At 38.5% G+C, this 66032-nt stretch overlaps 1 protein-coding gene across 1 annotated transcript; it reads right to left on the bottom strand.

Annotated features, from left to right (window-relative positions):
* Positions 1 to 6399: 6399 nt before the first annotated feature.
* LOC139715384 (MFS-type efflux pump MSMEG_3705-like) lies at positions 6400 to 36094 on the bottom strand. Its single transcript, XM_071626958.1, has 7 exons — positions 35834 to 36094; positions 27968 to 28126; positions 16832 to 17104; positions 12103 to 12157; positions 10763 to 10951; positions 7865 to 8173; positions 6400 to 6825 (listed from the first exon to the last, which is right to left on the bottom strand). Exons 1-7 carry the CDS (start codon positions 35920 to 35922, stop codon positions 6400 to 6402), a joined length of 1500 nt encoding a protein of 499 aa, XP_071483059.1. The 5' UTR covers positions 35923 to 36094.
* Positions 36095 to 66032: the final 29938 nt, after the last annotated feature.

Raw genomic sequence — 66032 nt, 5'->3', positions numbered from 1 at the left:
CTTTCAGCTCATAGCAACAGCAGGACACCACTTACGAACAGAAAGAAAAAAAATAAGTAAATAGAAGTCAAATTACATATTACACCGTTATAAATTTCATTTATCTTTTACAGAATGAAAACAAGAAAGACAAACACAATTATAAGGCATTTCAATTCTGAACTCACACATGCTCACTTAATTTAATAGTACTGTTTTGTTGCTGATTATAAGTTCAACTTCTCGTTACATCAAATTGCAGAAAAAAAATATATCTCAGATTTCTATCTTTATTATCATTTATTCATGTACAATTGGTCCATTCATAGTAGACTGAATTGCACAGAAATACCGAACAGATTGACTTGCTAATTGGTGTTGATTATCCTAAGCTTCATGATGGTGAAACCAGAGAAAGAGGGACTTTCACAGGAAGGAAGTCTCCATGAGGATGGGTGATTTTTGGTGAGGACTACTCAGACAGAGCAGAATGCTGGTCAGTCCTGCATGTCAAATTAACGAGCCCATTGAATTTGCTTTTTGAGAAATGGAAATGATGGGTGTTCTGGGTTCAAAGATTGTCAGTGTAAGCCCATCACAATGACTAATACTGGAAGAGAGAAATGATTACACGTATGTCATCATCTACAGTTCCTGTGGGAAAGTTGGTCAGTAGTGGAGGATACCTTATCCCGGGAAAAAAGATCCACACCAGTTACCAGATAATCGGGTGCCAGCAGAAAGAGTCCTTAGAACGAAAGAAGGAAGTCAACTGATGTAGATTATTGTTCATACAGTCAAAGTGTAAGGAATTCTGTATTGGAGAAACTCAAATGCATGCCTGACACACAGTACACACCTCGCCAGGCCACTGTAGCATCACTTCGGCAAAGAGTTACAGCGCACTCCCGCTACAACGAACACGGTTATAACAATATTTCGGTTACAACGAAATAAAAATTCAGGCCGCAATGTTACCCACACTATGTATTTTTATTGTTTATCTGTTCGGCCATAACGAAAGGAAACTGCAGGTACCTAGGACTCCGTTATAATGGGAGTTCACTGTACATGACTTCCTCACATCACAGTGGTCTCCGTACCACAGTGATGTAAGAAAGTCATGCACAATGAACTCCCATGATAATATTGTTTGTTCTGATATTTCTTTTTTCAACACATACAAGTAGGCAAGAATTTCCATAAAAACTGATCAATACCACCTTATCTGGCACAGATTTACGTTTACTGTACGCTGCATCCGCAGAGCATCTGTATGTGTCTGGGTGTGTTTATGCATGGCTTATCACAGCAATTATCCATTTGTCTATTGCAACCTATTCAAAATATGAAGTAAGAAATTCACACTTTACTTCAGTGAGTTGAGTTTAATGACGCAAAAAAAAACTAGAAATGTCGCTATGGCGACTGATGCCTCCGCCATAATGCATGATTCTCCCAATAGGCGAACAGTACAATGTCTTCACAATGTGTGATCCATGACAGCTTCACATAACTGGCAAAATATTGAAATGACAGGTTTGTCAGAAATGTCTTGAATTGGGTTTGCTATAATTTTCTAAGAGTGCAGGTACACATATTTGGGGAATTTTAGGGAAGTTTATGCATTGAGTAATTTCCAAGGTATGAAGAAAGAGTGTGATGACGGTATAAAATAGATTTTTTATTTTTTATTTTATTTTATTTAATATTGGAAAGAAAGCACAAACTCAGGAAAAGTGTGAACTGAGAAAAGAGGCTCTGAAGTACAGTGTCTATTCAAGCGCTTAATCTTTACCAAACCGTGCTGGCTGTGCGATGAATGGGACAAAAACAGGAAGTAAACCACCAGAGTAACAACAATGAAGGGATTATCAGATTAAAATGAAATTAAGCATGCCTCACTAACACATTATGTCAATAATCAATGCAAACTTTCAAAGCAGTAGCACTATCCTTTCAAAAGTTATTAGAGTTGAAAGTGAAGAGTGTGGACAAGGTTTTTCAGAAATGAAAAAGGGATTCTAAAGACACACCTAATCACACTATTCTACTAAAAATGTTCGAGATAAACTGCTAAAAAAAAAAACCACACTTTCCTGCCCGTTTTATGATGCCAAATTTTAGCATAATGTAAAAGAAGACCCACTCTTTCAGAAAATATGAAAAAGTCAAGTTCGGCTAGGTTGACCCATTTCACTTATTTTATTTTATTTTATTTTATTTATTTATTTTTTTTTTTTTGGGGGGGGGGCTTGAAACCTGGCCTTTGACCCTTAACCTTTCACCTTTGACCTTCTGGCTGGAAATTTCCTGGAGAATCTCCATTAGGTAATGCATGTATTAAGTTTTGAAACCAATAATGCAAGCATTGCATATACTAGTATATGAGGGAAATAGTAAAATTTTGAGTTGACCTTGACCTTTGACCCCTGAATATTGACTCATGACCCCTAAATTCCCCAGATAATCCCTGCCAGACAGTACATGCGTATGTACCAAGTTCCACAAAGATACATTGAACCATTTGCGAGAAAAGTGATATTGCAACGTTTTCACCTAACCTTTGACCTTTTGACCTTTGACCTTATGACATGAATCTCTCTTGAGAATCTTTACGCAGTAGTACATGTCCACACCAAGTTTCAAGAAAATACCTTCGGGCATTGCATAGATTAATAGTATGGGGGAAATTGCAACATTTGTAGCATTTTACCTTGACCTCTTGCCAATGTCACTAAAATCTACTCAACTAATTTTCCCATCATACATCATCCTTGGACCAAGTTTGGTGAAAGCTGCTTCATCCAGTTTTGAGTTATCACGTAAACAGATAAATTTTAGGATTTGACCTTGATCTTTGACCTTTGACCTCTGTCCGATTTCACTGAAAAACTAATCAAGTAATTGTCCCATCATACACCATCCTCCAACAAAGTTTGGTGAAATTTGCTCTATCCAGTCTTGAGTTATCGCGTAAACGGATACAATTTCATGATTTGACCTTGACCTTTGACCTTTAGCCGATTTCACCCAAAATCTAATCAAATAATTGCCCCATCATACTTCATACTTGGACCAACTTTGGTAAAATTCCAGTAAATATTACTCAAGTTATCGCGTAAACGAAAGCGGACGGACGTACAGACTACGTACAGACGTACGGACGGACGTACGGACAGCCCGAAAACATAATGCCTCCGGCAACACTTCGTGGCGGAGGCATAAAAAAAACAACAACCGACAGTACAAACGGGTTCAGCATTCTCCCATTGTCTCATGTTAAAATGACAGTTAAGGTAGTAATCATGTTGTAATGTATAGTACAATGTAGTCATTCCATAAACCTCTGCACACTATTACTGCATAATGATCTTGTGACCTGCACAATGATTAACAAACATTTTGAAACACACATATGAAGTATGAAAATAAACCTTATCTTCCTATACATATACATATACATAATTATACATATACATATATGAATTGGGAATGCAATATACCATTGAGGACGAGTTCCGAGTATACTCGGGCAGGTGTCTATGGGAAATGCGTGTTGTAGCAAAATCAGTCCATCCTCAACGGGGTAACCCAATCAAAATGATAACAAATATTATATATGTGACCGTCATTCTAAATTATCAAGATACTTTTTCTATCTACACTTCTAAAATTTGGTATCACTGGCTTCTATGTGGTTATTAGGAGAATCCCTTACATAAAGTGCATGATCTAATCTACATTGTTAATGAGGCCTGTAGATTTCCATTGTTGTTACACACATACAGCCAGTCTAGATTACGCTTGTTAAAGATTAGAGCTGCCACCACCTGAGTTTGTGCTTTCTTTCCAAAATAGTATCTGCTACATGAATATATCTCATCTTTTCCACATCTGCACTTACAAATGTCACGAATCAGAACCAAAGTGCATACCATAATATGACTGCTACAATATAATGTTGTCATAGAACAGAACAAAGCGCATACCATAACATGACAGATACAATGTGCATGTGGTTACAACTTCTTCACATAAACACAGAGACACACATTCCATACTGCAGGCAAGGTTACTGGAGTCTAAATCCCTAGCACTGCATATGGTTCATTAATAAATGAACAATCACATTTTGCTCATGGGTATTTCATACACCTTCAGAGCAAAAACCATAACCCCCCCCCCCCCCACAAAAAGCACATAAACAACGAAACAAATAAAAAGACTTTGTTTACATTCCAAATACGCAGGTCTGCATCTAGCAGTGTTGACTCACAAAGAAAACTACTGGAGTTTGTATGACCTATACTTTATTTAGAGGCACAAGGACCAGAGATTCAAAAGGGCGTTGTTAGATAGTGTGATGATTACAGCCATCTTTGCTGCAAAGAACAATGCAAAACTGGTATAACTGTTAATCAAAGTTGATGACAAAAATGTGTCCTCTTTCTGTTGTCTCCTACAAGCCTTGATAGTTGTTAACGATACGTTCATATCCCGAATCAAGAGTCAAACTGAGATTGACATTATTTTGATGATTCTTGATTTACTCATCGTACAAAACGGTTTTAGTAGGCCTTTTGGAACATGGCAAATGCACCAGCGCCCTTTTGAATCCTTGGTCTGTTTCCCTCGATAAAAGACATCAGAACAATACCTATTCTGATTAAAAGAAAAAACAAAAACAAAATCATGTCAGGTAGTTGTTGACTCTGATAGATTTCTTCATGAATTATTACTCAACAGCATTCTTCCATTATCTTATTGTGAAAGTATGAAGGCAATGTGAACAAGAATGTCCTTCTGCATTCAAAGATGTCCTCCAAAGACAAAATTTCTTGAAAATCGCACTTTGTACAAGGCACAAAATATCTATACAGCCATTTGCTGACAGATCACTTCAAGCAATCTATGCTTTTCTACTCTTTGACTAGAGCACATATCTTTAACCAAATAAAGAAACGAGACTACATAATTATGCACTGAATGACCTTGCATTATTTCTGGCAGCATTTACACCAATTATATTTGATACATGTATTAAGGGGAAAAAAAAAGCTTTGTGGACATTTAGTATTACGATTATTGCACTCAAGTGTTAATTTACTATCATACGGCATAGCATTTTAAAAATACATCTTCACAGACACAAAAGGCAGCAATATCTATTGGCAGAATAATGCAGCAAATCTTTCAAACTTTCAAGCAGTCTTTGATGATAGAGATTTTGAGATAGCAAAAGAAAAGAAAAAGTCTATGGTCCCTCTCTGTTGCCTGCTTAGTACAAAGATCTTATACCAAGACAGAAAATTAAGATTTCTTGCTCCATCTACATTTTGCACTTACTGGAATGTACTACATGAGGTAAACACCTACCTGTGAAAAAGAATGTGTTTGCCCATTATTTATAAAGCCAGATTAAAGATTTGGTGACAAACTGCATTGCTCGCACTGCTTCAACCTGGGATCTCTCTGGCCTGCTCGTGTTTCCATTCTTCAGTGGAAATACATGCTTACGGCAAGTGATGGGAAGGAGTTTTCAGGACCCAGCCTCTGGCTTTGAAACACACTTGGAATATTTCCCTGAGCCTACGAACCCATCCCCCAGGGGATCATGAGATTTCTCCCAAAACTTGGCACACTGGTAATGCCGTTTGCTGTCTGTGATTATTACCCCCACAAAGGAAGGAGGAGGTTTAACCCGTTGAGGACGAGTCCCGACTATACTCGGGCAGGTGTCTATGGGAAATGCGTGATGTAACAAAATCAGTCAGTCCTCAACAGGTTAAGGTCCTTGGTACCATGTCCTCCCCTTCCCTGTCAGCAGGACTGTCACTGCCCCTCCCCCACCGCCATATCCATGACAAAACACATGAGGGCGCCCCCACCTGATTTGAGAGGAATGGCACAAACAGGAATACCAAGACAGGGATATGTACCTGTAAGAGGACAATGCAAAATTAACTCCATGACCAGAAAGTTACAGGTTCGCAGACAGAAATGCACCAATACCATAGCACAATGTCATAAGTGGACACTTTAGAACTAATATGCCATTGAAATATATAACAGCATTAAAGCCCTTTTCCTTCTCAAGTGAAAGGCTTTCTCTGTCAATTTTTACCACTGTTGCTTTGATTCTTTCAGTGTCTTTTTTGTTGTTGTTGTAGAGTTGGACACAATGTCCCTTTATAATAGGCGCATCTGAATTTCAGCTAAAATATCAGATGCCAAAACTAATTACAGATATCACAGAAACAGATATCAGAATTGTAATTCTCATTGCACACAATTAATTCATTAAAGCTGTCGTATATGACATTTTACATTGTGCCCTTTTGCAAATATATGACAAACAAACAGACATGGACATAAAGATATTATTTAGGTATATATGTGCATCAAATAATTGTGCCACTAAGACATGCTTGTTGTTTCCTTGTCGATGAGCGGAGCTCTTTCAGATTCCTGGTGAACTCGAAGGGGCTCGTCGGGGTCGATCCCTCCCCTCCTCTGCTTGATGGTCAGTGCCAGGATGGCCAGGAGGATCATCAGCGTTCCTCCGACCACCATGCCCGTGCCGAACCACAGGAGGGCGGCCCGGAACCCGATGGCCTCCGTGATGGGCGAGATGGCCACCATGACGCTGCCCCCCAGCACGTCCATGACGCAGAAGAAGAGGGCATAGACCACTGTCCGGATGTTCTGGGAGACAATGTCGGCCATGGCGGACAAGCCGATGCCCAACCAGCCGTCTCCGGCGACAATGGACAATCCGCCGGTGATGAGATTAAAGGGGAGATCCAGTGTGATAAAGAGGATGTAGAGCGGAATCTGGATTATCTGTAGACACAATACAACCAAACAAACAAACAAATTAACAATCGAACAAACATTGGACATCACATTTCACAGGAAATGAGATGAAGCTATTAGCTTGTTTCCAAAGCAGACCAAATACTGCAGAGTTTGAGATTACTGTGGGTACATGTTAAAACAAAATTTACAGAAATCAATTACGAAATATTGGACCATGGCAGTATCTATCGTGCCAGAGTAGATTTTATTTGAAGCTTGTTAGTTGCATGTTTTCCAATACTACTGCTAAGGCACATATAATATGTCGATCATCATGTACCAGCAACTTTCTACCTACAGTTGTAGCCACTACTGAATGGGGAGGGCACTTAAGGAATAAAAGTCATGTACACAAAATTTTATTACTTCACACCTTTTATTTTAAAATATTCCACATCAAATCATATCCTGGCACATCCCATCAGCAAGACTAGTTTCTGGGTAGAGCCTTTCAACATACAATCTCAAATGGAGGAAGATTAACTTCTAGCCCCTCTGAGAGTGAAAAGTTTATTCCATAACTTACAGGGCTGGTGTGACATTTTTAATTCACATACAGATGAAAACAAAAAACAAAAAACAAGAACCCCTAAATCAACTTCATACAAGTGTATTCCTGAAAGACATAAACAGATCTAATACAAATATTTGTAGTTTCTGTTGCATCCTGTTTGAACTGAGTCATTGTGTCATTTAAAAACAAACCAAACCATCAAAAGACAAACAAACAAACATACAAACAAACAAACATACAAACAAACAAACAAACAAAAAACATGGTGGCTATAAGAATCTTCCGGATTCTTTTACAGGGCACAATTTGAACCACATTTGCTATGGCTTCTGAGCTGCCAATCCCAGGCAGATGACATCATGATGCTTGCTGCACTTTTCTATTGGGTTAGGGTTAGGATTAGGTTCAGGATTAGGATTAGGGTTAGGGTCAGGGGAAGGGTCTGAAGTACAAATGTAATTGCCCTAGACCCGTCTGGACTAACCATCATCCCACCACACCCCCTTTTACCTCCAGAATGACAATGACCGACAGTCTTCCCCTGGCGCCGAACCGCCTCCCCACAAGGTCGCTCAGGAAGCCTCCCATGACATAGGAGGCGATGCCGGCGACCGGGAGCATCCAGCTCAGGATGGCGTCCGTCTGGAAGGAGGGGTAGTACTCCCCGAAGTAGTTGTTGAGGTTGTAGCTCAGCGTGTACTGGTAGCCCATCTTGCAGGCAAAGGCAAGGAATATGGGCGAGAGAATGATCCACGGCTGAGGGGTCAGTGCATTCCAGATGTCCTTGAAGGACCTAGGAAGAGCTGCCACTCCATCTCTCTGTTCGAAGACAAAATAAATGGGCAAAATAAAAGCCAAAGATTCATCGTAAACCCCTAACTCTTGATCAGTCATCAAATTCAACATCCATATATGCTTGATATCACCTTGATGGGGATGTAAACCTACATCACTGAGACATAAAAAAAAAAGATTCATCTGATTGTAATATCAACTGGGTATATGTTCATTTTGTCACAGTCAGTTGTAAATTACCTGTTCTTGATGAGAAGAAGCTGACAGATCCAGTAGGCGAAAGTCTCATCAAAGAACACGTAATTTGCAACTGAGTCTGATAAAATGAACATCTACCCAGTTGATATTCCAATCAGATGAATCTTTTTAGTGATAAACAAGAAATAAAGTTTGAAAATTTCTATATCATTTGAAAAGCTACCAACATCTGTAGTTTACTATGCAAAATATACAAAAACAGCATACTGATGCACAGTGAAATAAACAACAACAACAACATAATATGCAAAGATCATAACATAAAGTGGGGAATACTTCACCTATCACACATGCTTTAATGATCTGATAAAAACACATATTCTTTAAACATTAAAAAAGATGTTTTCATATTTTGGGTGATGAAAAAAAAATCATACTTAATTTTTGCAAGAAGATACTAGTTTGCAGCTCAACACATCCATTCTCCAAAACAAAGAAGGAAAGAAAGAAAAATATGAATAAACTGCAAAATACCAAGCACCACAAAAGATGCACTTTCATTCTCACTATATAGATGAAATTGCTCACCGCACAAAACAAATGCATCCCCTATATAAAGATAGATGGGGCGTCTACGTATTCTTAATCTGGGGTCTGAAAGTCAAAACAATGAGGGCGCTGTCACCAAAACTAAGAGTGGCTGCGTTGATCCAACTCCTTAATCAATCAACTCAAATGGCCATCTGTTTAGAAGTGCTGCTATTCGAATGGACAAAAAGAATGAAATGCTGCCGCTGTGGTGGGGAACACTGTTGAAGCTCAGCATCCCTATGATTCTATGTTGGGGATTATAACATGTAAAAAAAAAAAACAACAACAACCAGAAAAGCACATTGAGAGTGCAGATCTCATCCAAGCAGGTACTTTCCACCAATGATCTTGCTCTTCCATAGAGATCAGCGATTTCCAACCATACGTACATGAGGCCTATGCATGCTGAAAAATCGCTCATTTCCCAATATAGAAGACGTCATAAGCAGCTGTGCGGTGCAACCTAGCAGAAACTAGAGCAAGCACTTTGGTGCACGTATGAAAACCTAAAAAATGCGCAGTTTGAACTCCCAGGTTCATTGACCCTACCTGCTAAAATATAAAAATCCTTCATAAAATCCATAAAATTTTCCAGATCACTACCAAAATTTAAACATCTGTTCCTTGTATCATTCTCTATCTTTCCTGCAAGTTTCATCCAAATCTGTGCTCAACTTTCTGAGTTATTTTGCACACAGACAAACAAACAAACAAACAAACAAACAAACAAACCAACAAATCAACGCTGATGAAACCATAACCTCCTCCCTTGGCGGAGGTAACAACAACAAAAGCAAAATGTCGCTGGGGCGATAAGACCTCGTATCTACAAAATGTCCAATGTTCAGGAGAGCCAAAAACCATGGGTCAAAGCACTGTGGCGAATGGGACAGCCTTTCCTTTGGCATGCCGTGGTGGCTTCATTTCTGGAGTAAGACAGTTGGGATTCGGACAGGACATCACTTAACCCATTATTTGACCAATAATCCAAATAAGTCATTTTCACCAAAATTGCAGATACAAGGTCTTATCACCCTAGCGACGAAAACAACTTATCAGGAAATCTAATTAATGCCCTCAATAAAAAGAAGAAATATGACACAGCAGTTTCAGTTCTGTTTATAAAGGTTGGACATATTCGGCTATCACTCTTATCACTAATCATGCTATCAGTTGACATTTGACAACCTTGGAAAATACAAGACACTTTAATACACAAATGTACAAGGAATTTTAAAAATGTAGACAATCATATCCACCTTGCCTACAAAAGGATGTAGCATTATAGTCTTTAGCAGTCATCACACTTGTGATAGGCACACATGTATATCTATTAAAAGCAGCTTGTGTTTTTTTTTTCAAAATAGGACCTTCAATCATTAACAGCAGCAGACTTACTAAGAGTCTAGCACTAGATATGGACGTTGAGCTGTACATAGAGTAACATACAGAAATGTGCTGTGTCTTTGTCACTTGCTTCACACAAAATAATGGCATGCCAACAACACAAAACAAAACAAAAAATCTACACTTAGTACCATAAAGCTTCTACAGATAATACATTATATTTTGGTGTTTAATACTGTACAGTGGACTGTCGTTATAACATAGTCCTCGGAACTGGCAGTTTCCTTTCGTTATATCAGAATTTCCTTACAACCAAACAAATAAACAATGAAAATACATAGAGCCAGTAATGTTGCGATCTGACTTTATATTTCGTTATAACCGTGTTCGTTTTAACGGGAATGCACTGTACTTCTACTTAAATATCACACATCAGCTCAGATGTGATGCAACAATAACGGACTAGTAAGGGCTTACGTCGTTTGTTGCCGGTGGATTTTTGACTGTCAACAGGGTGAGAATACCCAGTACAGCGCCCCCTATGCCAGCACTGATGTAGGACCACCTCCAGCCTATAAGCTCCACAAGTGCAATGAATGCATACGACAGGCCATATCCGGCATATGATCCGCTAGTGGCAAGACCTATGGCAAGCCCGCGTTGAGTCTGTGAATGCAATCAGAGAGTATTAAAAGTGCATTGCGGTTTAGTGGATGGGGTTTTCGGACTTTAAAAAAAACAATTCAGGGTTCAAATCCTGCGGAGAGCTTACATCCACTGACCAGCTGATTAACATGTCTCTTTTGAATCAAGGTACAATGTACAAGAAAGGGTCATGAATAATGCTGCACCAATATTGATAGCTGGTTGCTCAGAAATAATAAAGCTTACACTGAAGAGGCTACTCATTATCATCACTGGTACATCAATATTAAACTCATCTATGATAATTGCTTAATAACCAGCTTTACGCTTTTAATCCATTGAGAACAAGTCTTGAGTACACTCAGGCAAGTGTCTGTGGGAAATGCGTGTTGTAGCAACAGCAGGCCATTTCCCATAGACACCTGCCCGAGTATACTCGAAACTTGTCCTCAACAGGTAAAAGATGATTACAATAAGAGAGATAGAAGGTGCACTTTTATAGAAAAGAGAGAAAAGAGGATTTAAAGATTAGGGCCACTCAGGTATACTGTCAGAGACTCCAACTCTCCCATTTTCGACGGGAGATCTCCCGCCGAAAACCCAGTTTTGCAAAATCTCCCGTTCTCCCGCTGGAGATTTGATTTCTCCCGCCCTGGCTCTGTGTCTCCTGGTGGAGAGGATTTCTTACTTATTGCTATCGTATGTTGAAAAAATAAGCCTTAGATAGCACCAGAGAACATCTAGAACCCTAGGAACTTTGCGCTTCGCGCACATCAACTTGGAGTCTCCCGTTTGCTAGGGGTTTCGGGCGGGAGAATCTCCAGATCAGAAGGTGCTTGGGGTTGGAGTCTCTGTACTGTGCAGAAATACCAGTTGATTCAAATATACTCTAAATCCATATCCCAATGAAGGCAATACTTGTCTGAAAGTATGGTCCAGAGAAAAAGTGCCAATAACTTGATTTTGGATTTGATTTAAGCCGCCAAATTTTGACAGTACATACAGAAATGATTACTCTCCAAGGTAAGACAGACTTTCAAAGAACTTTGAGTCAGTCTACCCTGACGAAATAATATTTCATTTCAGTCCATTGCAGAGAATCCTAATCTGCCACTTCTTGTGGGTTTGGAGTTGGGCTGTCACACTGTATTATGTGATGTTTTTGCACTCACCGGAGGGAAGAAGGAAACCAAGATGCTGATTGAAAACGGGTTAAACGGCGCCTGACTGATGAAAGAAAAAAACAAAAACAAAAACATGTATCAATGAGAAATGAACAGATTGAAACTGCAGGGTGGTATGAAACAAGAGGAGCAACTCATGCATCAAGACAAGGCAGACATACATTGAAGCAGGTAGACTGACTACGAATTAATTTACCTAAATCTTTCTTCTTCTCTTTTTTTTTGATAAGGAAAATGAATAAAATAAAGACAGTGTCTTTGTAGCACTTTGTCAACTAACAAAGTGCATGTGGTCTATTTCTGTCCGCATAGAAACAGTTCCTGTTAAAATTGCAAATTCAACACCAGGTCTAAGTTTCTAAATACAAAGAGTAAAACAACTTGGTGAAACTGAATATCAGGTTTTTCACATAGTCATTACAGGTAGATTCTTCAGAACTGAGTATTTAAAAGGTAAAACAGTTCTGGTAATGGTTTGAGAACCCATCTTGTGCCATTTCATATTTCCTTGCAATATATCGTTAAAGTAAGGGTCTATTTTAAGAAACTTTACCTGGCTGAAATGATTTGCCAGGACAATGAGTAGTTTTGGAGTATTTTGAGATTACAAGTATAGAATAATAAAAGTTGGTATCCCAACATTTATTCCATGGAGGATCCAGGCTAACTCAGACTCGGGGACAACTCGGCTCTATTTCAGACAATTTACACGCAGTTCTTGAACGCCATATTTTCATTTGGTATGTGCTCTTCACCAAAAGGATCTGTAGCTTGTTTATTCTAAAAATATAACACAAACCCGCCTAATTCTTACCTCAAATATGCCATAAATACTGCAGTTTTGAATGTTGTGACCGTCTCGTCGATTTTGAATCTCAGTTTTAAAATAGCGCGATTTTAGTGCGTGCGTTCCGTTTTCTTCGCACTGCTAAAAAGCGAACCTTGCGATCGGCACCCCCTCCCCTCCATAGTAATACACGTGAATTTCACAGCATAGGTAATACACGTGAATTTCACAGGCCATAGGTAATACACGTGAATTTCACAGCCACGCATCGTTACTGAGCGGATGTGTAATTTTTAGCTTGGTTTGTTTGAGTTTGATTTTCGTTTCTTCGTTTTTATTGTCTTTATAGCTAATGACACTTAATCCCGCGTGTACCTTTTCGTTCTATACGCAAACAGCCATGATACCCAGGGTGCCGATGGGAAGGTGCCCTGCCGATAGGTGGTGCCCCAACCATACAACTGTACAATTCACAGGCAGAACTCGGTCCTGCCATCGAAGTGAGGATGAGTTGTCCCTGAGTCTGAATTAGCCTGATCCTGATAGGGTATTAAAGTTCTGAGACTGCGACTCCGGCAAACCTTTTTGGTTATAATTATTTCATATTTTCAGCATTACATAATGAATATCTTGTTATTACAGCATCATTTAACACATTTCTTAATCATACGTGTACATTTTGGAGCAAAATTTGACAGTTTTGCAGGTGTATGAGAACTATGTTTTACCTCTAACTTGTCTAATTTAGGCAAATGAAAGTCACTGGAATGACTCTCAGAAGTTTGCACTCTTGTAGAAGCTATTATGGAAGGGCTGAAAATCATATTTCTTTGAAAAAAGAAGACAGAAGAGATTATGATCATTCATTACACTTTAAAGGTGAGAAGCAGCAACCTGTAGCATGTTGGGTGCAGCACAAAACATAGTGACCTTTCAACAGAATTTCAGAAATATCACATGTTCATGTGAATACCTTTCAAGCACAATACTACAAAAAGCTTATTCTCTTCCTTTATGCTTCTCATCGCAGCATAAAATGTGACCCTGCACCTCAAAACAAACAAAAAGTCGCCAGACATGAATTTTTAGTTAAGCCTATATTCTGAAAGAGCAGACTTCAAGCTTTAAAATGATGTATAACTCAAATCAAATGGACTCTCCTAACCTATCTAAATATTGTAAAGAAAGCACAAACTCGGGAAAAGTGTGAACTGAGAAAAGAGGCTCTGAAGTACAGTGTCTATTCAAGCGCTTAATCTTTACCAAACTGTGCTGGCTGTGCGATGAATGGGACAAAAAACAGGAAGTAAACCACCAGAGTAACAACAATGAAGAGATTATTAGATTAAACTGAAATTAAGCATGCCTCATGAACTCATTCTGTCCATAATCAATGCCAACTTTCAAAGCAGTAGCACTATCCTTTCAAAAGTTATTAGAGTTGAAAGTGAAGAGTGTGGACAAGGTTTTTTAGAAATGAAAAAGGGATTCGAAAGACACACCTAATCACACTATTCTACCAAAAATGTTCGAGATAAACTACTTAAAAATAACACTTTCCTGCCCGTTTTATGATACTAAATTTTAGCACAATGTAAAAGAAGACCAGTTCTTTCAGAAAATATGAAAAAGTCAAGTTCGGCTAGGTTGACCCATTTCACTTATTTTCAGTCCTCACGCAAAATCAGTGTGTGCGACTTTATGTTCGTTTTGAGGTGCACGGTCACAAATGATGTTTCCGTCAAATCTGTACTTAGAAGCAGATTCATACCTCAAATCTGAACCAGATATATAAAGGGGCAGATCTGATAATTCAGGAAATTCATGCACTCCATTTAAAAATTGGCCTTCCCAGAAAATTCTTCCCGCAAAATCATGTTAACCCTACTGCAGTTGTTAATATGAAAACTATGTCTGGAAGCTTATTGCATGATTGGGTAGGCAAATCATTATGATAAATAATCACTGTATTCAAAATAACAGTGTTGGAATTGGCCAAGGACGACAATCATATTACAACTGGTTGTTATTTCTATACTTGTTGACATAGTCCCACCATCTACACGATACAATCTATTCAAAACTCACGAAGCTTACCTGCTTGCATTCCATTTACCGGTAAATGTTTTCTGAGTCTAGGCTTTCAAAGGTATAGAATAGGGTAACTGTTTCCCTTGTGAATAGCTACTAGGTGAATAACAAATTTATATAACTGCGTATTTGGTTGATTAATGTATTTGTGGGCAAAGCTGTAAACTACAATGTACTCGGCAATGAATCTAAGACCCCGTTTACAGTGCGGGGCTGGGCCGAGCCGCAGCCGAGCTGCAGCCGAGCCCGGCCTCAATTGTGGGGCCGAGCCCCACAATTCTGTCCATTTACAGTGCCGGGCTCGGCCCGGGCTTTTAATTCAAACCTTTCAATATTTTGTCGTAGTGGCGCTCTGCTTGTAAACAAATGCAATTTGGTATAGTCTGGTTTCCAGACCCTTTGCCAACTGGACTCCGCTACTAGTTTTCGACGTTGAGGGGGTTAATATCCTGAATAGCGAAACAGTACGGGCAGAGGGTATGGAAGCCAGACTAAATTTGGTACAGCATTTGGCCAAGTTTGCGTTTACAGTGAGAAAAGGCCGGGCTCGGCCGCGGCCGAGACTACCTCCAGAGCTTGGCCTTTTGCGCGTTTACAGTGCCGAGCGCGGCCTTTTCACTCACTGTAAACAGGGTCTACAATGCAATATCATGTTGGCTTATGCTTGTTTCAAATAAGAATGCACTATTGTATAAAGGGCGAGGGGTATAGAACCAGCACAATTCAGGATTATGTTTATAGGCTCTAGCACATATCTTTACTCAAATTTCATCATTAAACCAACATAATACTTCTGCAATAAACTTATCTGTATCATGTGAAATAATTTTAATGCTTTGGGCGTGAATTCACAGCATACATGTTTTTTCTGTAGGTAATTTCAGCAAGAAAGTTTATTTACTTCAATGAGTAGTTATTACATATTGTCAACATACGATATATTTTGGATCTACATGTAGTGATTGAGAGTTACAAGTTTGCTGTAGCAATAGCTTGGCCAGGTTCATGTGGTAAAACAATGCATGTTTTGATTTATGCAAATTATTCCCAAAATAAAGGCTCTGGTAAAGTCAATTTGCATTCATTGCAGTATTGATACTGTTGGTCTTTCTAAATAAAGGAAAAATAATATGTAATATCAAACAAAGCTGCAAAAAGAGCTCTATGTTTGCAAAATAAAATGACTTACTGGAAAAAGGGTTGAATGTAGTTATTTGTTTTTTCCAACTCATGTCCCTTCCGGTATAAAAGAATTCTGCCACTTTAAATAAACACAACATCCCTCAGACTTCATGTGGAAATGAGTCTTGGAATGGGAATGGCATGTGAATAATTATAACATTTCAAATGCCACTACCCCGCCCCCCCCCCCCCCCCCCACCATCAGCAATTATGATGTAAGTATTTTCTTCATACTTTTGTGTTGTTATATATTCACTCCATTCTGTACAGGAACAAGGTGAGTCCTGTAGAAAGGCTCACTGGGGATTTCACAATCTTATCGAGAACGGATGAATTCAGCTGATTAACAAGTTACTTTTCACAAAAGCTCAACATGCACGACTCTTTACCCTGATATTGATTATTAAAAAAGAAAGATAATTAATAATAACAATAATAGTGTTAATAATAATAAAAATAATAGTGATAATAATACTAATACTAATAATAATAATGGTAATAATAACAATAATAATAACCTGACTACTTGCGAGGCATAGTGGAAGAGATGTTGGCTGTAAATTGATTCATTTTCTGTCTCTGTAACCAATGCCTTTGGGGTGAGTCAAAAGACTAAGTAAGGATGCAGAACATAGTTTGCTACATGTAAATGCTTACAAGAATCCAAGCATGAAGCGCCACACAGTGACTTCCACCAGCGTGTGGGCGAAGCCGGTGCACAGGATGGTGACGCTCCAGAGAAAGGTGATGACCCCGACGACGTTCTTGCGGTTGATGTTGCCCACCTCGGCGAGGATTGTCACGGGAACCCCGAGGAGGCCCAGGACGATGATGAAGACCGGTCCGGCCAGGATCTCAAACTCTATACCGGTGCCTGTGTAATACCATCGACACAGGGTGACATTGTTGAAAGAGGTCTGGTTGATGCACCTGCAGTTCAAGAAGAGATTTCACGTCATAAAATCAACGATTCTGGTTCCCCACCAAATAGTAAAGCTGCGTTTACACCATGTTTCCAGCCACCACGGCAGCCCCATTTCAGGCCACCATGGACAAAACGAGATGGACTTGAAACAAATCCTTGAGACGGAATAGGCAAACGCGACGGGCCGTGATTGTGGTGGATGCTGTGTCAGATTTTTAGACTGCCAAAAAATTTGCCACAGCAGTCCCGGTGCAAAAGAGGAATCATGTATGCAGTGATAAAACGGGGTGAACATAATAGGCCGTAACAAAACTTGGGGGCTGTCTGTAGCAGGACGCGACTGAAAATATTGATAGTCTAGCCTGACCAGACACAGTGAGAACAGCGTCTGATAGCAACATATGTTCACCAGGGCGAGGACTGAATCGAAGACGACTAAAATACGAAGGGGGGAAAACAGGAGTAATGTCTCATCTACCCACGGCGCACTACATTTCGGGCAAATGGGGCTGCCGTGGCCACCAGGAAGATGGTGTAAATGCAGCTTTAAAGGTAGTCTCTGAAGTTAGCAGCAGCCTAGGGCAGCCTTTTCACACGGCATAACAGGACAGAATACAGCAAAGTTGATCAAATCCAATCAAGTTCTGAAACCATATATGTCTGCAGGAAAGATGGTCTGGGATTTGAGAAGTAGCATTTTGTTGATACGAAAGTTAATCACTGCAGGTCATCGCCTGCTAATGCAAACAAACCAGCCGACCTGATCGACTGATCACCACCAATAAACACTGCACAACATGCTCATTAGCGATGTAATAACATGTGTTATGGAGTGACTCAGATACACTAAAGGTGCTTTAAATATATTATATTAACATTCTTTATGATCGACTTGTGGTGCTTAATTGGTACTCGGTTAAAGTTCCTTGCAAATATTCGGCCACTGAAGTTTCAACTGCATTTGCCAAAGAGTGGATGGTTTATAAAGAAGAATTATACAGATTGAATGTAAAGATCATTTCAGGGCCACATGAACATGGTATTCAAAAGTGTGTGCTGTTTATTGAAGGAAAAATTTGAGTAGGTGGCACGAGCAGTATAAAGAAACAAGCGATATATACTTTGTTTTTCTTCCCAAGATGGCTTTAAAAATGTTTTCAGGAAGTTCCAAAATGTGAGTGAGGGAAGGGGTAAGGTAGAAGCTAAATACACTGTAGCACTTTTAAGCTGTAAATCATATGATCTGGTGTATTTTAAAGGGACTGTACAGTACTGGTTGAGGTAGGGATTCATGTTTTGAACATTCCTAAGTAAGATAATGAGAAACCTCTTATTAAATATGAAAGAGCATGCAATTTTAAGAAGGATTCAACGTTTATTTGATGAAAATTGGTTTTGAAATGGCTGAGATATCAAAAAAAGTGATAATAATAAAAGGCGACAGGCCACGCCTTTTATTTGGATCTCTTTGTTTCACCTTGTTTTTGGATATCTCAGCCATTTCAAAACTGATTTTCATCAAATAAATTTTTGATGCCCCTTAGAATTGCATGCTCTTTGACATCTCATAGAGTGGTTTCTGAATATCTCGCAAAACGTTAAATGCTAAATCCTCACCTCGACGAGAACTGTACACACCCTTTTAACATTTTGGCTTATTCTGACAGTAATTGTCTCAAAATGACAATCTTTTGGTGGTTGGAAACAATCATTATTTATTTTTTTTTGTATGTGTGTGTGTATGTGTGTGCATGTGTCTGTTTTGGAGGTTTTATGAAGCATGAGAAAAAGCTCGACAGGCATGTACGCATGAGGAAGAGTCATAAATTCATATCCATGCCTATAGTCATTGTGTGAAACTTGATGTGTATGCTAATGCACTTATAAATGCATGGCTTAATTCGAACGTGTGTCTGTGTGCCTTTTGCTACAAAATTCACAATGTGAAATAAATCATATGGTATGTATCTCATATCTCTGGATGATGTGTTTGATCCTACTGCTGTTTAGTTACTCACACATACACTGTACATATATTCAGGCACACATTCTTTCTAGGCCTACAAGTTTTCTCGATATTGCTCATACGTTTGTGCATGTTTGTACTCTCACAACCCCAAATGGGGTTGGCAGTCAATTCAAAATCTGATAGATCTCTATAAACTTTGCCAAATTTGAGTTGGTCATAACCATCAGACAACCCACACATCCTCCATCAAGACCTTTTCAAAATGGAATGCAGATTGTCTGTACAGGAGTCTGCTCACTGGGCCTATTGTCCAGCCAGCTCTTTCATAATCCTGATTTACACTTTGCAGTGATGATTAGAATTGGGCCCTGTAGAACCACCATCAAAAGACAGAGATCTCCTACTGTATTACTTCTCTAGTGATTGTTCTTGTCAAGCTTAGTGAAAATTCAGCCCCCCCCCCCCCCCCCCCCCCATTTTTGGGAAGAAGATAAAAAAAAATATGAAAACTAGCACACAATCACTCAGGTTAGCTTAAATATCCTTTTAGTTCCTATTAACCATTCGGGCATGCATGCAGGCAGCCAGTAGCAGCAAATCTACACCACACTGAATATGGCACAAAAGATGGAATCACATTCCACAGCTACATGTATTTATGATGGTATTCCTGTTGATTATTCAGGTTTTGTTTACCATTTGCGGCAGTAATTCAAAAAATGTTGGAGTTATCACATTTGATGTACATGTGCACATAGGTTGGTTGTATTAAACATCCTAATTCCTACCATAAAAAAAAATTGTAATGTAGCCTAATACAGGAGATACATGCATGTATTGATCACTATTTCCTCAATAAACCATAACTGTAGACAGTTTATTCTAGAAACAATTTTATTGTAACTTACTATTGTTCACATTTTGTATATTTAACAACACATAACATTTTGTAATTATACTGATTAACATTTTTACACGATTATTTCTATCCATAACTCACATTTCACACTACTTTGAAGCACTAAAGCTGGGTTTTTTTGTTTCTTCTGCAAAATGGTATTAAACTAATGCCTGTAACTTAACTTTGGCATACTTTCAAAAGTCTCATTTTCTTACAATGGATATCATTTTGCCCAATCTAAAATGTATCAGCTTATCAGTCTTGCAAGGTTTGAATGAAGATGACAAGCTCACAGGTTGATTTATTTTGTTTATTGGGGGGGGGGGGGCAGTAGGAACTGTGTACATGTACAATATCTGTACATCCAGTAACTCTGAATTATCCAAACCCACTCGGCAACACCTCAGGAATTGAAAGGACAAGTCCACCTTCATATACATGTGGATTGAGTGAATGCAGCAATATTAGTACATGTAGAACACATTAGTGAAAGTTTGGGGAAAATCGGACAATCCATTCAAAAGTTATGAATTTTAAAAATATCTGCGTAGTCACTGCTGGATGAGAAGTCTACTATAGTGTATGATGTCATATGCCTACAACCACATAAAGAAAATAAAAAGAGAATTTCACAAAACTTTACATTTTGAATAAAGTGCACATTTCTTCGACTTGTTGCTGACATATGTTAAGGGTAATATTATTCCCCCTGCCTTCTGAAAGAATGAAGTCAAGTGTTCTTTTGTTATGCGAGAAAAGTGACAATATGTTGAATTTTCTTTATTCTTTCTTTATATCGTTGTACTCATGTGACATCAAAAGCTACAGTAGTCTTCTCATCCAGCCTTGAGTGAGCAGAAACTTCAAAAATTCATAACTTTTGAACAGATTGTCGGATTTTCCTCAAACTCTCAATGATGTGCTCTACTAATATTGCTGCATTCACTCAACCCACATGTCTATGAAGGTAAACTTGTCCTTTAAAACAGTTCAGAGGAGCTACTACTGTACCAGTAGTATGTGTGCACAATTCCTACCGGCCCACTCAAACCCATGAGTCACATGCATGTTTGCACCAATGCTGGAATACTTATGGTCTATGTGTAATGTGATCACAACTGCCAGCAAAATGAAGCCATTTCATGAAGTCTGTAATCATGATTGCTAAATGGCAAATTTTAAAGTGAGACACATGCCTGCAGAACTGCCAGTTTTTGCTCTAAAATGTACACATTATACATGCATTAGAAATGTGCACATGACTTGCTCTGGTGAGAATACCAGGGATGCCAAGTTCAAAAAATTTTTATGAGTGAGATTTTCATGACTCGGCATCGCTCAGCATTTCAGCGCGCAAATGTGTGCGCAAGCGAGGGTGTAGGAGGGGTTTTTTCCCCCTGTGGCTCCCCACGGTAGGGAGCTTGTTCAATTTTTAGCTCTTAATGATGCGATCGGGTGCATACTTAAGTGACCATTTTTTTTTTACTTATTTTGAAAGACGTAAGGGTATGTACCGTCAATTGCAACTACTGTATCACTACTTTTGAGCTATGCTCCTTATTATAGGCCCAAGTTGCAGACTTCGCCCAATGCGTGAGAAAAATGGGTGCCATGCGTGAAATCGTGAGATAGACCCTAAATGCTTGAGTCGCACGCAAAATGCGTGAGACTTGGTAGCTCTGGAATACATAATGTTGTAATAACATGATTTGGTTGGGAAATGACAAAAATGCAAAATATTACCCCCCCCAAAAACAAACAAAAATAATAATAAATAAAAAAAAAATAAAAAAATAAAAAAATAAATAAAAAATAAAATAAAATAAAAAATACTACACTCTCGGAGCATATCCAATCATGGTTGCTATGTAGGTTTTTGTCTATTATCAATAATTGGCAAATCGGACTGAAGCACTATTCACTGATCTTCTATGCTACGTAGAGTGAACCACATGGAGCTTGTTGGAAAATGTGGGATTGCTATGGCATGATCGTACATCACACAATTGTTCTGCCTACCTACCACTGAATAGGGAGGGTACTTCAGGAATAAAAGTGATGTACTACAATCAAAATCATTTTACCCCTTTGATCTCAAAATACTCCAAAACAGCTCATCATCCTCGTCAAATCATGTCAAGTTTCTTGGTAGACTTTTTTGATATTACTGCAAACCAATTTCAAATGGTCGAGGATAAATTGTGTCACTGCAGCATCTGAGAGCTATGGCTTGGCTTTTAAAGGGGATGGCTAGTAACCGATCAGTGGGAATCAGTGGGAATGCTGAGGGATGATTGTTCCAATCCTTGTGGGATTCATTTAAGAGCACATTATATATCTACTGTTGTGTGAAAATTATTTGCTTCAGAACGGTCTCATATTCAAGTAATGTGCAGATTAATGCCCCGTCACTGACCAGGGACGCTTACCTGGAAACATTCAACTGCACATTACTTGAATATGAGACCATTCCGAAGCAAATCATTTTCACACAAGAATAGATATATAATGTACTCTTAAATGAATCCCACAAGGATTGGAACAATTATCCCTCAGCATTCCCACTGATTCCCACTGATCAGTTACTAGCCATCCCCTTTAAATGATCGCTAATAGATTGCGCTACTGTTAGCCTTCCCTCGGAAAACATCAGGAAATGACTGTAATATGTCAGGAAACCAGCAGTATTGAATCTCTGTGACTAGTGGTCTGACTGTAAGCATTATTTGACACATTAATAAATGTATTAAGACGGTGGGAACATCTTGGTCACAGTATGACTGGACTGAACTGGTTGCAATTTCACTGCGTATATTCTTTGTTATTCATGGTAATGTCAGGGTAACGCTGGATAGAATTTGGCAAAACTTACGGCGATGTTCGAGCAACATTTCGCGGGGACTATTTTAAAGGGATGGTACAGTATTGGTGGAGATGAGGATTGGGCTTTTAACTTTTTGTGAGATACCAAGAATCATGAAATAGCACAGTACATGTCATTCTAACAGGAATTCAAAGTTTATTTTCCTGAAAATTGGTTTTGGAATGGCTGAGACATCCAAATAAAAAGTAAAACGAAGCCGTCGTAATAAAAGCTGGGTTCCACCTTTTATTACGATCGCTCTGTTCCGGATATCTCAGTCATGTTAAAGCCAATTCTAATCAGATAAATGTTGTACACGTATTCCTCTTTGAATTACATGCTCTTTCATATTTCATAAGAAGTTTTTCATTATCTCAACAAAAAATATTAGAAAAGAGATGTTGGGTCTAAACCAAAACTATACGATCCCTTTAACCTGTTGAGGATGAGTACCGAGTATACTCGGGCAGGAGTCTATGGGAATTGCATGTTGTAGCAAAATCAAACCGTCCTCAACGGGTTAACAGGCAGGGTGGAAAAAGATTGCCCTGACATTATCCAATCCTTATCTCCACCAATACTATTCTCATTTATTAGAACTTTATACATATTTATGATACAACCCTTTCAATGCAGTCACTTTCCATGGGTTCTTAAACGTATTTTTCTATTTGTCCTATCTACAATGGGCTGAATTATCTTGGCAAGGTAATCTACAAAATTATATGAAACAGAGTTGAGGACATTATCATAGGAGGGTAATAGATACCCTATAAGGTTGTCAAGCATTGATTTTCTAATTGCAACCAGTGTACCAAATTTATGATTTTTAGACAAATGAAAATATACACATATATCCACCCTTAATCTTGTTTTTTTTTCTTTTCAACAGAGTGATTTACTTTTCGCTAATTTCTTAGTTTCATGTTTTTGTTTTTGCTCTTAAAATGGCCACATTGTAACTTGGCAACATGGGAAAATGGGTCACAAAGTCATTTGATCTGTCATATGATTGCACTTTCAATTTCAACTTGTTGTTCCATGGTGTTAGTCTTAAATGTAAATTTCCATTCAACTCTTTCAGTCCAAAGTGTAATCTATAGGATCCAAATAAAATGTGAAAGTATCCTAAGATTGTGGTATTAAGAGGACTAAAGTAGGGTGAGCATGGAAAGAGGTGTGTGTGTGTGTGGGGGGGGGGGGGGGGGGGGGACTCGTGAATGTGCACGGCTTTACACTGTCACAATCTGAGTTCTTTTTTTTTTTTTATTCTCTCTCTCTTTCTCGCTCACCTTGTGTACAAATGTACTTCGGCCTGTGATATTCATCGACAGGGACAAAGTCCCTGTTGTGGCAATTATAGGCATGATGATAAGTTACAGTGCAAAGGTATAGGTACAGTGCAAAGGTACATTATTGTATTTCCACATGCATGGGTACAGCGGTAACGATTGATCTGCAGTCATACATCCTGTACCAACCGCAAAAAGTGTGGCAATAGAGGAAGATTGGGGCCACAGCCTTGACCGCCTTATGAATTCACAGTAATTCCATGCATGTATAGTATTATTTAGGCCTATACATGGCAGGGAATGGGCTGAAACAACTTGAACTGAAAGTGAAATATCAAATTGTGCATGGGGAACCCACTGAACAGATTACAGTATATGTATACATGTAGTAACCAAGAGCTTTAATAGCAGATGCATCTATACAATTAAGATTTCTGTATAACCACATGCAACTCAAAATCACAAGACAAAGATTTTCAGATTTTTGTGCATGGCTAGTCCAAACAATCTGCTCAATACAAGCCAAGGGTTATTTTCTCATCGTACAAATTTGCCTTGCAGGGGCTGATCCAAAAATTTTGTAAAGAGGGGGCACCTTTACAAATTTAAAGGGGGGGGGGTGCATGCACCCCTCCTTCATTTAGTTTCTTTTTATTTCTTTTGTTTCAAAAGAAAAACTAAGGGGGGGTCTGCATAAACAATTCTACACAGGTGAAACTGTTAAGCAAGTGGTGTTATAAAGGAATGAATTACATTGCTATATCAGCGTAATATGTGGGTCTCCTATGATATCATTGTCATTGTTCAATATGCATTTCTTTTTCTTTTTTTTTTTTTTTTGGGGGGGGGGGGGGAGGGGGTTCAGAGTATTGGCTTAATTGTTCTAGGACCACAATAAATTCTACATAACATGGCAGTATCAATTTATGTTTAATAGTGCTACAGTCATGATGTAAAATTAAAAGAACAAAATGTGGAATAAGTGTACAGTTCTGTGGAACATTGCATAAAACTTACCATTGAATTTCAATGGTAACTACCGTCAAAATTAGGCGTCACAGCCAATCAGCATCAAGGATTATAAAATTTACCGCTAATTTGAAAACTTATACCGCTAGAAAGGAGCGGTAAGTCCAGCGGTAAGGGCAACAGGGCAACAGAGCCCTGGTCGAGGCGAGGATTTAGCTTTTTACATTTTGCAAGATATTCAGAAAGTACATTTGTACTCTATGAGAAGTCAAAGAGCATGCAATTCTAAGGGGTATCAAAAGTTTATCCGATGAAAATCGGTTTCGAAATGGCTGAGATATCAAAAAACAAGGTAAAACAAAGAGATCCTAATAAAAGGCCTGGCCTGATAACTATCATTTTGTTATTATCACTTTTTTTGATATCTCAGCCATTCAAAAACCAATTTTCACCAAATAAACGTTGACTCCTTCGTAAAATTACATGCTCTTTCATATTACATAAGAGGTTTCTCATTATCTCACTTTAACTCTTTATGTGCCATGGTGGAAACCCCCTGTGTGCCACGTTATTCTGAGACACGAAGGTAGTCATGCTTTGAAAAAGAATTCTGTTTTTCCAATTTGTATAACTTCTACAAATTTCTGTAAAGATGGGCATAATAGTAGGCAAAGTTAAAGAGGAATGCCAAGCTTTGTTTCAATATAAATTGTATGACGACTCTATTTTCAATTTTTCTTTTAATGACCAGTTGCTACATTACTATAAAGGCATGACTTTTGCACATTAAACCGTGACAGAAACTTAGAATGTACGAGCAAATCTAGTTGGGAACATCACTAGATAGTCGATCACCACATAGAATGCAAGCCGTATATGAGAGGAACAAAAGCACGAGAAACGCTTTCATTGTGCCACGGGATTAGCAGTAATTAGCGGTTTATCGATCGGTCTTGGCGGCTTTGTTTGTTGAGCAGAATATGCGAAGTTGGCACGCCGTCGACTGAGTCGGAGATGCGAACGTGGCACATAAAGAGTTAAAGGAATGTACAAAACATGAATCCCCACATCAACCAGGACTGTCAAGTCCGTTTAATAACAGGAAGTGCAACTACAAAATCTTGCATGAAAACTTTAAATCTTTCAAACTTTTGAACGGTTTGTCCAATTTTCCTCAAACTTTCACTGATGCGTTCTATTTGTATCAACTAAACTGTATCACTGCATTCAACAATACACATAATACAGTTTGGGTTTCACGATCCCCCATTAATCTCTGTGTGTGCTAGGGCACTATAGTTTTAACTCACATGACTTTTAAAGCTAGCATGTAGATTATCTCCATCATATAAGTAGCAGACAGTCAAATTGTGCACTGCCTCAGACAAATGGGACAGGATAGTGATTTGGAAGGGGGAATTTAACCCATTCCTTACGGGAACCTGGTATACCAGTTTCCCAAAATGAAGACAAGGGTGCCTGCTTTAGTGGCCTAAATTCATGCTTCTTTGTGTTAAAATGCCCAGAAAAGTGGGTTTGATAAAAAAAAAAGAAAGATTGAACAGAGTTTATTCCATCAGCATTTGTTCTCCTTCTGTTTGAAAAATGCGTGTTTCACAGTATTATGTACCTTTTTCCTGATTTAGTTTTTTGCTTGTTCTGCTGTAAACTCGTATGAACATGTACGTGGCGATCACTTGAGGCTGAGATCAGTTACATATAGATATCTGGGCTCACTGACCACAGTCACCTCATTCAGGTACCTGGTTTTACGTAGAACAAAAGATTCTGTGAGCTCATCAGCGCACGCTCTATTCATACCTCGCACCCGATCGATATTTCCATTGTTCACTGGCACATGTAGTTGACCATGGGAAGGGGGATACAATGTACCACTTGACTGCCTTCACACAGGTGGATTACCAACCCATTAAAGGCACTCAGAGAATTGCAGAAGGAACAGGTTTAAGCACTCCCTTTTCAATGGCAGTTTACTTCTAAGACACCAGTGCAAACTGCTGAATAAAGTGCTAAGTAAGGGATTTTGAGCTCTGATCGGATCAAGATCAAAGAAGACCAAAGGAAGGGGGGGGGGGCAGATAAGGGTGTCACCTTATTGCTTCTAGTGAGATCATGGGATATCTCCATTCTGAAACACACATACGTACACAGGGTGAACCTTTGGAAGGTTTTGGTGTAGGTGGGTTTGCAATTGTTTCTGAAAATCCCATCCATAGTGACTGCAATGGGGAATTAGATTCCCTTTTTGTATAGTTCAAGGATTTAAAGAGGGACAAAGGGCAGTTGGATAGACCCCTGAAATGCACAGCCCTTTTAACATCAATGTAAGCTTGAGGTTTGGAAAACTCTGTTTGATGAGTTATAGATCACTTTAAAGCTGAGATCTCCAGCATCAAAAGTGAACTAAACAATCCTCACTGGCAACTTTTGATTGGTTCTGTTGATGCAAGATCACAACTCAAAACTGTTTTGGTAATATGCACAGTGTACTCCCTTTATAAGGAACACAGTAATGTTACAGCTGTATAATGAAATTCTGCTACAGCGAAGTAAAAATGCAGGTCCCAAAGTTATCATCCGTTATCATCTTGATATATGTATTATTGCTTTTGTTCAGTTTTTTGCTACAGTGAAGAAAAAATTCAGGTCCCAAAGTTATCATCCATTATCATCTTGATATGTATTATTGCTTTTGTTCACTTATAACCAAATTTCATTTTAATTGAAAAAAGAAACCTGCTACTCCAGAGGGTTACTTATTACATCTAATGAGAGTTGTCTGTATCTCTTCTTTTTGAAGAATAATATTGAGGAAGTCAATCTGGCTTGGGTTTCACATCCTATCTATTATACCTGACACCATCGTCCGCCGCACAAAACTCTTCGTCCGTCACATTGAGGCCGACGTCTTCGATGAACGCCTGGACTTCCGTTGCATTGTCTACGATGCATTCCTTGTCCCCAAACTGGAGATCATTGGACATTGGCTCTATGGTGGCTATCAGCAGATATCTGGATGGGCAAGAGAGGAGGAGGAAGATAAGCCGAATATCAAATAAGATAAAATTGATAGGTCAGCTCAAAATTCCTTGCCTACTTGACTTACCAGAGACCACCACTCTGCTTTTGATCTCTCTTCCTTTATTCTCTCTTTTTAATAATTTTCTTTTCGTTCATTCAAGTATTTTCATAATTTCCAAAACATCATTTCCCTGTTAGTATGTGATCACATGTTATTATGCTTTTTTTTTAATATAGATTGCTTTTTTTTTTCTCTCCCTCAATGTCCACTACAGAAATCCCATTCAAGAGACCCGATGGGTGTAGCTTGGAAGGTTTGGGGGTGCCTAGAGGGGGGCATGGAGTCAATTCCTACAGTATTACACTTGCAAAAACACCTGCCAAGTTTGTTGAAAATACTCACGTACAGTCAAACCTGCCTAAGCAGCCACCTGCCATAGCGACCACTGAAAAATCCCCCTGAGAGAAAAGCCCTGTTAAAGACCCTGTGTATAGCGGCCACCTGTCTAACGCAGCCAGCAGCCACAAATTTTGTTTCCCCGGGGAAGATTTTAACCTGTCTATAGCGGCCACAGACCCGATGGAGCCGTAGCCGAGCCAGTAATTTGGCATGTTTTTCTGCTTTATGGTCGTGCCAGTCCCATTCCTGAGCAACATACAGTGATTGACACTGCTGCATTCATCACTCATTCAGTCATTATACTGCACATTTAGTGTTAAGCTTTCTTCACGACTGTACATAATGTACTGTGCAACAATTTCATAAACACCGGCATTGTTCAATGCATGAAACACACATGTGCATACGTACACACATGTAATAACTTTAAAGGACAAGTCCACCTTCTATTAGACATTAGGATTGAGAGAATGCAACAATATTAGTAGAACACATCAGAGAAAGTTTGAGGAAAATTGGAGAATCCGTTCAAAAGTTACGAATATTTTAAGTATCTGCACAGTCACTGCTGGATGAGAAGACTACTACCGTGTATGTTGTCACATGCGTACAACTGTATAAGGAAAATCAAAAAGAGAATTTCACAAAACTTTACTTTTTGAATAAAGTGCACATTTCTTCGACTTGCTACTGATGTACATGTTAAAGGTAATATTATTCCCCCTGCCTTCTGAAAAAGAGAAGTCGAGTGTTCTTTTGTTATGCGAGAAACATGGAAATATGTTGAATTTTCTTTATTCTTTCTTTATATCGTTGTACTCATGTGACATCACAAGCTTACTTAGTCTTTTCATCCAGCCGTGACTGAGCAGAAACTTCATAAATTCATAACTTTTGAACGGATTGTCGGATTTTCCTCAAACTCTCACTGATGTGTTCTACTAATATTGCTGCATTCACTCAACCCACATATGTCTATGAAGGTGAACTTGTCCTTTAATGTATTCAACGATGATACAATATGTACAAGTAAATAGGCAATGCAAACAAAGTTGGATATCCTGTCTATAGCGACCACCTGTCTCTAACGGCCACTTTTTTTGTCTTCCTTGGGTGGCCGCTATAGCTGTATATGCAGTTTGACTGTATTACTTTTTCAAAAAAGAATTTCAGAGTGTGAAAATAGGCCTGCACTCTCATACTACAATGTACCTGATTATAGACCCATAGGATGAGTGTATCGGTAGACTAAAGCTCAGACCAAGCATAAACATTCAGACAATAGACTTGTCACAATAGGCACTCTCTCCTCCCACTATTTTGTTCAGTTCAAACACCTCTACATCCAATAACCAAGGGCATTCTTTGTTGGGGTAGTAAATACTGTAGTATACTAAAGACCACTTAACTCTTAATGTGCCAGGCCCGAAACCCCTAACGTGCCAGAGGTTTTTATCTAGCGCCAGAACGTTTCGAAACTGGGCTGACAATGAAATTTAAAATTGCCATATCTCTGAAACTATTGACTGTTTTGAATTGAGTTCTACACAACATATATCAAGAAATGTTTGCTCTTTCGTGTCATGTAGTCAGTTTGCCATAATATCTATCTTAACCTAAAATATTGCAGAAATAATTCATACATCAAAAAAAAATTAGAAATTTTTGTGTAGTACGGAAAAAAGGAGTCAGTCATGTTTTTCTTCAATAGAACACTCCCTTGACTCTGTGAGAAAGTTTCAGAACAACATCTCCTCTTTCCAATGATAACAAAATTGCCTTCTAGAATTGTAAGATTCCAAAGATACTAGCAGTTTGTTTTGTCTTAGCAATTTCTCTTTCTGCCTCAGTAATTCATTCCCAAATCTGAGTCCTTTAGTCCAAGATCCTGTATTTGAAACTAAAGTAATTGTCCCGGGCCCTGGAAGAGTGTCTTTTGTGTACTTGAGAAGGAAGAATCTACTAATCCTTCTTTTGTTTAAGCGGACTGAGGGCGGGGGGGGGGGGGGGGGGGGGGGGGGGGGACTCTATTGAAATCGGCAGGCCTTTGTCTGCGCGCAATTCCTATGCTAGCGTGGGGACGATTAGTGACGTCCACCAAAACAAAAGGATGAAAGACTTGACCGACAAACGAAAGCTGACTCTCTTTGAGGGAAAAAATGATATGTGACCCTGCACCTCAAAACAAACAAAAAGTCGCCAGACATGAATTTTTAGTTGAGACCATATTCTGAAAGAGCAGAATTTAAGCTTTAAAATGATGTATAACTCAAATCAAATGGACTCTCCTAACCTATCTAAATATTGGAAAGAAAGCACAAACTCAGGAAAAGTGTGAACTGAGAAAAGAGGCTCTGAAGTACAGTGTCTATTCAAGCGCTTAATCTTTACCAAACCGTGCTGGCTGTGCGATGAATGGGACAAAAAACAGGAAGTAAACCACCAGAGTAACAACAATGAAGGGATTATCAGATTAAGATGACGTGCGTCCATAATTAATGCCAACTTTCAAAGCAGTAGCACTATCTTTTCAAAACTTATTAGAGTTGAAAGTGAAGAGTGTGGACAAGCTTTTTCAGAAATGAAAAAGGGATTCTAAAGACACACCTAATCACACTATTCTACCAAATATGTTCGAGATAAACTGCTACACACTTTCCTGCCCGTTTTATGATACCAAATTTTAGCAGAATGTAAAAGAAGACCCGCTCTTTCAGAAAATATGAAAAAGTCAAGTTCGGCTAGGTTGATTTCACTTATTTTCAGTCCTCACGCAAAATCAGTGTTGCGACTTTATGTTCGTTTTGAGGTGCACGGTCACATATCAGCTTCCCGCAGGACAGCATCTGCGAGTGGAACCGCATAGACAATACACGCAGATTCAATAGCATACACACGCGTGGTTTACCAATGAGACTTTTGATCCATACACATCTCGCGAGGGTGCGCTCGCTGCGGATTTTCCCGACGCGAAAAAAATACATCTAGCTGAAAAATCATGTATTTACTCAAAATTTTCCAATGTAAGCATGCTCATATTTTTAGTGGAAACGATGGCTATGCTAATCAGTTACCAGAACATATCATTGGCAGTTTCTTGGTGTAACACATTACGGTACCACAAGAACTTAAAATGATCAATGCTTTTCTCGCTCTTTTTGGTCGCCGATCGGCGACCATGGCACGTCAGGACTAAGGTCGCTGTTCGGCGACCATGGCACGTTAAGAGTTAAAGCAGTGTGTATTCTTGGATCAGTCCAGACTTTAAAGGTCCAATTTACCTATTGGGAGCAGTGATTTCAAATATGTTCACGATATCACATTTGATGCATATGTGTAGGTCTAACAAAACATCCTACATGATGTAAAACTTTCGCAATAAAGCCATTTAAATATAAGGAGATATTAGTGTTTACATTCTCAATAAAGCATAACTGCAGATGGTTATAAGTCTGGAAACGTTTTTATTTTAACTATTGTTCACATTTTGTGTCTTTATCTACGCTTAACATCGATTATACTGGTTCAAAATATTTACAGTGATTTTTTTCTATCCCTAACTCACATCTTAGAACTATATCAAAGCACCAATGCTGGGTTTTTGTTTCATCTGCAAGTGGTAAATTATGAGTTTAAAGTTTGTGTGTCTCTTTTATAACACTGGAAATCAGATTCCGTTTAACAGCTGGTATATTGAGGTTATTCAGACCTTCCTCAGAATGATAAAACTGGACTGGACACTTATTTATGGGGGGGGGGGTGGTTATAATACTGCAGATTTCCAGTGAATTCATTCTGACCCCCAAATTCCTATCTTTATCCTCAGTACAAAAAGGGAGCATATTCTCCAGTGACCTGAGGCCAGCTTTTTATTTCTTTTCTTATTTAAACCCATTGAGGACAGGCTGATTTTGCTACAACATGCATTTTCACAGACACCTGCCCGAGTACTACTGTAAAACGAGGAATTTTCGCGTGCATTTTAATTTCGCGAATTTCGCGAGCGCCAAAATTTGCGAAATTAAAATGCACACGAAAGTTTTTGTCTACACTACATGCATTGAACGCCAGTGGCAATTCGCGAAAATTTCATGCCACGAAAAAGGCTGTCGGCTCCAATTCGCGAAAATTTCATGCCGCAAATATATCATGTTTTACAGTATACTCGGGACTCGTCCTCAACGGGCTTAACACTCTGAGGTGTGATACTGTAAATTACATGATGTGGGGAGACATTATTCTTCAACCATGCACAATTTTGTGATGCTTGCAAAAGAGTGTATGTGATCTTTAACCTTATAGAACTTCTTCTGCTGCCTAGTGAATGGTGATCTTTTTCATATGACTTTTTACTCCTGTTTCCAAATGGGATACATCATGCATATCTTTGAAAAAAAAAAAGAAATGTAAGAAAACCTACAAAATGATTCTGATTATATACGAATAGTACCATTCTTCATTAACAGAATGGTGTTTCTTGAGATGTACTCAAGATTGAAAAAAAAACCCAGAAATACTTTCACTAAAGGCATTAAAAAAAAAGATAAAATATTAGAAAATGAAAGTAATAGGTAAACCCATCTAAGGATAGACACACACATACACACAAATGCATTTCATAAGTTGTGTGATGCCCACAATACAAAACTATCGCTTAACTAGTTACTAGGAATATAAACTATGTACAACATTGTATACTACAGTTATAGTTAATCAAGAAAACTCCTCTTGTTTATATTTCTTTAAGATCTATAATGTTTGTTTTATGTTATAAGTGCTGTCTGGGGCAAATTATTTGTATAGGGCCCCATTTCTCTCTCTCTCTTCTTTCGATCTTTAAGATAACAACAACATCTCCTCATACATGTAAATATAATTAGGCTTAATTGCAAAAACGTTTTATGCTTTATGGTATATATGGATGTTTTTTTTCTGATATGTCAACTGACCTACACATGACATATGGTATATACATGTGCATCAAATGTGACAACCAAAACAATTTTATTTTCTTTTTCTTTTTTTGTAATCACTGCTCCCAGTGGTAAACAGCCAGGTGCAGAAGCCCACTCGGGTCAAAAGAAAGGACACCAGACTTGCACAAAGAGCTTTGTGACAAAGCTGAGATTATTGAGTCTTCCTATTCACCAACAGATTATGGCTAGACCTTTGTGTGGATTGGATTTAAAGAAAAAAAAAAACCTACAAAACCTGTTTAAAATGCTTGAAATTACTGCCAGAAGCATGAAGCATGATTTGATCTAAAAGTCTAGACACTTTGTTGGCTGTTTCAACGCATTACACAGCAGTTGCTCGTAAGTTGTTCGTAACTTTACGAACAGCTTTATGAAACAACCCCAGGAACATTAATTGCACATCTAGGTTCCTTTTATAAAAATAAATTCCATGTCAGCCACTTGTCATGTCACGTTTGTCAAGAGATCTCCCTAGCTATCAACACTGTATCTGAAAATTGCTGGATCTTTTTGATTTTGTAATTCTTCTTCACTTCTAAAGTCTAAGATTCCTATATCAATATCTAGTAGTACTGGTACCAGAAGGTACAGTACTTAGTGGGAGGCTTACACATGAATGTATGTACAGGGTACATATCAGAGAATTAGTTGATGTAATCCCCATGCAAAAGAAACAGTTCACCCTACAATAAGAAATTCTTTCACACTGTATACCATGTTGAGAAAAACATGCCATGACAGACAGCTTGAAATAAACTGAAATTGAATTTTCCAGAAAAGCTAATTATAATTGCCAAATTGTAACACATACTACTACGTACGTATCCCCGGGCCCCATTTCATACCAGATGTTAGGATAACAGGGCTGCCAACTCTCACGCATTGAGCGTGAGACTCACGCAATTCAACCAATTTTGACTGTCTCACTGTGATAAACGAAATCTCACGCTAAACCCCCAAAATGAAATGTACATGACTCCAAAAATAAATATAGGCCTATCTCTAAATTCTCTGATATTCCGAATACCGATATGCCCAAGCCCAAAATTTCGAGATTTTCCCGCGCGGGTGTAAAGCTTAACCAATAATAATCGTTTTCGGTTCGCGCGCAAAGACGAGCTATTGGATTACGATTGGTTTCTACCTATACCACGTGAGCGTAGCTTGTACTTTTGGTAAATTACAGTACATGTATGGCTAGGACGTGTGCTTTACAGCGCTTTACATACACTGACTGTACGTACGTACGTACGGCCGTACAGCAGGCCGCCAGGCGCTAGCCAGGAGGTCGCTCTGCTCCCTCGCAGTGTCTCACTCCAAACTCTCACTCAAGGTTGGCAGCCCTGGGATAAAAATAGGGTGCCTATATGTACATGTAATGGCAACTTCCCACAGCAACAGCCAATCAGGAAGCTGGACTCTTGTGGTCTTCTGGGTCCCATTTCATAAAAGGAAGTTAGAATGTTAGGATGGCAACTCTTGCTGGAATGACAACTTCCCATAGCAACAGCAACTCAGGAAGCTAGATTCTTGTTGTTTACAATATTGTATACTATGACTACAGTTATTCCAGCATAGCTATAGGGTCTAGAACTGCTATAATGTAGCATCAACTTTTTTTATAAAATGGGCGGGCCCTGCTCGACGAGTCTATCACCAGAACTTACTAAATGGGGCTTATGTAGTAATATTTGATTAGGAATCTGAAACTTTGAAATCAAGGGTCATATACATATATGGTCTGATTGACAGCCAATGAACAAAGATGTGATGTGTTTGGAGTAGGACACTATAGCCGGGTTCACACGTACAAATTAGCGGGATGACGATCGCGATGCAAATCTCGAGATTTGTATCCCGCTAATTGATGTACGTGTGAACCCGGCTTATGACTGATAAACTGGGAGTGATGGTGATGGGTGATCTGTACAGACCTGCCATCCAGTTCCACATTGTGGCGCCTCCTTTTTCACAATTTGATAATAAATAATTGTTGGAACATAGCCTAATATCATTTTTATAATTCAAGGAATTCATAAAGCTAAACATTTCTTCAGGGGCCCATACTCTATGTTTCCAGCATTGCCAGTGCTCTGCCTCAAAAACTTAAAACACCCTACACTCTAGCTAGGGTCGCACTACTGAGTAATCCCGGCGAAGTTACGGTCGCAGATCTAACATTCGAAAGTACTACACTGTAACAGAGCCAGTAGTAGCGTGTTGATCACCGTGATTGAATCAGAAACTCGAGGGACACTGTGTCCGTGTCACTGTGCGTCTTGCATGTAAACAAAGAAAAACAACTCTGATATAATACACTACCTGTGTAGTTGATTGACAGAAGTCAAAATTGTGAAGACTATCAGAGCATAGTAGGCCGGACATCTGTTCTCATGTGCACTTCCAGACATGATGTCAGGGGATAACCGGCGATTTCGCCGTGGTTTCTCTAGCTGGAGCTCATTGATCACCGAGTGTCGACATGCGCAAGTCCTTCCTTCCCCGCCGGTCCCCGGTACAATACGCTACCGCAGCGCAGGCATGCATTCGTATCAGCAGTGTGGTACCCGTGATCCGTCGTACTTCTCAACTCTTGCGCAAGGTGCACACAACGCACGCAGGGTAAAGGAATGGGTGTGCAAGGCAAAGGTATCATCGGCGGTGGACAGGTGGACCCCAACACGCCCGTGTACCTGTCGGGCTGTGGGCTCCCGAACTGACGCGCTTTTATTGTACCCAAAGGGGGTGGGGGTGGGGGTGGGGGGGGGGAGAGGAGGGGGTGGTCAGGGGGTTTGAACGAACCCCCCCGCTAGCAGGCAGGGTCCAAAATATACCCCTTCCAGAGTGAGACCCTATCCCGCTTGGTTCCTAAGAAAGGTCCACTATTTCCGATTTTGAACCCCCCCCCCATAAAAATCTTACAAATGTTGAACCCCCCATAAAAATCCTAGTTACGAGCCTGTACCCTCTTTGCCGTATGCGATTATGTAGTTCATAGCAGCGGGGTGTTTGTTTGATTTCTTTCATCATCCCATCGGCCCCATTACTTTCATAAAAAGGTGATATGATTACTGATGATAACAACTCTTGCCGGAACGGTAATTGTTATGATTATGGTAATTAACGATACGTATCCAACTTCCTGATTGGCTGTCGCTATGGAAATAAGTTACCATTCCATCAAGAGTTGCCATCCTAACATATATCTTTTACGAAATGGGGCCATCCTATTAATTTTGTGGGTCCTTTTTTTTTTTTTTTTTAATCTGGCAACCTAATTCAAAGGGATAAGCCATCTCGTCTTTCATTTTGGACTTAAATTTGGGGCTGCATATTACACCCCAAAGTGTGAACAGACAGTTGAATTTTAATTATCATAGGGCCTAATGCAAAAAAAAAAAAAGCTCCCTCGATCATTGTTAGAACGGGGAACATCCCTCCCCCCCCCCCCCCCCCCCCCGCCACAACAATGAGCGTGTTTCTACTATACTGAGAGCACCTCACATCCCTGGCATCGCCACGAATTTTGTCCAACGCAGCACCTCGTATTTTACGACCACTCGAGCTGTTTCTACTGAGCGATAAAATACGAGGTGATGCAAAGGTGACGTGCAAATGCGGCGATTCCGGAAGTCAGGTATTTTTAAGTCACAGATTTGGGTCACGCGCGCACTGCCTGTTAATACGATCCGTACGGAAGCTTTGAAGTGCCATTCGACTTGGAGACTTGGCGAGATAATTTATCTTGTCAAGTCAACATAATAGCTCTATCATGTCGACTTATCAACTTTATAAGTTGACATGGAGACAAACATTATTATGTCAAGTCGATTTCTAAAAATTTAAATGTCGTCATGGCAACATAACATATCTTGCCAAGTCGACATCTAAAAAGTTACATGTCATCATGGTGACATAATGTATCTTGCCAAGTCGACATCTAAAAAGTTACATGTCGTCATGGTGAGATAAGGTATCTTGCCAAGTCAACATCGAAAAAAGTTACATGTCGTCATGGTGACATAATGTATCTTGCCAAGTCGACATCTGAAAAGTTACATGTCATCATGGTGCATACGGTATCTTGCCAAGTCGACATCTGAAAAAGTTACATGTCGTCATGCCTACATAACGTATCTTGCCAAGTCGACATCTGAAAAGTTACATGTCATCATGGTGACATAAGTTATCTATCCAAGCTGATATCTAAAATGTTACATGTCGTCATGGTGACATAAGATATCTTGCCAAGTCGACATCTAAAAAGTTACATGTCGTCATGGTGACATAAGGTATCTTGCCAAGTTGACTTATAGAAAATTACATGTCGTCATGGCGACATAACTTATCTCGCCAAGTCGACTTAAATGATTGTTTTTATTTTGTCAACACCATGCGCGCACGTCGTCGAGATCTCATGAAGATGGTGACCTATTACAATACTAACAAAGTCTATTAACTTGTCAGCCGGCTTGTCAGTCTAACAAGTTAGTCTCTTTACCAACTTAGTCTTATAGTAACAGCTAAATCATGGATTCCGAAAAGGAGGCCGAGGACAGCATGATTCCCATACTCTTCAAATATGGGCACACACTCTGCCTTCCATGCAGCACATTCCTTGAAGAGAATGAAGGAAGAGATTGCCCATTTTGCAAGCAGAAAATACAGTCTGTTCGCAGTTTGTATTATTAGCTACCTTAGACCCTTAGTTTGTGTCTGAAAGGGGTGCATTAATGCATAATGATCTCCCAGTTCATGCCTATGTGGCAGTCCTCGATAAAAGGGGAATTCCACCCAAGTCAGTCCAGTGTTTCTACAGTGTGTTCCTAAAAAAGGGAAACCAAACCTCAAAGGTAAATTATATCACAAATGCATAGTTTTTTTTTTGTAATTTGTGTGCTGGATTAAAAAGTAGCTCTTTAAGTTAAATTTGACACCTTGCTTGCGTCAACATTGCCATGGGTTTTGTTACATATCGAGTAAAGTTTCTTTGAAGGAAAATGATACAACATCTACTTTTTCCAAGTTTCAAAAAACCCTAACTCTCTAACTCATGTCAACGTTGACGCAAGCAAGGTGTCAAATTAAAGCTGGAGAGCTCCTTTTTATTCCATTATACAAATTACAAGAAAGAAAAAACTATGTATTGTTCAGTTGACTTTTGAACTTGCCTTCCCTTTTTAGGAACACTCTGTATGAAAGACGATGAATTAAAAAAAATAATTGATCCAATCATGAGTAAATAAGGAAACTACACTCCTTAACATTATCTAGTACTTCATTGTCAGTTATGCAAAATGGCATTGCTGATGATATCTTCTGATGACATGCAACTTTTGATATGTCTACTTAGCAAGATATCATATGTCGTCATGACGACATGTAACTTTTTAGATGTCGACTTGGCAGATACCCTATGTCGCTATGACGACATGTAACTTTTTGGAAGTCGACTTGGTAAGACACCTTATGTCACCATGACGACATGTAATTTTTTGTAAGTCAACTTGGCAAGATACCTTATGTCACCATGACGACATGCAATTTTTTGTAAGTCAACTTGGCAAGATACCTTATGTCACCATGACGACATGTAACTTTTTAGATGTCGACTTGGCAAGATACCTTATGTCACCATGACGACATGTAACTTTTTAGATATCTGCTTGGATAGATAACTTATGTCGCCATGATGACATGTAACTTTTCAGATGTCGACTTGGCAAGATACGTTATGTAGGCATGACGACATGTAACTTTTTCAGATGTCGACTTGGCAAGATACCTTATGCACCATGATGACATGTAACTTTTTAGATGTCGACTTGGCAAGATACATTATGTCACCATGACGACATGTAACTTTTTTCGATGTTGACTTGGCAAGATACCTTATCTCACCATGACGACATGTAACTTTTTAGATGTCGACTTGACATGATAATTTTTGTCTCCATGTCAACTTATAAAGTTGATAAGTCGACATGATAGAGCTATTATGTTGACTTGACAAGATAAATTATCTCGCCAAGTCTCCAAGTCGAATGGCACTTTAAAGCTTCCGTAGATCCGAACCCTGCCTGCTTTGCTATATGCGTCGGCTATTTTTTGATTAGCCATTTCTCTTCGTCTTCCCATCCAATATACCCCGAACTAACATACTGGTATCCTGCCACTGACTGATGAGAAATCTTTGGAGATCGAGGGTCCAGTTGAGATTTTCTCAAGGCTGCGACATACTAATGTGGTACTCTCGCGATTCGAGCCACAATATAAAATGAAATAACGCGGTGTAAAATCAAGTAAGTGATGAGGGCTTAGTAATGCAATAAGTTAGGCTGTTAATCACGCGAACAATAGACGATGAATGCCACAATTCACATGATTGTAACGTATAACGTATAGGGCCTATAACACATACACAAGCGAGTTGGTACAAACAAAGCATGATGCGAACACGGTCGCTGTGTGTAAACACGTATTTTGCACACATGTGTCGAAGGAGTGTGTGCGATCAAGGAGGTACCATAGTACCTCCTTGGTGCGATGAACCGATTGAAAAGCGCGGGGAGAAATTCTAGACGTCCGATACATCACGAATTTCGCTACCCGGTGTGTTTCTACTGAGAATCGTCCTTCGCGTCACCACGCATCGACCACCTCAATAGATGGACGACGGAGCACCTCGCATCAGCCGGCATCGGCCACTACCCGATCTGTTTCTACTGAGGAAAAATTCGAGGTGTCACCACGCATCGGCCGGTATCGGCCGGCATCGGCCGGTATCACCACACATCGGCTGGCATCACCTCGAATTTTCGTCGCTCAGTATACAGGGTGGCCCAAAAAGAACGGAACGCCTAAGATCTTTGATTTCAGCAATATTGTTGCAAATATGTCATCATGTTGCATACTATTAGAAAGGCCATTCTTTTTCCAATAAAATGAGACCACGCTCTTTAATTTCAGTTAATGTGTTGCGATTTTAGGCCCATTTTTGTCAAACCTTGCAATTTTCAAAATGTGATCATTTTACACTCTCAGAGATACAGAAACCAGTGAGAATTCGGCTTACCGTAGAACCAGTAGCGTTCGCAATGTGCGGAATGTGGGGCGGACAGTGTTATTGTCGTCAGGTTGTCTCATTCACAATGGTAACGGACAATGACAGCCACATTCCACACATTGTGAACGTTACTGCTTCTATGGCAAGCCGAATTCTCGCTGATTTCGGTGTCTCTGAGAGTGCAAAATGATCACATTTTGAAAATTGCAAGGTTTGACAAAAATGGTCCTAAAACCATGACGCATTAACCAAAATTAAAGAACTTGGTGTCATTCTTTTGGAAAAAGAATGGCCTTTCCAATAGTATGCAAAATAATGACATATTAGGAACAATATTGCTAAAATTAACAATCTTAGGCGTTCCGTTCTTTTTGGGCCACCCTGTATAGTCGCTGCTCTTATGATCACTCGCTTGATGTCTAACCCGTGCCCAATAAGGCCTTGCCCCCCTCCCCCCCCCCCCCATGATCATAATCATGTCTATAGCACATAACCCCATCCCCCCCCCCCATGTTTAACGTCCCTAGTTGCTTTCGGTCCGCCAGCCTATTAAGGGCTACATAGATGGCTCAGGGGGCCAAGACTGAATCCTGGAGGACGGGGAGGGGGGGGGGGGGGGATCCCCGGGGACCTAGTCAGTTAAGTGGGCCCATCACTAGCATCCTTAGCATAATACGAGAAGGTCTACAATTGCTCAGATTCTTTGAGTGCTCGTCAATAGATGGCGCGATTCCGAGAAGCTGCACTAGAGCTGCAGCATGTGGTAGTCAACTACCGCCTGACACCTGCCCACTTCATCTGTACAGGTAATCAAAGTTTTAAATAAAATAATTAAATCGATCGATTAGATGGAATGTTAGACTAAATTTATGTGATGTGTGCGGAACAAACTGAATTCGAACTTGTATAGGTGAAGCATTAGTATCAACAGGGAGGTGAGCTCACCTCCCTGCTATCAATAAACAATTTTCGCTCTTGCGGGAAGCGCGGCGGGGGGGGGGGGGGGGGGGGGGGGGGGGCACTGACAAGTACACTTAATCGGTCTCTCACGCAACTCGGGTGATCGAGGAGTTTGACAGTTTAAAACGACTTATACCAGGTTGAAGTTATTTAAAGTCGTGAGCAGTTTAAATGGGGTAATCAGTCACGCACAAGCTTTGTGTTCGTTCTCTCGTTGTGGAGTTGGGCGATGAAGGGCGGAGTCTTGATATTGCTCATGTTGTTTGATCTCACTGGTAAGTCAACCCGCCTGCTCCTTTGAATAGCGTATGCTCTTTAAGACAGTCTCTCAACGCAGGGAGGTGAGCTCACCTCCCTGCTCAAAGCAATAGCATAAGAATAATTATATGAAAATGAAGTGTATAAGAATAATAAAAAGGAAGTGTATATGAAGTAATTTCACACGTTTTATGATTGTGACTCTGCATCTCCAAAACATGAATATCTGCTGATGGATCTTTGCAAAGTTAGGCCCACCCACTGACCTATTATAAACTTTATTGACGGAAATTATCGGCATTCAAAATATAACCTGCATGGGAGAAGAATTTGCAATATCGCTGTATATTTGGATTTTGGGGGAATTTTTTTCCTCTATGTTTCGGTCATTTTTTTGTTGTTGTTGTTGTTGTTGTACCCGTGCTCCTCATCTAAATCTGTAGCTCGAATTTGATTTGGACCTACGCTCGACAAGCTTGCTTTTTAGTAGGTTTCTTCATAAAAAATTATTTCTTTAACATTCATTCCAATATTCCAACTTTTATAAATCGACTACTATGTTTTTATATGTTTGCAGTAGGGCAATTATTCCACGATAACACCCTGACACTTTTGAGTATAATTTCATTCATCAAAGGTAAATGATAATCAAAATGTAACACTTGAGAATTTTCTTTTTGGTGTATCTTGGCATATCGTCATAAGCAATTTTGAAAACAAAAGAAAAGAAGAAAAATTGCTGTGGTAAATGAGTTATGCATGATTAATTACCACTGTAACACCGTGACACAAAATGGACATGGGTTTTTGTGTACTTTGTTTTAACTGACCAAACTCTGTGAAGTTAATGAACATTTTGATCAGTGGATCTGTTCATTGGATGTACTAGAGACTCAATGATGATAATGAAGTAAGATTTGATTAAAGAATCAATTGACAGGAGAACTATGACATAGATTTTGAATAAGTGCACCGTAACACCGTGACTGTAACACCGTGACCTCTGAAATGTGTGTAGAAAACCTATGGAGAATCCTGTTGTCTAACTTTCAGCTCATAGTGTTTCTCTATTAGGCAGAATGAAATGATGACTCATTATGAATGTTTGACATCACAGTATAACACTTCCAGATGAAAAGGTGAGAACCAATATTTATACCTCTTTAAATGTGAATTTTTGTTTCATCCACACACTGTTAAGTATATAGTAAAGGTATCTCTGACCCTAAATACTCAAGTTTGTTGTTCTGTAACGCCCCTATTCTTTCATACATTTTTAATCAGAACTATACAAGCACCAGTAACATAGATTCACTTCACTTTCTTATGTCAATGTATGTCCAGTCATGGCAGCACAAGTTTGATACAGGTGCATCTCTCAAGAAGACAGGGAAAGAATCGTAGAAGCATTTGAGGGTAATAACCTTGACAAATTGATGGCTAGAGCTGATCCAAGAACTTTATTTCTAATGATAATTGACGCAATATTGCACCCACCAAATGAAAGCAATGAAACATGCAGATAAAAGAAATAATCACGATGTAAATTGAAACTTCCTTCTCCCAATTAATGTCAAAACAAATTTAAGAATAATGTACCTGCGAATGAAATAATGCTATCGAACATTATAAACACATGTACACATATTTTGAAAATACTGTTGCAAAGATGATATCAGAATAAAGAATGAATACGAAAATATGAAATGTTATGATTCTTGCAAACAATACCTATGATAAATGAAAATGGAAAAAAAAAAAGAATAAGAGCATAAACGTGCACGTCTGCTAAATTGACTGCAGTAAATGCGAAATTTGATGCCCAAGAATGAATTCGAATGAACAAGCGCAGCGTGTACGTAATCACGTGACTATATCATGCTAAATTGAATGAACAATTTACGAAAAGGTGCTTGTCTTACGACTTGAACGGAAAAAGTGCTGATTCGAATGAGGTTAAAGGTAATTTGAATGCCCCAAAATGAATTTGAATGAAAAGATTATAAAATTGAAATACCGAACATGCCATCTAGGCTAAATTGTGCTAAATTTGAATGCAGCAATTAGGAATTGGACTGAAAGAAGTGCGAAATTGGCCGGGAAAACCTATCTTACTTCAAACGTGCACTGAGTCGTTCATACTTCCACGCTTCCCCAGCCGGGTTTACCCGAGTATATAATATTTACACGGCTCGACACTAACTTTTTTGTTTGGTGGCCCGATGTCGGGCCACCAAATTTCAAAAAAAGGCAAATTTGGTGGCCCGATGGGGCCACCAAAATCCTAAATTTCAAATTTTTGGTGGCCCGAGAGAAAAATTTGGTGTCCCGAAAAAAACAACAATAAAAAACATTAAAAGTCTTTTTTTTTAATGAGTCAAATATTTAAGATTTATGATAGTAAGAATTAGAAGTTGGACATATCTACTCATAGATAAACTTCAACAAACTTGCAACACTCACTCTCAGGCATTCATTCAGTCCTTTTCATCCATCCTTTGAACAAATATAACTGCTAATTTCCGGCGCAAAAAGTTACGAATTTATTGATATACTTTTCAAAAAATTTTGGTGGCCCGAGGCGGGCCACCAAATTTGCCTTTTTTGAAATTTGGTGGCCCGACTTTCATGTTTGGTGGCTCCGGGCCACCGGGCCACCGTTAGTGTCGAGCCCTGCCTACTGCAATAATCATTCCATGCGATTTTTCTCTTTCTTTTTTTTTTTGCGGGGGGGGGGGGGGGGAGGGAGGGTGTTGGTGATGCATGTTCACACTATTGTAGTCCAGGGTATTTTGAAATAAAAGTAAATATTAACTTGCCATCGATATGTTATTATATTGATTCCGATTGCAATGTATGCTTGTTAGTACTATAATACTGGATACTGTGTAGTTGCGCGTTTTGTGCATTATAATTTTGCATAAAACATAAAGTCAGTTTCATGAAACAGAATGTACATAGTGGTCATATGACTACCACGATTGTTCTGAATACCAATACCTTGTCCTCTTGGCTTGGCTTGGGTTTCATAAAGAATTGGTTTAAACTGTGCGTTTCTCTTATTTTAAAGTTTCTTAACGTCAAGAGTACACAAATAACGTTATAGTGTACTTTATTACATATCGACATTTTTCAACTACCTATGTGTTTCGTGATTTGTTTTCGCCATTAATAAAGTGTATATAATATATACGAAAGTCTTAAACCATTACTATTAAACCGGCATTCTACAGGCGTCTGTTTTTAAGTTGGTTCCTCATGTTAAATGTTATTCCTCATATTTGTCTATAAGATTATATTTGTTTATGTCCATTCATCTCAAATCGACAATTGTATTGTGTTGTTTATACCTCTCTCTTGAAATTAAATGAACATTATTTGTGGAATGGAATGGAATGGAATGGAAATTTCATGATAATGCGGAATATGCAACAATGAATAAAAATGGTTCCCAAATTGGCGGCCACGTTTTTCAAGTGTATTATGCTGAAAAGGTTGATATACATGAAGGTATTATGAACATCTTCTTATAAGATGAAAGTCTAGCACTTGCAAACAATTAGATAATGTGACAAGTGGATTATATATATATATATATATATATATATATATATATATATATACCCAAAAAAGGTTATTATCTCATCTGTCATTTTGATTTATACCATCTTCAAAATAAAATCTGCCAACAAACCGACAAACGAGCAAATATTGCAGGTCCATCATAACATCGTGGAAATGATGTGTGCCAGCAATCATGGACCCGTCGAGAGCACCATATTATGTGGTTGAATGATAGCAAGATAATGATCGAATAGTACTGTTTCCTCTGCATGCAGAAGTGCTGAGCACTAACAACCAGTGGACAAGACATGGCATCTCGATCATCCTGTGAGAGTGATGAGGATTAGACGTCGAGTCATAAAGGACACTCAGATTTTGTTGATTAGCTGATAAGGGGTTTTCAAACATTATATCTATTTCTTTATTTTTGCACCAGTTGGGCAATTCTAGTGCTGAACATACAACGAATGGACAAGACACGCCCATCTCAATCATGCTATATGATAGTGCTGAAGAGAATTGCTCGGTATACCGAGACTACTGATTGCTGAGGATTATAGGTGTCACATGCGCAATAACACATGCGCAGAAACACAGAACACATTATAAAGTATCACACACCGCTGCAGGAGATAGTGAAAACATTAGACAATCAGTATTTAAGCGGGAAAGAATTATTGAGAGATTCCTGTTTTTTAAGTAACCATGAAGTTTGAGCATGAACGTATCATTTGGTATGGAATTCAAAGCATATGGGAAAACTGAAGCGAAGAAATATTTTTGAGTATTAAGCCGAATTAACTTTGAACAAAAGAATGAAAACATATGCGGTTGTTATAAGAGTGAACACTACGGTTTATACTAAACATATCTGATGTATTCATTGGATGGTTATAAGTTTTGAAAGTAAACAAACCCATTTTTTTTTTTTGCGTTATGAAGGATGCATTGTAAAATCATTAAAAGACTGGAGGATTCTATGAATCACCATTATTACGTCTTAGGATACGACACAAGAGAGAGAGAGAGAGACTAGAAATTGGAAATATAGAATCCATGAAGTAGATAAGCGGTATAATTATGTGTATAATATAAGCCCTATATTATAGGGCCTATATATTTTTTTTTCTTATGAACATAAATAAAGTGTGTTCTTGTTGTTGGCTTAGATAGGGTTTTTTTTTTTCTCAGCCAAACATAATATACAAGGGGCAACTTTCAATATCAAAGAAGAATCGGATTGTACATTGAATGTAAGTTTCTGCTCCAGAAATTTTCTGAAGAATCATATAACCTTGCGGAAATACTAGAATTACTTTCCCTCGCACTCTCTTCGATGGTTTTCTATGGGAACGCATATCTATATCTATATCTATCATATCTATATTTTATTAAGATAATTATTCACTTAATTGTTCAGCTATTGTGCCATGTTTTTAACCTTTCACTTCACTCAGGCATAGTTCCAAACTCCCTTAAGCTAGCCAGTTATTCCGGTTTTTAAAAAGAACGAAAAGCATCTCATAGAAAATTACTACCATTCTCACTCCTCCCAACTCTCTCTAAAATCCTGGAGCGTATTATGCACAAAAGATTGTACCAGTACCTGTCAGAAAAGAATGTATTGATTAAAGAACAATTTGGATTCCGACCATCTTGCTTTACTGAAACAGCCCTTTTACATGTCGTGGAGCAGATTACAGCTGCTTTAGAGAGAAAAGAAATTCCTTTGGCCATTTACGTCGACTTGTCCAAAGCATTCGACTCATTAGACCATGGTATTCTGCTACACAAATAATATTGGAACACTACGGCAATCGAGGTGTACTCCTTCGCTGGTTCGAAAGCTATCTCAGTGGTCGAAGTCAATATACTAGTTTGAAGGGCACCAACTCAGACATTCTACCCATAACGTGTGCATGGGGTATCACAAGGGAGCATATTGAGACCACTTTTGTTTTTGGTATACGTAAATGACATCATCAATGCGTCCAATGTACTTCGTTTTGTACTGTATGCGGATGACGTAAACATTTTGGCTTCTCATTCTGACAAAACAATATTGAACAAAATGACGAACGATTAATTGCAAAAAGTCTGTAATTGGTTTAAAGCTAACAGATTACAAATGAATGCAAGTAAAACAAAATGTATGATATTTCAGTCCTCCGGAATGAAGCTGTCACATGATGATATGATGATATACGCAGATTGTAATGTTATTTCCAGAGTTGATTCAATTAATTTTCTTGGGGTTATTATAGATGAAAGATTATCCTGGAAAAATCACATCAGTCACATCCATGGCAAGATCAGCGTGTCCATTGGAATGATTTATAAGCTTCGCGTGATATTACCAAGGAAAACCCTATTAATGTTACACAACGCCCTTATATAGACTACTATAACTTGGTTTGGTCTGGAGCCACTGAGTGTAACTTAAATCGTCTTCTGTTCTTCAGAAAAAAAGCTATTCGACTGTGTACAAACTCTCACTATCTTGCTCACAATCCTCCCCCTTTCAAAGACGTAGGCTGTTTATCCCTCGAAGATAGGATCTTTTATAGAACGAGTATTTTTATGTTTAAATATGTACATTCGATATTGCCGTGTATTTTTGATGATTATTTCAAAACGGATTCTATGAGTCATAATTTTAATACACGTTATAAACAAAACTGTGTTTTGCCATTATGTCGATCTAAGATGAAATATAGGAACTCAGTGCAATATAAAGGTGCAAAAATATGGAATTCATTAGAATATAATCTTAAGTGCATTATGAGTTTAAATCATTTTAAGTTGAAATTGAAACAATATCTTTTTGAATCTCATGATTGATTATGTTTTTATCAAGGTAATGGAATATACATTCATGACGTTCTGTTTTGTGTTGTATTTATGTATGTTCTGTTTGTTTTTATGTGTATTTTTGTCTATCATTGAGTATCTAGTGATTGTATAACATTTTATATTTTGTATTTTCATGCCAATCTGTTTTTAAATTACTTCTGTATCAGGGAATCACAATCTTCAAGCCAATGGCTTTTTCGAGCTTTCCCTTGCCATCTGATTACTGTACAAATATTGGCTGTATTGCTTTTATGAAATCAATAAATTGAATTGAATATATTTTACGACATGTCGTTTCTTCGTCACTGCTGTAAGAAAGCGCGTATCATAAAATATTGTTGCTAGGTTCTATATAGAAAATAAAGTGTTTAAAGCTCTCTTATCTTTCTGAGTTTTACGGTAAATAAAACTATGAATTTCAGGAGATAGCGTCATTGAGGAAATTTTGTTACGGCAAAGTGCTTAGAGATGTCATGACTAAGACACGTTTGTGTCAAATTGACTCTTAAACCCCGGCATAAAACTTGCTATACTCGCAAAACTCACGGTCACAGATGGGCCTTTGTTTTTTACAATTTGTATAGATCTAGTTAATACTGAGAACTCATACAAACCTAAAATAGTGTACTATTGTAATGCTAATGTAATGCTAATGCAGATGGCAGCGGCATAGAGATGCTGTGCGATCAAAGGTAGTTTTTACAAAATAATGTGCAACATGCACGAGTTCACTGCAGCATAGTATATCCGAGGGTGAGCTGTAGAGGCATATCTTCACTGACGTCACGTGTTTTGCTAAATAAAGAGAGCGAACGTGACCCACGTTTCAGCTTCACTACATTCTTGAACCTATTCTATAAACCTTAAAAACACAACAACAATATTTTCAATATGACTTTATATTACGGGTATCCTCCTGGGGACGTCTTGTTATTTTGTTTGTTTGTTGTTGTTTTTTTTCGACTTGGGTACTCTCTAAAAAAATCGAGTGAAAATATTCACTCTTAAAGGAGTGAATACAAAAAAGAGTGAATTTAGAGTGAAATTGGAGTGAATTTTGAGTGAAAATGTTCATTTTCACTCATTTTGGAGTGACCTCAGGGATCACTCGAAGATTTTGAGGTCATTCTAAAACGAGTGAAAATGAACATTTTCACTAAAAATTCACTCCAATTTTTTTCTAAATTCACTCTTTTTTGTATTCACTCCTTTAATAATAATAATAATAATAATAATAATAATAATAATAATAATAATACAATACATTTATAAGGCGCTTAATACCAATGTTTCTAAGCGCACAGTTTACCGGAAAAATTAATATCTATACCAGAATAATACCAAAATACCAAAATCAAATACAAACATACCAAAAAAAAAATAAAAAAATATAGATACAGTGTATAATTACGATAAATAATCAAAATCAAAATCAGTGTGCACCTCCATCGACCGACCCACAACTGGACTATTCCAAAGAACTATCTACTAAAAAGATAAGTCTTAAGCAAAATCTTAAACTGATTAACGGAAGTGGCTTGATGTATATAGGCGGGTAGAGAATTCCAGAGAGAAGGGGCAATTGTAGAAAGAGCACGATCACCGTATTTTGTGGAAGTACGTGGTCCAGGAGTCAATTGCATTGTACAGGATGAACGGAGGGATCTTGAGGAAGTATTGGAACGTAAAGAAACAAGATCTGTGAGATACCTGGGGGCTTGCCCATTCAGAATTTTGTACGTAAGCAAAAGAACTTTAAAAGATATGCGGTGATGTATGGGAAGCCAGTGGAGAGAACGGAGGATTGGAGTTATGGGCTCGGATTTCCTGGAGAGGGAGACAAGTCTTGCGGCAGAATTTTGTACCCGTTGAAGTGGGAATATATGTGTCTGAGGGAGGTTAGAAAATATGGAATTGCAATAATCTAGATGACAAGAAACAAATGCATGTGTTAATTTGGCAGTTATAGGTCGGTCAAGTAGTTTCCTCATCTTCCCAATTTTGAACAATCCAAAAGATGCTGCCTTACAAATGTGCTTAATGTGGTGTTGAAGGGTAAGATTTTTGTCAATGATCAAACCAAGATCGCGTACCCATTCACTACACTTGGTAGAAACATTATCAGAAACTAAATCTGGGAATAGATTGGTGTTTCTATGTTTGGAATATATATGGATCATCTCTGATTTTTGTACATTGAGGCAAAGCTTATTGTTTGAGGACCAGATTTTGATGTCCTCAAGACAGTTCTGAAGTTTTTGAGCTGCTTCAGCCGTCTCATTTGGTTTGAGTGTCACATAAATCTGTGTGTCGTCAGCATACACCAAATGCTGACTGCCTTGGTGGGATTCAATGACTTTGGACAATGGACTGGTATATAGAAGAAAAAGGAGTGGCCCAACCACAGTAACTTGCGGTCAAGGACCGTGCATTCCACAGGCCGGGGTTTGTGACCTTGGGATCCTACGCCTACGTCCGCGGTGAGTTGGACGCTGACAGCCGATACCAAGCTCGCAAATCCTATTCCACACAGGCTGAGGCAGCAGCTGGTAAGGCTGGCTGTTCAACTGATATAGGGTATTGACATTATAACAAGTACGATTTGAAGAAACATCAGTATGTGTATAATGAAACGTAGGGTCGTGGACAAGATCAGAACGATGAGCACTGGGTTGCTGTGGGCCTGGATTAGGTTCAATATCACCAGAAGTTAAAGAACATAGATGAAAACAAGCTGTTGTGTTGCTGTAGTACAGTACTGGCTTACTACAAAAATTCAACCTGCTATTAGTAGCGGGCTGTGATGGTGAGTTTAGCCACCATTCCTTACATACAAGAGACAGGTCAACATCACTGTCAACACTTAGAACGGATGTAACAAGTGTAATGCAAATGAGCACTTTCACATAAAATCTAGTACCCAGCATTGTCATGATATGCCATGTCAGGTATGCACAAAAGAAGCAGGAATGCCAAGCTGACAATTCAGCTGGAATACAAAGAACACACAGTCAATGGAGTGATGGAGAGTGCAACAAGATTGACAACAGAACCACTCATGTATGCACTACATGTACAAAATGTATTGGCAGTGCAGAGCAAATCATGTAAAACCAATGACAAAATTATCTGTCAAAATACACAACAATAAGACCAAAGTAATACTTACAAATTGTCTACAATATTCCTTGACCAATAAGATATCAATCATCAAAAATAGATGACAAAATACAAACAAAATCATTACCTAAAAAGAGAAAATTCAGAGCCTAAATGGGAGAGGCTACCACTCTATGGAGGCGCACACCAAAAAAAAAAAACAACAAAAAACAAAAAACAAACTTTAAGAGTGAATATTTTCACTCGATTTTTTTTTAGAGAGTACTGAGCCCCTGAGCCATCTTTAGCAAAACATTACAGGAATATTGGATTGAAATATTCTATTTTGAACCTGGATGTTATGGATGAAATAATATGATACCAGAAGTAACAACCTTTTTCACTAATCTAGAGCAACTTTCCACTCCCTTTAATAAATTCGGTGTATTGGGTTAATCATGTTGAATTCCCTGCCTCCATCGTTACGCAATGTTCAATTCCTGAATTCATTCAAAACCGAGTACAAGTTTGATCCTTTGTCTCTCTATGTTTAACTCAACTTTCTGCAAAACATCCCTTTTACGCACGCACACAAACACACACACACACACACACGCAAATGATATACATGATCAAATGTGTGCGGTACACATCATTTTTAAAGCCATAATGGGAAGAATGGATCAAAGAATGATGCAAGGTTGATCTTTTTTAAAGAAAGAACTTATTATAATTATAGTCAAGATTTGTTTTTTTATACGATGAAGAATTTGCTATTTATTAGGTGATCCGTGTATCCTCTCGGATCACCTTTTGTTTCTTTACGGATTCTTTGTTGGTTCTTCTTTCTTTATTTCTGGACAAAATTTGTGTATCGATTAGCTCAGAAAGTGTTCTTCCTATCAATTTCAAACTTATACCATATATGTCCCAAAGACGACGGGTCAAATAAAATCATATCTCATCAATGGAATGGAATTTCTCAATGAAATTTACGTCACACATATTTCAAATTATGCGCATTCTACTCATATTCTCAAAATTCATATTTTCTCTTAAAACGCGCGCGTACGCGCGCGTTGAAATATTTGTATGATCAAATCGAGCTCAATTTTTTTTTGCACACGTTTCAGACCATTTCGAGCATTTTTTGAAAAATTGAAAAAATTGGACGGACGCGTACGCGCGCACACATATACGCACGCACAGCTCATATGCAGTAGAAATTTCCTGTTTTTTTACACTTATCAGATGCCTGAAATGTCAAGGAATATTTCTACCAAGTTTCAAGTCAATCCGACTTAATATGACGTCATACGGGCCCGTCAAAGTTGAAATTCCGCGCGCGCGTCAATGGCGATATACAGTGCAACAATGCCAAAAAACCGCCAATTTTAAATCCGATTTTACTCGTCAGGATGGACGGTGACCCCCCCCCCCCCATTTTCTTTACATATTCTGAAAGCTGATGAGTTGTACATGCCATTTGATAGGTTGACGATGCTGAAAAAATGATGAAAAGATATCAAATTTCTTAATAAAATAAAAAAGTAAATTTCAAAATGACGTCATCAAATTTCAAGTTCATTCGAGCGTATCTCACTAATCCTTTGCCAATTTTCACCCAGATTTCAGTATGATGTAGCTTATTTAATGTTCTTTCACTAATGTAATAACAACATTTTGATTGGATGACGACATTACCTCATAAAAATTGATTGAATGTAACCTTGTCAAATTTGACCAGTTTACGTGTTATCTCTATGGGAGTGCAGTTTTTCTGGAAATGAAAATTGACGTGACTGTCTTTTTCGAGCACTAGGTCACTTATGCTTCGGTGAATTTCTCCCAGATTTTGATATGTTGTAGCTGAGACTTTGGGCTATCGATATGTACCCTTCTTTTTTTCATACGATGTCGGGATCTTGTTTAAAAACTTGGTTGAATTTAAAGCTTATCTTCAATGTATTGAAATGTTTCTTTCTTTCTGCAACTTTCTTTGCAATAACTCAAGAAAAACAGCTTCTAACACCCTAAAATTTTGAACATGTTCAGTTCATGTCACGTACTATTTCATAAGATAACAACTACTTGATCGGACCCCATCTTGGGTATGTAAATTAGGGTCAAAGGTCATTAATGTTTTATCCTGTATCTTAATAAATACATGTTCTATCTCTCCCATATTTTGCACACGCAAAGACCATGTTACAAGAATCATTTCACAAAATAACTACTTTTTGCTCAGATGCCATCTTGTCTGTGCAAAGTGGGGTCAAATGTCATATGTACTTCTTTCTCTATCTTTGTTATGACGTGTTATCTCTATGGGAGTGCAGTTTTTCTGCAAATGAAAATTGACATGAATATCTTTTTCGAGCACTAGCTCACTTATGCTTCGGTGAATTTCTCCAAGATTTTAATATGTTGTAGCTGAGACTTTGCACTATCATTATGTATCCTTTGTTTTTTCATACAATGTAGGGATTACGTTAAAAAACTTGGTTGAAATTAAAGCTTATCTTCGATGTATTGAGATTTTCTTTCTTTCTGCAACTTTCTTTGCAATAACTCAAGAAAAACAGCCCCATCACCCCCATATTTTGCACATGTTTAGTTCATATCACGTACATTATTTAATAAAATAACTACTTGATCGAACACCATCTTGGGTATGTAAATTAGGGTCAAAGGTCATAAATGTTTCGTCCTGTATCTTGGTGAATACATGTCCTTTCTTTCCCATATTTTTTTGCACACGCAAAGACCATGTTACAAGGATCATTCCACAAAATAAACACTCTTTGCTCAGATGCTATCTTGGCTGTGCAAAGTGGGGTCAATGGTCAAATATACTTCATTCTGTATCTTCGTTATAGTGTATACTGAATTTGGTACCAAAGATGGCAGACCTGACTCTCTTTTCTAAATGAGAATCCAAATATCACACGGCCAATGTCTCTAAACACAGATGAAACCTATATGGTCATGCCTATTGCGATCAGGACTCGAATCATTGATTTAAAAAAAAAAAAATCGGATCACCTAATTTGTCAGTCTTGACAAATTCCGAGTCTAGTTATTTCGTTAGAAGGATGTCTGTTTGTTGAGTCACGGGCCATTTGAATTTGGATATTTCCAGTTAATAACCTAAATAGCGCAGCATTCAGTGCGAAGTATTAATCTAAACAAGTTATTGTGAAGATGTCAAAGCCCATTCATTGATATCTGGATGTAGGGCCCTATGCTACAAATACAAAGCTTTATAATTTGTTTGGAAATTTAATAAATGAAACGAAATGAAGAGACACTAATTCAGGTTTATCGTGTCACTGTGTAACAAGTTTGCCATGGGTTACACAATAGAGATTGATATAGATTAATATCATACTTTATTATCTGTGCCGATCGGCGAGGCCCATTGCTTCTTTCCTTACAACAACTTTTGCTGGTTTTACAATATTATATTGTGTCCTATTTGCCCTCTTTAATCTGTTCTCACATATCCTAAATGGCTGAGAAGCCGCGCAGCAGTGCAAAGAGATAATGACGATCTGCGGCAAAAGACAACTAGTAAATGGAAGCACCGTGCAGCTTGTGGCGAAGAACTCATCTTTAGAGCAAGCCGGGAAAACCTCCGCCCTGGCATCGCCTATGAAACAGTGGGTTCTCTGCGAGCAGAGAGGTAAGACACCAATACCCGCTATTTTGTAAAATCATAGTCAGTTTCATATACGTGTTAATACTTGAGCTTAATGCCACATGTGCACACCATTGAGTACTTTTCCGAAATTGTCAGGGCAGACATGCGTTATAATGCTCGCTAAACAACATAGTGACTACACATGTAATAGTTATTTCAAGATATCATGGTTTCACTCTGTGAAATGCACCTAAATCAGGTATTTTTTATCATCTTTAATGAGAGAATAGTTGAACGACTTAACCCTAACTTACCTGGGCTATTTAGCGAGCTTGAATTCCTGGGGGGGGGGCATTATGGCCCCCCCTTCAGATCTCGGCCGTTGATCGCGCGATCGCCGCAAAATTTTGCATGAACATAAAGCCGGATGTAATCTACAAGACTGTTAAGTTAAATTTTCAAAAAAATTGCATTTTCTATTTTAAATTAATATATTATGCAAATATAAGCAAAAAAAATCTAATTTTCGTCTGTAATTGGCTTATAAAAGCTTATGGAATGCTGACTTTTGGTGTAAATATTCCTAGTGACATTCCGAACATTTGTGCGTAAAAAAAAAAATTCAGTATCAAAATTAATTTCTTATGTTTTTTATTGTTTTATCAATTTTTTATGTATTTCATTGTTTTTTCAAACTTTTGTTTTTGTTGTTTTTTCAGCAGGATTTGTCATACACATTTTTTGAAGCATAATTATACTAAAATAAATTGATTTCAGCCATTAAAATAAAAAATATGAATCTTTATATGAATTAATCGAAAAAACACAATTTGCATTGACTTTGTACACAAAATCACAATTTTGAGCAATTTTGGGGTTGACGAAAATTTTTTGAAGGGGCGTGGCTTCGGAACGGTATGCCCGGGCGCAACAAATTTGGTCTCAAAAGTTGCGCGAGACTTGAAAATAAAAAGTCAGCGAGCGGCGCGGTCAAAAAATTTTGCGCGCCGGAATGGTCGCGGAATTCGTCGAGGGGGGGGGGGGGGGCATTATGCCCCCCCCCCCCCAGGTAAGTTAGGGTTAAAGAAAAACCAAACCCAAAGAGATATGTAGATTGAGTGAAAGCAGCAACATTAGTAGAACACATCAGTGAAAGTTTGAGGAAAATCGGACAATCGATGCAAAAGTTATGAATTTTTAAAGTTTTGGTTTTGGAACCGCTGGATGAGGGCCATAAAATTGTTATATACTGTAGTCTAGTTACTAGTGGGATTTCCAAATTATGTGACTGCTAAAGGCATCTTATAGAGTAAAGATGAAAATCATCTTCTTCTTTTTTGCATACTTCGAGTATGCTGAGTCCAAAAAAAAAAATGGTTTCGAAGCAAAATTATTAGTGCAAGCCCATCTAATTCACATAAACAGAATACCTGTCAAATCATTACCTTTTTTCCTTTCTTGTAGGGTATTACTCTTCGAAAATTCTCATCAGCAGAACTGACAAATTAATACTGACAACACCATATCTCTTAAACATGGCGCCTTTCAATATTTGTTTTTTTTTTCTATGATCTTTTGATATTAAAAGTTTGGTTTTAAAAAATTACATTATTTTCAATTCTACTTTTATTACAGCTCGTTTATGAAAACAAAAGTTATACCTTTGCCGTCCATTATAATCATTTCTTGAGTGCGTAGAGGGCTTTATCCCCCGAAGCCGTCTTCATTTCCTGCAGAACATATGCTTACTTTATACAAGTATATATAGAGGGGGAAAAAATGAAATAATGTGCATATCTATTCAGATCAGCCTACTTGAAAAAATGTCCAACTATGAAATGAAGTTTACTCGAAAATGTTTCACAAAATAATCCATGTTGAAGTGCACAACTGGCTTTACGTGGTTTGGAGGTGGTGTAGTCATCAGGGAAGGTGTGGAATTTACGAATAATGTAAGCATCTGCCTAGGTGGGGGAGATGTAGGAGAGTTGAGCCTTTTATTTTTCTTTTTTTTGTGGAAAATGATATTTCCTAATAACAATCGGTTATAAAAACTAAGTGTTTGATACGAAGTGTAGTGCACCTAATATAGCTGTCTTGTACTTATGTAATCTTATTCTAGATCACATAATGTCAAGTGGCTCTACACTTGTGATAAAATGAGAACAAGACCCCGTTTACAGTGCGAGGCTCGGCCGCGGCTCGGCCACGGCCGTGCCCAGCCCCGCTTCAGTGTAAACGCGCAAAAGGCCAAATGCGAGGCCAAAATTGGCCTCGCATTTGGCCTCGCTCTGGAGGTGGTCTCGGCCGCGGCCGAGCCGCGTCCGAGCCCGGCCTTTTCTTGGTGTAAACGCTAACTGGGCCAAATGCGCGGCCAATTGCGCGGCCAATTTTAGTCTGGCTTCCAAAACCTCTGCCTGTATCTTTCGCTGTTCAGTATATTAATCCCCTCAACGTCGTATAGTATAGTTTAAGGTGGTTTTGTCCTGCAAAGGATTCTTTCCTTCGGCAAAGGCCTCTGCCCGAACGGCGACTTCGTCGCCAAGGAATTCATTTGGCAAAGGGTCTGAAAACCAGACAATACCAAATTGTATTTGTTTACAAGCAGAGCGCCACTACGACAAAATATTGAAAGGTTTGAATCAAAAGCGCGGCCGAGCCCAGCAGTGTAAACGGACAAAATTGCGTGGCTCGGCCACGCAATTGAGGCCGGGCTCGGCCGCGGCCGAGTCGCGGCCGAGCCCGGCCCCGCACTGTAAACGGGGTCCAAGTAACCACATGCTGCACACTATAGCAGTTGCTCTAATAGCAATTTTGACATGGGAGTGATAATGACGTGACTACTTAAGTACTACATTGTATATAGTTTTAGGGTTTAAACATTCCGGCTTCTATAGACACGGGGAACGATTTGAAAAATGGAGAACATGAATCAATTGCAATTCCTATAGGCCTATATGTGATATACCAGCCAGCTGCAATGACGCATAATAGTAGAGCAGACAAGCCGAAGAATTGTGCAAAATTTGACTAAAGCATGAAACTTTCACCATTGGTAGTACATGCCAAAAGATTAATTTTAAGATCGGGAGGTAAGTCTGAATTGACGTCTGATGACCTCCAGAGGTCAATGACCTCAAAATGTAAGAAAATTGATATTTTGCATCATTGGTTAATGATAAACAAAGTAATAATGTACTAAAACTTAATTTTTGTCACGGCGAAATTGTCCCTATGTTCAACAGAGCCTTGACAGGTTTCTACCTTTGACCTCTGATGACTTCGAGAGGTCAATGACCTCGAAATGTCATAAAATTGATATTTTACGTCATTGGTTAATGATTGACACCGTAATGGTGTACTAAAACTAATTTTTGTTACAGTGGAATTTTCCTCATGTTCCACAGAGCCTTGACAGGTTTCTACCTTTGACCTCTGATGACCTCCAGTGGTCAATGACCTCAAAATGTCAGAAAATTGGTATTTCAATGCGTCACTTGTTAATGATACACGGTAATTATGTACTAAAAACGAATTTTGTAAGTGGAATTGCCTCAATGTTCCACAGAGTCTTTGAAGCCAGGTTTCAACCTTTGACCTTTGATGACCTCAGATGACCTATGATGAGGTCAATGATCTCAAAATATCATAACATTGATATTTGGTGCAATTGGTTGATGATAAACATGATTAAGATATTCATTCAGATATTCATTTGTATTACAATTGAAAAGTTTTCCTATTCCACAGAGCAAGAGAAATTACTCACGTGCCTCTACCTTTGACCTATGAGGACTGTGACATTTCAATGACCTCAAAATATCAGAATATTGATATTTCATGTATAGTCAAAGGTCAACTTATATCCGATGTACAATCATGCATTATGCTGTTAGCATTTACGCTATAATAGAAGAATCTTGTCATTCCATGGAACATTGGTCATTCCCCCGTGTATTATATCCAACTTTGACCTGTCAGGACAATGAGAGGTCACTGACCTTTTAGAATATCAGAATTTGTGTAGGCTTACCTACATTGATGTTTGGCTTCATTGGTTTAATCGTTAATGCTTAATCATGTACAAATCACGCCTTGACGTTTTGATCAAAGTATATATGCATATTCCACAGAGCATTGGTTTATTGTAACATGTCTCTGGAATGTGAGAGGTTAATTACTTCAGAAATAAATGGCAGTGACCTCAAATATAAATTTTATGTTTGGGTTAGTTATGCAGACGAGCAAATATAGGCAAATATGGCCATGATTATCTCGACACTCGAGGTAAACAAGGCCCACGAGACTATACATCAGAGCGTTTAATCTATTCAGTGTAGGTCTCATAGACCTTTTCCCCCCATGTGTCGGACTTATTATTATGGGACTGGTTTGCCTATAGTGTGAAGCTCATGGATAATATTTACATAGTTTCCAGCTGGTGGGCCTGTATTGGTCAGTGTCAAGCTTGTGGGTTGTTACAGTATGACTGCGATGAATCAGGACTGTCCTGGAATATGCATGAATCATCTGGGATCCATTCACCCAAGCACATCATGAAGTTTGGAATGATCCAGAGAAGATATGCACTCTTCAGCTGCAATGACCATCACATGCAAAACAAGCAGTGTTACAGCCACACTTAAAAAAAAATAATACAATGGCAATCCCTGTAGGAAAGTACAGCACAGGCAAATTCAGTGATGATGTTCTGCATAAAGAACTCCACAATATCCACTCCGCATCAAGTTATGGCTCCATTGCTGCATTCTTCAAAAAGGGCCAATGACCAGAAATGTTAGGCATCATTTGCAAGAACACAAAGTAGGCGTTCTCCCAAAGAAGTTTGTTTGTTTGTTTTAAATCGCTACCCTAGGCAACTGTCTCTTGTATCTCTTTAAAACACTTCAGGAGAGAGATACTCAATTATTCAGCTCTGCTATTAAAGATACAGATGTTTGTCTTTTTGTTTTTATTTTTGTTTGCTAGTTGTTGTTGTTGGTTTTTTTTTTTTTTGCTGCATATATATCTTTGGAGACCTTTTTAACCAATTAAGAAAAGGCTCCATGCCAAAATATTACAAGATTACACAGTATATAGTGAAGAAGAAGAAGAAAAAGAAAGAGAAGAGGAAAAGAGATCTGCCGTCAATGATGCAGAGCCAATACCAATCAGTTCCATGGTAGATCTTAGTCGGCACTGCAAAGGTTTGGATGTCTCTGTTGGCAAAAGATAGTCTAAAGCTCCAAGTAAGTCCTTGGGGTGGTTTATATTGTCTGGGCGTAGAGGGTTGGGTTGGGTCTATGAAGATATGATGCTTTGTTATAACAATTAGGTCTGAGATATCTGTTTTTGTTTTGTTTTTTTGTCCATCAGGTAAGGACCTCCTGCACATAAGAATGATCGTGTGTAAGACCCAGCCACCACAGTGTGTTTTCAATAGATTTTGATATTACAGTGTAGTTGAGAAAAAAAAAAACACCTCTCATTGTCCTAGATGAAAGTCAAAATTGAACAGTGTGTGGAATACTCTGCATACAATTTTGGACACACACACACACACAAAACGCATTGTTTTCCCGGTATATTATTTCATAAACAGCTGGCCATTTCAAACCAATGAGACCAAACATCAATATTCTTACATTTCGATGCATATCTTTCAATATCCTCCAGAGGTCAGAGGATAATCACTAATGTTCGTGTGAAATGAGTACACGCCCTTTGAGTTGCTCACTTTTATAGAAATACACACTGTGCGTCATGTCAGTCATAAAGTCATGTGTCAATTTCATTTTCAGTCTTGGATTATTTTTTGTACATGTACAAATAAAATCATGGCAAAGTGAACAACTTTCACATCAAAATATAAACGAGAATACTAAAAAAGAAATAGATGTGATAATGTGCAAAGTAAATACCAGGTCTACATCATAACCCAACAGGTGAAGGAAATCACATTAATTATTGATAAACAATAGACTGGGATAGCAACCACTGAAAAATATTGTTTCTTACAATTCTCTCTTCTTTTCAAAAAGTGGAATAAAACACATGCACATACCGGGGCATCAGTTTGGAGAAGGAGTGGGGTGGTGGTAGGGATAGTTGACCCCCACCCCAATAAATTCTGAGATGTGGACTTTGTTTTGTTTTGTTTTGTTTTGTTTTGTTTTTGTTTTTGCTTTTGCTTTTTAGACAGAACACTGCCCCGGTTTCTACCCTTAGATTCAGTACCCGTACACGCCTTTTACTGACAATTTCCCAAATATTCCATCATAAATGTGTACACACAATTTTTATTATTTCTATTCTTAATGCAAAGGTTCCCTCGCATGGGAAGGGTCGGAGACAGCCCCTTTCATACCCTCCTTTCGCTATATCAACCTCCCCTCCATGCATTGATTATGGCTACACATTTGGCGATGGATTTTTTTTTTTTAAAAGGGTAGTTCGACCCAGAGTGGCACGAGATCATTGAATTGAAAACAAAAGAATGCAAAAGCTCCATAATGTGGGAGGGGGGTACCTCCACCCACATCCTTCCCTCGAATCGTCTCCCTCCATCGATGGCTGACTTACGACACCTCTCTGATACAAATTTCGAGATATTCCTTGAAAAGTGCATGTTTGCCAGATCGTTGAATCTCATTTCTCAAAAGACAAGAGCTCTCTCGAATGGGAGTGGAATAACCTACCCTCTCCAATGCTGCCCTTGCTGGGTTCCCATCCATATAGACTTGGTACACTTTGGCGATCCATAATTTTCCAAATATTCCACAAAACGTATGCATCAGATTCTAAAAATTGAAAAATTTAGTCTTAGGGGAGGGGGGGGGGGGTGAGATGCGCCCATACCCCATTAACTTCCATATAAGTGATGACGCACACGTTAAACAAGAGCTGCACTAAATCACTGATTTCAGGTCTAAAACTGCAAAAAATCAAATCCCCGACTCATACCCTCCCCCTCCGCTCCACTCCTTTGCACCATGGACTTATGCTTACACATATTTTCCAAGTTCCCCCCCACCTAAAAACAGATCATCACCCCTGTTCTGTGCACACACCCAATGTAGATAATTACCTAAAAAGTTCTGCTGAATGAGCAGCCACTTTTTTGGTCACAGAAATGCGTGGTTTGTAAGCCCTACATTATTTAACAATTAACTATTAACTATCGCAATATCAATATTAATATCCTCACATTTCATTTGAGGTCTTTGACCTCGTGTGATTTTCATAGGTGAAAGGTAATGGCTCGTTAATAAGCAGGGCCTACGAATGCTCTCTAGAACATCATCATGTTTACCATTAATCAATGATGCCAAACTATTCTGATACTTTGAGGTTATTGACCTCTCGATCTCATCAGAGGTCAAAGGCAGAAACTCTTCTGTGTGCCTTGGAATATGAAGACAATGTCATTGTAAAACAAATACGCTTGTTTTGTTCATCTTTACCATGTTTATCACCAACCAATGATGTCATAGTTCAATATTCTGATATTCTGAGGTCATTGACCTCTCAAGGTCATCAGAGGTCAAAGGTAAAAATCTGTCTGCTCTTTAGAATATGAAGACAATTTCATTGTAAGACAGATATTCTTGTTTTGTAATTGTTAACAATGTTTACCATTAACCAATGACATCACAGATCAATATCATGATATTTTGAGGTCATTGACCTCTAAAGGTCATTAGAGGTGAAATGTCCAAACCTGTCAATGCTCAGTGGAATCAGAAAATGGTTTCCCTGAAGTATAGATGCATGTTTAGTGCATCATAACCACATATACCATTCACAAATGTCTCAAAACATCGATATTCTGGTATTAAAAGTTCATTGACCTCTGGAGGTCATCAGAGGTCAAAGGTAAAAACCTGTCAATGTTCTGTTGAATCAGAAAAAGATTTCTCTGTAGTATAATGTATGTTTAGTGCAACATAACCATATCTATCACTCACAAATGTCTCCAAACATCAATATTCTGATATCTAAAGTTCATTGACCTCTGGAGGTCATCAGAGGTCAAATCAGACTTACCTCCCGATCTTAAAATAAATATTATGTTATGTACTAACAATGGTGAAGTTTCATGCTTTAGTCAAATTCTGCACAATTCTCGTGATTTTGAGGGCTTAACCGCTCTACTATAAAAGAAAGGAAAGAAAGAAAGGAAGGGAAACTATGCGACACGACCAAGGTCTTACTAGAAGTGGAAGGAAAAAACACCGATGGGCAGGAATTTGAGAGAGCATGCAACTAGTAGTGTGAGGATAATTGAGCCATGTCTTCAAGCCTACTTTGGAAGACATTTGTGCCACTTGTTGAGGAGTTGAACTATGACGTAACAGATGGAGATGGAAATAAAAAATGGGCTTACAAGTACCCAGAAATAAATCTTAGCTAACAAAATTGATATGTCTTACATTGAATAATCTGGAAATCTGGAAATTAAAGAGGTTACCGAGTTAATTCAAACACTCATTTTATGAACTTAATCTACCGCCGGCTGCACGTATTTAAAAAATGAAAGGAGGGGGACACTTCTGGGTTTTCATGAGCTACCAGGCAAAAACCAAAAACCAACAAACCAACAAAAAAAAAAACAAAAAAAAAAGGCCTTCGGTGTAATTCTGGTGCTACTTCCGGGTTTCTTCGGCTTACAAGAAGAAAAAAAAGTCTTCAGCTCATCTTTCTCATTCCATTTCCGGGTTTTTTCAGCTGATAAACAAAAAGAAAAAAAAAAGGGAAAGAGGACCTTACCGGGCTCAAAGGGTTCATTCGATTTTTTTTTCTTCTGCCACTTCCGGGGTAGAAAATAAAGGGGGGGGGGCGAGTCCCCCCTCCCCCCCCCCCCATCCCTCCCGGTTCCGCCGGCTCTGTTATCTGGGCCCCACATACGAATCTTTCGTATTACAATGGAATTTTCAACGGGACTCCATTACGTAAGACCCATTACCTTCCTATGTCTTGTATACGATAATCCCTTGCCTAATGAAGCAAAGTAAATACAAGTTACTCATCGGGACGGCAACCTGCATTGTCTATAGAACTCTTGCATTCTGTATGTCAAATTAGAAGGTTTTTTTATTTATATTCTTGCATCTCATTTCAACTTTGATGTCACCAGGGACTTGTATTACCATGGACGGGCTGATGGAATATTTTATTTCGACGGAACGTGCCTTTCTTTTTGTCTGCATATAATGACATTAAGATTTACCCTTAACCCTATACAGTATAAATCCCAAGAGGGGGCACATCGTGCCACCTGCCGTATTTTCATTTCTCACTCCTTTACGCCCTTCACCCACTTTCAACCAAATACGGTGACTTTTCATTTTAATATATACCTTATTTATATCCGATATATCTGGTTGCCATTGAAACTGTAAACTGACAACCACATCGGTCCGACTTTGCATGTTTTTCTGTTCCACTTTTAGTTAATCATAGTTATGATAATGGAGGAAATAGGGGTTTTTCTTGGTTTATGCTAAAAGACCCAACTTTGAAGTAATTATGTCGTCAGTTACCCTGAAATACAGTCATCTTATTATTATTATATTCTGTATTTTTATATGACATAGGCATCAAATAATATTAGAAATCATTGAATATACAGCAGTTTCCAAAAATGAAACTATGTGTAACATATTATCTACCTATTCCAAACAATATACATCATATGTTCTATATAATTCTTCATACTGAAATAAGTAGCGCCCTTATGTGTTGACCTTGAAAAAAATTCAACCATAACAAATAGTAAAGGTTGACTAGTGCTTTTCTTATGTGGCAAATATGAAAATTATTGGTATAAAATAAAAACATATTATATTCGGGAGAAAGAAATATAAAGAGAAAACATGATTTTATCATATTTCCTATGCATTTCGTTAAAACTTTGGTAAATACCACCCTCGGTAAGTGACCTTCAGAAATTTCAAATGTTGCGTCTACCAATGTGCCAAATATGACGGTGATACATCATAATAGAAAAGTTAGGGGGGGCAATGTGCCCCCCCCCCCCCCAAGGGGTCAAAATAGCTAAGACTTTATAGGTTAATACATACCTCTCCTTGATATTCGTACAATTGTCAGATTCGCCACTGGAGGAGCGCAAATTTGCGGTCATCATGAAAGGCAATTCATTTCATGTAGCTGACCTGAAATTGCTTAGGAGAATCAGATTTGGCCGTTTCAGTACATATAGATGGATGGCGCCCTCACCGACTCCCACTGTCCTGTCAATTGATCCTGTGGAGACGGCTGTGTACTGGATTCACAACGAAACAAACTCGATTATCCGAACTTCTCTTCTAGACACATCAACCACCAGCATCACTGGAAGTATGGAAGAAGTACAAATTTGAGCTGTATACAAAGCTATGACTGCGACACTATTGCGGATAAAACATCACAGGGATAGGGCCTATATTCATTTTTTTTTTCATCGGCAATCATTTGAGATATAAAGAATAATATCAAACGTAAATGTTCACCTGCTCTGCAGGAGGTTCTTAGATTCTGTATCGAATTCCTGGTCTCTAAGCAATGGAAAAGATAATCAAGGTTTCCTTAATATTTCTACTTCTCGCTTAGCATAAAATTGGAAGTTTTGACGTTTTGACTATCCTCACAATGAACCAGTTACTGAAATTACTCTTACATATATTTTCAGAATATTTCTGGTCCATAAGTTCTACATTACTAACGTAATTATTCCATTAAAAGATGAATGAATTCAGAATGTTGATACTTGCTTTTCGCCCTTTGTATAATTCTCTTCCTGATCCTTTCTAAGTGCGAGTGATCTGTGGAGTCTTCTTTTCCTTTAATTGAAAGTTTTCTATGTCTTATTTTTCTATACAGGTTTCCCTGGAAAAGGCCTCTCCCTCTGCCTCGACCACTCCGATCACAAAGTTTACATGATGAACTACAACGAAATGGAAAATGACTTGACAGTTTTGCGCACAGCTATGAGCAGGGGTCCAATTCGTACCATTCTAAGGCTTCGCAAATACGGCGTAAACTCAACAATGCATCTTGACGTAAAGAACAGGTAACTT

Source organism: Diadema antillarum, unplaced genomic scaffold (assembly GCF_040938485.1).
Source record: "Diadema antillarum isolate AM-2024a unplaced genomic scaffold, OU_Dant_1.0 scf00000048, whole genome shotgun sequence".
In the NCBI taxonomy this organism is placed as follows: Eukaryota; Metazoa; Echinodermata; class Echinoidea; order Diadematoida; family Diadematidae; genus Diadema; species Diadema antillarum.
Note: the sequence above shows the minus strand (reverse complement) of the source record. Positions and strands in the feature narration are given on the sequence as shown.

Bases quoted from the DNA above. Each gene is read 5' to 3' on its own strand.
- LOC139715384 (XM_071626958.1), bottom strand. From the start codon at position 35,922: ATGTCTGGAAGTGCACATGAGAACAGATGTCCGGCCTACTATGCTCTG. The intron at 28,127-35,833 runs GTAGTGTATTAT...TTGCCCATCCAG, and splicing joins TCTGTCAATCAACTACACAG to ATATCTGCTGATAGCCACCA. The intron at 12,158-16,831 runs GTAAGCATTTAC...TTCTTTCATCAG, and splicing joins CGCTTCATGCTTGGATTCTT to TCAGGCGCCGTTTAACCCGT.